The following is a 72089-nucleotide window of genomic DNA, read 5'->3' as shown; positions in this document are numbered from 1 at the left end:
GTGAACGCGAGTCACCCGGGCCATAAGGGTAGAAAGTAGAGATGAGCGGGTTCGGTTTCTCTGAAACCGAACCCGCACGAACTTCATGTTTTTTTCACGGGTCCGAGCAGACTCGGATCCTCCCGCCTTGCTCGGTTAACCCGAGCGCGCCCGAACGTCATCATGACGCTGTCGGATTCTCGCGAGACTCGGATTCTATATAAGGAGCCGCGCGTCGCCGCCATTTTCACACGTGCATTGAGATTGATAGGGAGAGGACGTGGCTGGCGTCCTCTCCATTAGAAATTAGATTAGAAGAGAGAGAGAGATTGTGCAGAGTCAGACAGAGTTTACCACAGTGACCAGTGCAGTTGTTGTTAGTTAACTTTTATTTATTTTAATATAATATATCCGTTCTCTGCTATATCCGTTCTCTGCCTGAAAAAAAACGATACACAGCAGCAGCCAGTCACACAGTGTGACTCAGTCTGTGTGCACTCAGCTCAGCCCAGTGTGCTGCACATCAATGTATAAAAGGCAAAGCTTATAATAATTGTGGGGGAGACTGGGGAGCACTGCAGGTTGTTATAGCAGGAGCCCCCAGGAGTACATAATATTATATTAATTTAAAATTAAACAGTGCACACTTTTGCTGCAGGAGTGCCACTGCCAGTGTGACTAGTGGTGACCAGTGCCTGACCACCAGTATAGTAGTATATTGTTGTATGTATTGTATACTATCTCTTTATCAACCAGTCTATATTAGCAGCAGACACAGTACAGTGCGGTAGTTCACGGCTGTGGCTACCTCTGTGTCGGCAGTCGGAACTCGGCAGGCAGTCCGTCCATCCATAATTGTATTACAATATATACCACCTAACCGTGGTATTTTTTTTTCTTTCTTTATACCGTCGTCATAGTGTCATACTAGTTGTTACGAGTATACTACTATCTCTTTATCAACCAGTGTACAGTGCGGTAGTTCACGGCTGTGGCTACCTCTGTGTCGGCAGTCGGCAGGCAGTCCGTCCATCCATAATTGTATTATTATTATAATATATACCACCTAACCGTGGTTTTTTTTTCATTCTTTATACCGTCATAGTGTCATACTAGTTGTTACGAGTATACTACTATCTCTTTACCAACCAGTGTACAGTGCGGTAGTTCACGGCTGTGGCTACCTCTGTGTCGGCAGTCGGCAGGCAGTCCGTCCATCCATAATTGTATTATTATTATAATATATACCACCTAACTGTGGTATTTTTTTTTCTTTCTTTATACCGTCGTCATAGTGTCATACTAGTTGTTACGAGTATACTACTATCTCTTTATCAACCAGTGTACAGTGCGGTAGTTCACGGCTGTGGCTACCTCTGTGTCGGCAGTCGGCAGGCAGTCCGTCCATCCATAATTGTATTATTATTATAATATATACCACCTAACCGTGGTTTTTTTTTCATTCTTTATACCGTCGTCATAGTGTCATACTAGTTGTTACGAGTATACTACTATCTCTTTATCAACCAGTGTACAGTGCGGTAGTTCACGGCTGTGGCTACCTCTGTGTCGGAACTCGGCAGGCAGTCCGTCCATCCATAATTGTATTATTATTATAATATATACCACCTAACCGTGGTTTTTTTTTCATTCTTTATACCGTCGTCATAGTGTCATACTAGTTGTTACGAGTATACTACTATCTCTTTATCAACCAGTGTACAGTGCGGTAGTTCACGGCTGTGGCTACCTCTGTGTCGGCAGTCGGCAGGCAGTCCGTCCATCCATAATTGTATTATTATTATAATATATACCACCTAACCGTGGTTTTTTTTTCATTCTTTATACCGTCGTCATAGTGTCATACTAGTTGTTACGAGTATACTACTATCTCTTTATCAACCAGTGTACAGTGCGGTAGTTCACGGCTGTGGCTACCTCTGTGTCGGCAGTCGGCAGGCAGTCCGTCCATCCATAATTGTATTATTATTATAATATATACCACCTAACCGTGGTTTTTTTTTCATTCTTTATACCGTCGTCATAGTGTCATACTAGTTGTTACGAGTATACTACTATCTCTTTATCAACCAGTGTACAGTGCGGTAGTTCACGGCTGTGGCTACCTCTGTGTCGGCAGTCGGCAGGCAGTCCGTCCATCCATAATTGTATTATTATTATAATATATACCACCTAACCGTGGTTTTTTTTTCATTCTTTATACCGTCGTCATAGTGTCATACTAGTTGTTACGAGTATACTACTATCTCTTTATCAACCAGTGTACAGTGCGGTAGTTCACGGCTGTGGCTACCTCTGTGTCGGCAGTCGGCAGGCAGTCCGTCCATCCATAATTGTATTATTATTATAATATATACCACCTAACCGTGGTTTTTTCTTTTCATTCTTTATACCGTCGTCATAGTGTCATACTAGTTGTTACGAGTATACTACTATCTCTTTATCAACCAGTGTACAGTGCGGTAGTTCACGGCTGTGGCTACCTCTGTGTCGGAACTCGGCAGGCAGTCCGTCCATCCATAATTGTATTATATACCACCTAACCGTGGTTTTTTTATACCACCTAACCGTGGCAGTCCGTCCATAATTGTATACTAGTATCCAATCCATCCATCTCCATTGTTTACCTGAGGTGCCTTTTAGTTCTGCCTATAAAATATGGAGAACAAAAAAGTTGAGGTTCCAAAATTAGGGAAAGATCAAGATCCACTTCCACCTCGTGCTGAAGCTGCTGCCACTAGTCATGGCCGAGACGATGAAATGCCAGCAACGTCGTCTGCCAAGGCCGATGCCCAATGTCATAGTACAGAGCATGTCAAATCCAAAACACCAAATATCAGAAAAAAAAGGACTCCAAAACCTAAAATAAAATTGTCGGAGGAGAAGCGTAAACTTGCCAATATGCCATTTACCACACGGAGTGGCAAGGAACGGCTGAGGCCCTGGCCTATGTTCATGGCTAGTGGTTCAGCTTCACATGAGGATGGAAGCACTCAGCCTCTCGCTAGAAAAATGAAAAGACTCAAGCTGGCAAAAGCAGCACAGCAAAGAACTGTGCATTCTTCGAAATCCCAAATCCGAATTCCGAGCCCACCCGCTGGCGGTGATGCAGGGCAGTCTGGAGCGACTGCTGATGCTGACATCTGGTCCGGACTGAAGGACCTGACAACCATTACGGACATGTCGTCTACTGTCACTGCATATGATTCTCTCACCATTGATAGAATGGTGGAGGATTATATGAGTGACCGCATCCAAGTAGGCACGTCACACAGTCCGTACTTATACTGGCAGGAAAAAGAGGCAATTTGGAGGCCCTTGCACAAACTGGCTTTATTCTACCTAAGTTGCCCTCCCACAAGTGTGTACTCCGAAAGAGTGTTTAGTGCCGCCGCTCACCTTGTCAGCAATCGGCGTACGAGGTTACATCCAGAAAATGTGGAGAAGATGATGTTCATTAAAATGAATTATAATCAATTCCTCCGCGGAGACATTGACCAGCAGCAATTGCCTCCACAAAGTACACAGGGAGCTGACATGGTGGATTCCAGTGGGGACGAATTGATAATCTGTGAGGAGGGGGATGTACACGGTGATATATCGGAGGATGATGATGAGGTGGACATCTTGCCTCTGTAGAGCCAGTTTGTGCAAGGAGAGATTAATTGCTTCTTTTTTGGTGGGGGTCCAAACCAACCCGTCATTTCAGTCACAGTCGTGTGGCAGACCCTGTCACTGAAATGATGGGTTGGTTAAAGTGTGCATGTCCTGTTTTGTTTATACAACATAAGGGTGGGTGGGAAGGGCCCAAGGACAATTCCATCTTGCACCTCTTTTTTCTTTTATTTTTCTTTGCGTCATGTGCTGTTTGGGGAGGGTTTTTTGGAAGGGACATCCTGCGTGACACTGCAGTGCCACTCCTAGATGGGCCCGGTGTTTGTGTCGGCCACTAGGGTCGCTTATCTTTCTCACACAGTCAGCTACCTCATTGCGCCTCTTTTTTTCTTTGCGTCATGTGCTGTTTGGGGAGGGTTTTTTGGAAGGGACATCCTGCGTGACACTGCAGTGCCACTCCTAGATGGGCCCGGTGTTTGTGTCGGCCACTAGGGTCGCTTATCTTTCTCACACAGTCAGCTACCTCATTGCGCCTCTTTTTTTCTTTGCGTCATGTGCTGTTTGGGGAGGGTTTTTTGGAAGGGACATCCTGCGTGACACTGCAGTGCCACTCCTAGATGGGCCAGGTGTTTGTGTCGGCCACTAGGGTCGCTAATCTTACTCACACAGCTACCTCATTGCGCCTCTTTTTTTCTTTGCGTCATGTGCTGTTTGGGGAGGGTTTTTTGGAAGGGACATCCTGCGTGACACTGCAGTGCCACTCCTAGATGGGCCCGGTGTTTGTGTCGGCCACTAGGGTCGCTTATCTTTCTCACACAGTCAGCTACCTCATTGCGCCTCTTTTTTTCTTTGCGTCATGTGCTGTTTGGGGAGGGTTTTTTGGAAGGGACATCCTGCGTGACACTGCAGTGCCACTCCTAGATGGGCCCGGTGTTTGTGTCGGCCACTAGGGTCGCTAATCTTACTCACACAGCTACCTCATTGCGCCTCTTTTTTTCTTTGCGTCATGTGCTGTTTGGGGAGGGTTTTTTGGAAGGGACATCCTGCGTGACACTGCAGTGCCACTCCTAGATGGGCCCGGTGTTTGTGTCGGCCACTAGGGTCGCTGAGCTTAGTCATCCAGCGACCTCGGTGCAAATTTTAGGACTAAAAATAATATTGTGAGGTGTAAGGTGTTCAGAATAGACTGAAAATGAGTGTTAATTATGGTTATTGAGGTTAATAATACTATGGGATCAAAATGACCCCCAAATTCAATGTTTTAAGATGTTTTTTAGGGTTTTTTGAAAAAACCACCCGAATCCAAAACACACCCGAATCCGACAAAAAAAATTCGGTGAGGTTTTGCCAAAACGCGGTCGAACCCAAAACACGGCCGCGGAACCGAACCCAAAACCAAAACACAAAACCCGAAAAATTTCAGGCGCTCATCTCTAGTAGAAAGTGGTTATGGCCATTTTTCGTCTGTGTCTAGCATAGTACAATTTGGGACACTGAGATCCGTGTCCAGATTACAAAAGAAAAAGAAAATTCAAACATATAAACCTAGGATAAAAGGGGGGTGGGGGGGAGGAGGGAGGGGAGAGGTAGGAGGCGGGGGGATTGGCGTGGTGGGGGAGAAAAAAAAAAAAAAAAAGGGGGGGGTGGGGTGGGGGGGGGGGGGGAATACCACAGGGGTGCAAACGATTGTAACTTGATTATAACAATAATAACAGAAGATAATTACGACTTTGGTGTATGGACTGAAGTCGGTTCTTTCGTTGTCTTCAGGTATGAAGGCCACCCACCAAAAGTTCGTGTACTTTTCCATATCAGGAGGCTTCTCCAGATCAGGGGGGGTCTTTATCCACGTTGCGTTGTCGAGTCACCCGCGTCCAGTCAGGAAGAGGGGATTGAGGCTGTGGCAGTTTGGATGCTGAGGCTGCCATGTCAGATACAGAGGATGCTGGGAGAAGATCTAGTTTTGCCAGTAGTTCTTGTCCTTGGGTCAATGTCTTGATTGAGTGAACCGAGTTGTTGATCGAAACGTGCAATTGGAAGGGGAATCCCCATCTATATCTGATCTGGTGCTGGCGCAGGACCCGGGTGATCGGCTGGAGGTCTCGCCGCTTTTGAATTGTGGATGGTGCCAGGTCCTGAAAGATCTGTATCTGCATGCCTTTGAACAGTATCTCCGGTAAGTCTCGAACGGAGGACAGGATCTTCTCCTTTGTGCGAAAGTAGTGGAAGCGGACAATAATATCCCTGGGTGGTTGGGCGGGGGACGGTTTTGCACGAAGTGCTCTATGTGCCCTGTCACAGTGACACTCTTCGTCCGTGAGGTCTGTTATTAGATGTTTGAAGAATTCTTTCAAGAATGGTGACAGTGATGGGCTGAGGACCGATTCTGGGACGCCGCGTATGCGTAGGTTATTTCTACGCGAGCGATTTTCTTGGTCCTCTTGTCGCTCTTTGAGGGTCTCCAATTCCTCGCATATTCTAGTGAGCTCACTGTCAAGGCGGTGTTGAGAGCGACAGATGTCGTCCGTCTTTGTTTCTAGTTCGTCCGTTCGGTTGCCGAGAGCCGTGAGGTCCGATTTAAATTCAGCCATAGCGTTCGCAAGTTCCTGTTTAAATGCGGACTGCACTCCCTCTAGTAGGCTCGACATAACCGCCTGTATCTGAGGGTCGATGCCCATTTCCGATGAACACGGAGAGGGGGGGGAGCTTGTGGCCATGGTGGGGTTCTGCGGGCCCTTAGATTTTGAACCAAAGAAGTTGGACGGGGCTTGCTGTGTTTTTTTGTTTTTGGACATAGCGGCATATATCAGAAAAAGAGGGGTGAATAAAGGTGGGGGTGGGAAAAAAAAAAAAAAAAAAAAAAAGAGGGAGGAAAAAATCTTGATGTCAGGACACAGATCAAGGTCCGTCTAGGGAGCGGGAAGTCCAGACGGGTCAAGTGTTTCGACCTCGGAGTTGAGGATAATAATAATCCAGAGCGTTATATATGAGGTCTGGCCATTAAGCTATGGCATGTGTGGTATTGTATTGTTTTGCGTTAAATCTTCCTGAGAGCCATTTTAAGAGCGAGTCGGGGATATGTGGGTCCAGATGTCATAACGCTGAGGCCATGTTTCTTCTAGGCGCCAATTCCGCATTTGGGGTAGATCATAACTTGATCCCTCGTTCAGTGGCCCGGGTGCACATGGTTGGTATTAGAGCACTTTCATAGTCTCCACCAGTGTGGGCAGAAGTGCGAACAAATTCTGTCTTTCTGCCGGTGAGGTATAAGTGGTGTAGTGCAGCTTGTGCTGTTCCTGAATGGACGCCAGCTAGCAGGATGGTGGTTCTGGTATGTTGTCGCAGAGTTCTGTGGCACTGGGGTGCGTATAGGGGCAGGTCGTTGCTTTCTTCACTCCTTTTGTCTCCTGCGGGGATGTGAGAGGTTTAGGGGTCTTCTATACGAATTTGTGTCAGGGGACTTTCGTGAGTCCTCCCCGGGATGAGTATTCTTCTTTGGTGAGGTGGCCACCAGGGGGAGTGCTCGGTGTGAGTAATATCTCAGGGTCAGTGGCCAAATCTCCTTCAGGGCCTCCTGGACGTATATGGGAGTGAAAATTGAGGTCCTGGTTTCAAAGGTGGGACCGGGCCGCCGCTTGCTGGGAGGTTTTGAGGCCTCCTCTCGGCACCCTGTGGTCAGTTCCAGTCACCTATGTGATACCCTTTATCAGGGGATGGAATAGAAGAGAGGACTGGGTAAATTTAGGGGTATGGGTATTTGCCTCCGAGCAGATATTGGTAGGCCCAGGAGGGGCAAGGAGCTCCCAGAGAGCAGGGGGGAACCGGAGACTGTGGCGCTGTGCTGCAGGAGCGTTGGAAGGGTGCTGCTGGTTCGTTTTTTTTTTTTTTTTGTGAGTGGGGAGACAGGTCTATCCGTCGGTTTTTAACCTTCTAGATTAGGGGTTGTTGTTTTTTTTGTTTTTTTTTGTTTTTTTTTTGCCTCCCTGTGGTCAGCCGAGGTGCCGGGGGTCAGGGTGGAGCAGCGCTTACCTCAGCCGCCGGCCCGTCGCGTACGTCCGTTTCCGGGGGTGGCGGTTCAGGTCTCCTCCGGCTCGAGGCCCCGGCCACAGACGGCTAGCGACGGAGGGTGCCACTCTGTCTTCTCCCGCTGTGTGATGTCCACGGCCGAGTACGGGTATCGCGGGGCCTCCGGATGTTTAGAGGCAGCAGGAAGGAGCACTCGCCAGCCGCCCGGATCCGTCGTCGGGTTCTTGTCCTCCACGCCACTGCCGCCTGGTCCCGGATGAGGCAGAGTTGCAGGCTCTGCTTCAGGTGTCTCCAAGGGGGTGAGCTGTTCGGTGTCTCGTCGTTCCGCCGTCCGGGCAGAGAGATCCAGAGTCCGGGGGGGGGAGATCCACTCCAGTCCCCGGCTTCAAGATGGGGGGTAGGCCGCAACCTGCAGGGACCCTTAAAAGGATCCCCCGGCTCCGCAGCAACAGCCCCTCACTCACTGGTGTTATTGGGTGGTGTCTAGAGATGATGGGGAGTTGTGGGGATCCCCAAAAGGGTCGATAATTAAGCCCAAATAGCAGATTTTACAGGAGCTCCCAGAAATCACGTCTCCTCAGCTTGGTGCCTAGGCCACGCCCCCGATTTACCACATTTTTAACACAAATTTATATGAATAACCATGAAAATCTGAAATTTTGTGCGAAGAACTGGTAGAACAGCTAGTACCACGTAAGGGTGGGTGGCATTGATGACTGTCTTCTTGTGTAGCCAACAAACATTTGTATATTTTATTAAACTGCCACCCTGTCTGACACTGCAGTGATATTCTGTTTCCTAGATGTGCCATGTTGGAAGTTGAACTGCCACATGCTTGTGCCGCCCACTGTTGTCGCTTAGCTTAGTCATCCAGCCACCACAATGCAACATTTTGTCCTAAACTGGATGAAAATAATACTGTGGGGTGGTCAAACTTGAATGACAATGACTGCAAATTAATGTTATTGAGGTAAATAATATTGCCCAAAATTTTGTGATTTTAGCTGTTTTTATTTGGTGTGGTATGGAAGGTCAACAGTAACTAGGTCAACAGGGATGCTAGGTTGATAGCGTCTCTAGGTCAACATGGTCTAGGTCGACAGATCAAAAGGTCAACATAAGTTTTGGTAAATTTAGCACATCTACGATCAGCTTCACTTACAAATGGGGGGACGCCGAGCACAGGTCTAGTCTGCCCCGCATGTCAGGCCCTGCCCCGTCACACAAGTACAAAAGCATTGCTTGGCGGCGATGCTGTTGTACTTGAAGAGTTGCTCCCCATCAGCGCAGCTTCTGCGCACTGGCCGGGAGCTACCCGTCACTGTGAGGGTTGCAGCGGCTGCGTGTGACGTCATGTAGCCGCTGCGGCCCGCCTCCCCAATGGTCTGGGCACGCCTGCATTGCCCGGACCATGCACCCTAAATGGCGTCAAAACGCCGCCAGCCTGCCCCCACCCGCACAACGACCGCCTCTGCCTGTCAATCAGGTAGAGGTGATCGCAGGGCTTAGACAGCCATCAGCTGTCTGTCATGTGCCAGTGCACCGCTGAGCTGGTGCATGCGCAGTTCAGACCTGATCACTGCTGTGCAAAAACAAAAGCACAGCAGCAATAAGGTCTGAATTAGCCCCAGTGACCTGGAACCCCAATTAGTGCACAGTGTTCCCTTGCATGACAAGGTGCCTTGCTCCGCTATCGCTGTGCTCTGCACAGGTTACCTTTCCTAATCATTTGTGCAGAAAATTCCTTGGAATACTGTGGGTAATAATCCAATTCAAATTATTCTTCTATCTTCCAAATACTGGGATCATGAAGTTGTTCCTATACATTGCAAGTGACATGTGCACTCAAGAAGATAGTTATGTTTGTTGCATTATAATTAATAAATTATGTAATATAATGAGTTGTCCCCATTGCCTGGGATTCTAATGTGGGTGATCAAATGATACATGAACCAAGACAATACTTAGAGATGTGTCCTCATACACCTTTCTCTTTTTTTGTGTAATTTGGCATGAAATGCTTAGCATGGCTAAGGTGCTCCACCATGAGTAGCGACTGGATGAATTCACAATTTTTTTTATTTTTTTTGCCGAAATAGAATTCATACTGTAAAAGTAGCAAATTAAAGTAGCATATTTTACGGAAAATCACACTGCATGGCTATGTCGTAGATATCATTGCATGGTGTATTTGGCCATGCAGCTTAAAAGGGGAAAGGGGTATATGGACACTACTGTATAAAAAACTTTAAGCTTTACTGCAGACAGAGATTTTCCATATGTTGCACCTTATTTTAAACACTGTTTTAATATATATGTTAATACTAACTACTAGCTAGAATATTATTTCAAATAATCAGATCTTTGTAAAATAAAATGGGGCTGGAAATCAATGCTCTTTCTAAGGACTGGGTCATCCAACAGTAGCAGAAAGCTTCTTGAAACTAAGAGTGTATCTCTATCAAGTGCCATTGAATATTTTAGAGCTTCATGAAACAAATACTCTGGATATCTAGTACAAGAAAAAATTATGCCCACGGGTCCCACCAGGCGCCTGAGACAAACGAATCATATACAGTGGTAATATCTGGGGGTGTATAAACAAAAACAATAGCGTATACAACCCTTTTCTTCTAATGCGTGGTGTCCACTCTCCAAAAGCTCACACCTTCTCCTCGTGGCATAAATTCTTAAATCCAGCATATGTGAATAGAGGAGAAAAGGAGAGCACATGTGTCGTACAGTAATTTAATAACATATAACATACACAATAAAAAGGGGACACAAATCACATAAAATATCCAAGTGGTGGAAATGATATAAACCCAAATGTGGGAGCCACAGGGGAAAATAGCGGAAGAATTACCAGAGGGTTTGAGAACCCATAAAAAGTTCTCAAACACGTTCTTAAAAGTCCAAAAAGCCGTCCCGGGCCACACGCTCGGACTGTCTCTGACCTCTATCACGCAGGATGCCCACCGGATGCTGTCCACGTAAGGGTACCGCCAACGCGTTTCAACTCCTTTCCGGAGTCTTTCTCAAGGCCGAGCGTGTGGCCCGGGACGGCTTTTTGGACTTTTAAGAACGTGTTTGAGAACTTTTTATGGGTTCTCAAACCCTCTGGTAATTCTTCCGCTATTTTCCCCTGTGGCTCCCACATTTGGGTTTATATCATTTCCACCACTTGGATATTTTATGTGATTTGTGTCCCCTTTTTATTGTGTATGTTATATGTTAATAAATTACTGTACGACACATGTGCTCTCCTTTTCTCCTCTATTCACATATGCTGGATTTAAGAATTTATGCCACGAGGAGAAGGTGTGAGCTTTTGGAGAGTGGACACCACGCATTAGAAGAAAAGGGTTGTATACGCTATTGTTTTTGTTTATACACCCCCAGATATTACCACTGTATATGATTTGTTTGTCTCAGGCGCCTGGTGGGACCCGTGGGCATAATTTTTTCTTGTACTAGATATCTTTTTGTGGTGGTTTGGAGAGTCACCACCTCTGGTTACGGGACCTATAGGGCAGCCTTGTGGAGGGTTTGCGCAATACGCGGAGTGTTTGGGCAAACGTTACTGTGACCTCTTCTAAATACTCTGGATAGTTGACAAGCATAATTACAGTAGTTGATATTTTCACATCTCAAATATTTTGCATGTTTTATCAATTTTTTGGAACATTGAAGCAATGTCAAGTTCTAAAAACAATGGTGTCGTTTGCAATTATTTATGTTTCTTCAAAAAAAAATTCCACAAATTTTTCTCACAAGTGTACTGAAAAAGCCACCTTTATGCAAACAGAAATTATATAAAGAAATTATAATATGCAATTAGTGTCTGATTTTCTGTTTAAAACCAGAAAACAACTAATAAATACAGTCTGATGTAAATGATATACAGGTTGAGCCTCCATATCCAAAATTCTAAATATGAAATAGTCTGTCAGGGAAGTTTTAGTGCCCCAGTCCATCCCTGAATGCGAAATAGTAACAGCTTTGCTTTCTGATAGTTCAACACAAACTTGGTTTAATGCACAAATGAATTAAAAATATTGCATACAATTATCTTCATGCTGGGTGTATAAGGTGCATATGAAACGTAAATGACCTTCAAGTATATACACAAACTTTGCTTCCAACTTGGCTTCATGTGCAAAATTAGTAAAAAATATTTCAGAAAATGTGCTATGTCTTGCAGAGTGAAAAAAATAGGATTTTAATACCTACCGGTAAATCCTTTTCTCATAGTCCATAAAAGATATTGGGGACAGATTAGTACAAAAGGGTATAGACGGGTCCAAAGGAGCCAGTGCACTTTAAATTTCTTCAATTGTGTGTGCTGGCTCCTCCCCTCTTTGCCCCCTCCCACAGGCAGTATAGGTAAACAGTACCCGAAGGAGAAATGACATACTTGAGAGAAGGAACATAACAACAATAAGGGTGGTGAGATTTACACACCAGCACATCATAACATAACCGTGCCAGCAAAGGCTGGCAACAGAAACAGAAACAGCTGAACAGGTAACACATAACAAAGAACCTGCAGAAAGTCACCGCACAGAGGCGGGCCCCCAATATCCCTTATGGACTTTGAGAAAAGGATTTACCGGTAAGTATTAAAATCCTATTTTCTCTAGCATCCATAAGGGATATTGGGGACAGATTAGTACTATGGGGATGTCCCAAAACTTTCAGAATGTGTGGGAACGTGCGGAGACATCTGCAGCACCGCCTGCCCAAAATGGGTATCCTCTTTGGCCAAGGTGTCAAACTTGTAGAACTTCACAAAGGTGTTCTTTACCAACCAGGTAGCAACTCTGCATAGTTGCCAAGACTCCCCAGGCAGCCATCTAGGAGGAGACCACCAATCTAGTAGAGTGGGCCTTTAGAGACTTAGGAACCAGCAAGGCTGCCGACACATAGGCCTGTTGGATAGTAAGCTGAATCCAACGAGCAATGGACAGCTTTGAAGCAGGGCAACCCTTTTCTGCGCATCATACAGCACTAACAAGGAATCCATCTTTCTGATCCGAGCCGTCCTCTTGACATAGATCTTCAAGGCTTGCACTGCATCCAATGCCTCTGGAGGGGCAGAAGAGCCAGAACTGGATGGAATCACAAGAGGTGGGATTCAAGTGTAACGCGGAGACCACCTTCGGCAGGAACTGCTGCCTAGTCCTTAGCTCTTCTCTGTCCTCGTAAAAGACTAAGTATGGACTTTTACACGATAAGGCCCCCAATTCTGAGACATGTCTAGCAGAAGCAAGAGCCAGTAACATCACCATCTTCCACATGAGGTATTTGTCTTCTACCGTTATCAGAGGTTCAAACCAGGAGGACTGTAGAAAGCGTAACACCACATCCAAATCCCAAGGTACCGTAGATGGCACATACGGAGGTTGTATGTGAAGCACCCCTTGTAAGAAGGTCTGAACTTCTGGCAGAATAGCCAACTTCTTCTGGAAGAAGACGGAAATAGCGGAAATCTGGACCTTAATGGATCCAAGACATAAGCCTTTATCCACACCAGACTGTAGGAAACAAAGTAATCTTCCCAAGTGGAATTCTGCAGATGGATATGTGCATTCCTCGCACCAAGTGACATATCTCCGCCAGATATGATGATAGTGTCTACATGTCACAGGTTTTCTGGCTTGCACCATAGTGGCAATGACCTTTTTGGAAAGACCTTCGTGAGCTAGGATGTATCGCTCAACTTATATGCCGTCAAACGAAACCAACGTAGGTCCGGGTAGATAAATGGTCCTTGCTGAAGAAGATCCCTTCTTAGTTGCAGAGGCCAAGGGTCTTCTATGGACATGTCCAGAAGAGACACATACCACGCTCTCCGGGCCCAATCCGGTGCAATCAAGATTGCTTGTACTCCATGATGTCTGATCCGCTTGAACACCCTTGGGATCAATGGAATCATAGGTAAGAGGTAGACCAGCTGGTAAGGCCAAGGCGATTTCAGCACATCCACTGCACTCGTCTGAGGGTCTCTGGTTCACCAGCAGTAGCAGTGAAGCTTCTTGTTGATGCGAGACACCATCATTTCGATCTGTGGGCATCCCTACCTGTCAACGATCTGTTGAAGCACCTGAGAGTGTAATCCCCACTCTCCCGGGTGGAGATTATGGTGACTCAGGAAGTCTGCTTCCCAGTTGTCCACTACTGGAATGAAAATTGCGGACAGTGCTCTTGCATTTCTTTCCACCCAGAGAAGTATTTTGGACACTTCTCGCATGCAGGCATAGCTTTTTGTCCCTCCTTGTCGATTGATGTACGCCACTCCCCATCCTCTCAGACTCACATCTGTCGTGAAGAGTATCCAATCCTGAATAACGAAGCATCGACCCTCCAGTAGGTTGGAAGACTGTAGCCACCACAGGAGTGAAATCCTGGCATGGGCTGACAGCTGAATCATCCGGTGCCTCTGAAGATGGGAAACGGATCACTTGTTCAAGATGTCCAATTGGAAGGGTCTGGCATGGAACCTTCTGAACTGTATCACCTCATATGAGGCCACCATCTTTCCCAACAATTTTATGCAAAGATGAATGGAAACTCGAGCAGGTCGGAGAACCATGTGAACCATTACTTGAATTGGTCTCACTTTGTCCTCTGGGAGGAACACTCTCTGAGCTACAGTATCCAGTATCATGCCCAGAAACAGGAGCCGTTGAGATGACTCCAGATGGGACTTCTGTAAATTGAGAATCCACCCGTGGTGAGACAGAAGTTGAATAGTCGATCTATATGGAGCAGTAGAAGATCCCTGGAACTCGCTTTTATCAGGAGATCGTCCAGGTAAGAGACAATGTTGACCCCCTGGACTCTGAGTTGAAACATAATTTCCGCCATCAGCTTCATGAACACCCTCGGAGCTGTAGACAGGCCGAAGGGTAACTCCTGAAACTGGTAGTGATCGCTCAGTAGGGTGAACCGCAGATAGGCCTGATGAGGAGGCCAAATTGGATATGGAGGTAAGCGTCCTTGATATCCAGGGACACTACGAATTCTAGGTGTACCAGGCCTGCGATCACCACTCTCAAAGATTCCATCTTGAATTTGAAAACCTACAGGTGAGGATTCAAGGACATAGGATTCAAAATGGGTCTCAAAGACCCATCTGGTTTTGGCACTATGAACAGACTGGAGTTGTAACCTTGTCCTTGCTGTAGCAGGGGTACTGGAACAATAACCTGGGACTGGATCAACTTGTCGATAGCCAGTAGTAGCGTAACACACATACTTTCCAAAGCTGGTAAGCTTGATTTGAAAAATCATTGTGGAGGAGCACCATCGAACTCCAGCTTGTAACCCTGAAAGATAAGGTCCCTTACCCAGGCATCTTGGCAGGAACCATCCCAGATGTGGCTGTAGTGACGTAACCGAGCTCCCACCATGAGATCCCCTCGGGTGGGTGAGCACCATCATGCCTAAGTCTTTGTGGAAGCTGAACTGGTGCTCTGTTCTTGAGAACCGGCAATGGCTGGTTTCTTAGGCTTACCTCTGGAGCCTCTAGCTGCGTTGGAGGCACCCCTGGCTCTAGAATGAAATCTGGAGGACCGAAAGGATTGAGTAGACAGTCCCGGGTAGGCACGCCTAGCAGGCAGAGCCCCTGAAGGGAGAAACGTGGATTTCCCAGCAGTAGCTTTGGAGATCCATGCGTCCAACTCACCTCCGAAGAGCCATTCCCCTGTGAAGGGAAGAGGTTCCACATTACATTTGGAGTGAGCATCTGCAATCCATTGACGCAACCATATGGATCTGTGTGCAGACACAGCCATAGCAGTGGTCCTAGCATTAATATTTCCAATCTCTTTATGTCACGATCCGGGTATCTGGACGCCATTTCTTACCCATCAGATGCCTCCTAAGGCTGGCTCAGCGCTCCAGGACCGGATCCCATCTGTTATCCTAATGTTCACATTCCTGCATCCTCTCCTGTCTCTCTGAGACGCTGTCACAGTAACGCCTTATTACATCTGGCATGGCGTCTCCCGCGGCCTCCGCCGCCGTCCCTGAGCTTCTGCATGCAGAGTGTCAGAGTGGCGATTACGTCAGCCGCGGCCTCCGCTGTGTCCGCGTGGTTGGATGTGCACTTGTCAGCCTGGCGTCTCCTGTCTCCAGTGGCCGGCGCCGCCATTACTGTTTTCATTACCACATGGATTACAAACCAAACTTCCCTCCAAGTGTCTGCATGGGCGCAGCCATCTTGGATTCTGTCAGCTGATCATTTCCTCCAATCTGTTGTCAGTATTGTTATCTGCATAATTGCCTAGCCAATCCCTTCCTTGCTGCAGGTATAAATACACTGTGCCTGAGCAAGGAAGGCGTCAGTGCTTTGGTTGTCAAACCTAGTTCCTGTTTGTCTCTCTCCTGTGATTGTCTTCCAGGTTCCAGCTCCTGTCTCAAGACTTCCACCATAGAGACCCGCACCAGCATTCCACCTGCGGTGTAGCCTGACTCTTCAATCCATTGTGGATTCATCTGTTTCCAGCTACAACATTACCTGCTTCCAGCTCAGCTTCCAGCAGAGTACAGCTTCCCTTAAAGGGCCGGTGTCCTTTCTACACTTTACCACTCTCCACCGGTATTATTATTTCTCCGCTCTCAAGTTCTACATTTCAGTTCATATTTCATCGCTCCCAAGTTCATTTATTATTTAACTGGTTCCAGCCAGTAACCACTCCGTGCTAACAACAGTCTGGTTCCAGCCAGTATCCACAGCAGCTGTTTTATCTTCAGCAACCCAGCTTTTCCTGGAACACCAGCTGGCACAATCCTGGGTTATCTCCATTGCTACAGTCGGGCCTGGTAAGGACTTTCCATCTAGAAGATCATAAGAACTATCTCACACTACCAGTGCCCTGTGGCTCCTGCCATCCTGTAGTACCCAGGAACTGTATTTATTCTTTGCTGACTTTTACGTTTTCTTTTACTGCTGCTGTGTTGCGGAGTTGTCATAATAAACATCATTGACTTTTATCCAAGTTGTCGTGGTCACGCCTTCGGGCAGTTATTATTCATGTTACTTACATGTCCAGGGGTCTGATACAACCTCCCAGGTTCCGGTACATCTCAGCCCCTACAACTGAGGCTGCCTCCCGTCAGCTCAGGCCCTCAGTTGTGACACTTTAAGGGAGTCACAGAGGACTCTTGCCATGTCCTGAATGTGTTTTATGAAAGTTACAGTAGTAACTAATGTCATATCACCCAAAAGACCCTCCTGAATTTGAGTAGCGAATAAATTGCATGTGTCAACCAGCAACCAGCAATGACTGGTCTTTGAGCCACACCTACAGCAGTGTAGATAGATTTCAGAGCGGTTTCAATTTTCCTACCCCCTAGGTCCTTTACCGTAAAGGAGGCTGGAGCTGGGAGCACTGCCTTCTTAGAGAGGCGAGAGACTGAGACGTCTACTGCTGGAGATTCTTCCTAGAATTTCCTGCCTTCAGGGGTAAAGGGGAAGGTATGCAAAAACATTTTGGACATCTGATATTTTTTATCTGGATTTTTCCAGGCTAATTTAAATAAATCATCCAATTCCTTAGAATAAGGAAAATTGACTATCAGTTTGTCTTGTGGGAGAAAAAACGACTGCTGATTAGTAGTGTCCTCCAGGGGGAGCTGTAATACATCCCATATAGCCAATATGAGGGGTTCAATACCCTGGGTTGGGGTGGAATCCCCAATAATGGGATCCACATCATCCCAATCATCCTGTACATCTTCATCAGTATCTGATAGGATTGCAGGTAAAGCACGTTTTTGTGCACCTGTAGTAGACATGGGGGGATGGGGAACATCAGCCTTCAGCTTGGTTAGCTACTGCTTGTTGCAGTTCTTGTAATTTATTGGCATTGGCAGTGAGTTGAGATGACAGATCAGACATCATAGTTTTGGTAGCCCCCAGCCAGGAAGGCTCTTGACTCTCCCCCACATTGTTATCAGAATTTTGTGATGACTGACTACACTGCTCACATGATATGGAGCCAGATGGAATAGGGGAGAATCTGGCATTACATACACTGCATAACTTCTGTTTCACCATTATGAAATACGGATACAATACACATACAACACAGACTGATTACAATACAAGCCTGCCCTAATGCATGTGAGAGGAGACACAGAAGAGAGGACCCCAGCGCATTCAACGCTGTACAGTCCCAGTGAGGTTGTCAGCATTTTATGTATTTATATATATAGAACAGTGATACTGTCTGTAAACTGTGCACCAATAGCGGCTCTACCCCTCTACACCTGGTACCAGTGATCCTGTGAACGTGTGGAGGAGCTGTATGGGTCTGCTGCTGCTTATGCAGAGTAAGGCGCCAAAATGCCACTGAGCCCGCTCTGATGTAGCTCTGTCCCCCGTAATGGCGCTGGAGCTACTAATAATGTTTATACTGGCCATGTCTCCTACACCATTTGTAGCCTCACATAAATGTTTGGTACAATAACGCCAGCCAGTCTCATGCAGGGGCTCCAGTGGGTCCCCCCAGGAGGGACCCATGCACCTCACCCATGCATCTGCTGCACAGTGAACCGGGGGACCCCCCTAGTGGGGCCACTGGTTTGTACTCACCACTGACGATCACCTTCAGGCTTTGTTGGGGGTGTGCGGCATGCTGCGGCTGCGACAGCTAAGGCACAGTGCCTCGCTGAACAAACAGCCCCTCAGGACAGTGGTCCTGCAGTGGGGAAGCGGCTCTGCACCTCACGAGACCGGCGACCATCCCCCCTAACTCCCACGGCGCAGGTATGCTGTTGCGCAAACAGCATACTTAAAGAAATAAAAATTTAACAGAAATTGAAGAAAAAACTCTGGAGTTTACAGAGTGTGCATCCTCTCCTAAGGGCACTTTTTTCTAAACTGCCTGTGGGAGGGGGCATATAGGGGAGGAGCCAGCATACCCAGTTAAAGAAATTTAAAGTGCACTAGCTCCTTTAAAACCGTCTATACTCCATCGTACTAATCTGTCCCCAATATCCCTTATGGATGCTAGAGAAAGTGGAGAAAGATAAAAATACCAGCCAATCAGCTCCCATGTTACAGGCTGTGTTTGAAAAATGACAGTTAAGAGCTGATTGATTGGTAGTTTATCTCTCTCTCCACTTTATCACTCTCCAAGGCTTAGCGCATCTGCCCCAATGCATATAAGGCATATAGGAAACATAAATTAATTTTGTGTATATACACAAATTTTGTTTCATGCACAAAATTATAAAAAAAATTGTATAAAATGACATTTAGGCTATGTGCATAAGTTGTTTATGAAATATAAATGTATTCTATGTATAGACTTGGGTCCCATCCCCAAGACATCTCATTATGGTATGCAAATATTACAAAATATAGAAAAATCAGATATCCAAAATACTTCTGGTACCAAGCATTTCGGATATGAGAGACTGAACCAGTATATTGTCTGTAATGCTTGAATAAAATATTTTATGTAACCTTCCATTATACTGTATCTGTAGTGATTTTTGTCACCATAGTAATAATGAAATGGTAGGAAAGTCAAGCAAAAAAAGATTTTCATATATGTTCTTCACTTGAGTGTATATTTGACTTATCTAGTGCACGGCCATTGTACTGTATAAAATCAGTCTGTGATAACGACTTACAGAATTACTGACCTGCCGATGAAGCAGATTTTAGTGCAGTGATGTTTTACAACCCAGAATACTGCTTAGCAATTAGATATACCCCACGCTATTTATAGCTAGGTTAAACTCAAAATAGCACTTATGCTTTGCTTAATCTTTATCCTCCCCACTCCATTCAAAATAATCTCCAATTCATCTGGACTGTGCTGTGGTGAAAGTGTAATATAGTACATAACATGTTATCAAAATGTCATCCCATGCTCAAGGTTAAATGGATGCACTTTTACGGTATATAATGATGATTCACAATAATCAGAGATGAGCAAAGACACTGCAGTGAATTTGGAGTTTCTAGGAAATATAATGTTTTTGTAATCACCAAATAGTATGTAGAGGTTGTGATGACAAATTAAAAATAAATAAATAAATTAATTAATTAATAAAACTATATCAAAAGTCTAAACAATATACAGTAATGCATAAAAATAAATTTAAATGCTTTTGCATATAGGAAACAAGTCTTTGGTTTGAACTGAAAGTAATTTGTGAATTGATGAGCTTTAAAACTACTATCTCCAAATCTCAAATCTTGCTGAAAAGCTAAATATTTGTTTTTTTGTTGATCTATAACATTATTGCTGTCCTGAATTTCAATAACAGTTGACAAATCCTATGTCCAACACTGAATTCCTTAATTATATTATTAAATGAAAGTGGGGTGTGTGGAATCTTGACCATGTACTGAAGATCTAAAATCATATATTTATTATGACAGGTTCTAATTCATGAAACAATATGGATGGTATAATGGTTAGCATTACTGCCTCACACCACTGAGGTCATAGGTTTGATTTCCACCACGGCCTCAACCGTGTGGATTGTGTATATTAACCCTGTGTATACTGGTAGGTTAATTGGCTCTCAACAACAATTAATTATTGCACAAGTATGAGCATGTACATGTTTAGGGCAGACTAGATGGGCAAAGTTGTCCTTAGCTGCCTTCAAATTCTTTCTTTGTAGTTAAAGCCAATAATCTTTTAACTTTTACAGAAGTTGCACAGTAAAGTTTGAAGGTATTTAACAAAAAAAAAAAAACATTTGAAAACCACTGTTGTGAATCACAACTGTGATACTTTCCCTGGTCTGTGTTTAAAATGAGATATTTTAATGTAGCCAATAGGTCAAATGTAAAACCGCAAAGTAAACCAGTTATTTTTGTCAAATAATTACTAAACAATTATGTTTTTGACAGATTCTGACTGGCTTCCATGGTGCCATTAGTTTTAGTCCTCCTCTAGTCAAAATCCTCAAATTAAAGGATTAGTTTAACCTCATTGCTGCAAGAATTGCTTGATCATGGTTCAGTTATAAAGCAGTTTGTGAAATTCACAATTTAAGAGGATTAAAGGAACATTTCTTCGTCAGTATGCATCCATTAAAACACTGACAGATAGAGCGGTGAACCAGTAACACATGTTTATTATATCATCTAAAAAAGAAAAGAATGACAGTTTGATGGTAAGTAGATTGGTATAATCATAAATGTTAAAGAAAAAAATATGGAAAATATTATCTGTTAGTTTAAATAAAGAGCAGGTTTTACTAAATAATATAAAAATATGTTTTTTATACACTTACATTTAGAATAATATTATTATCTGCATGCTCACCTGGATATTTGATATTGGTTTTAGATTCTGGATTTAAACCCCTTCCAGATCCGGGTTGCAGCACAGTCTGAAAGGGACCAGTTGAAATAACCTGGATCAAGTGACCCAGTATTTCAACCCGCGTTGTGAGCAGGCTTGAACACAGGTTCAACTTGGCTCTCAGTGGAGTGTGAACGGGTAAGCCAGGTTTGGTGTGACCTAGCAACCATTCACTGCATAGGAAGAGGCGGCGCTTGAAGATCATCTCATCTCCAAGCGCCGCCTCAGCGTGCATTGGCCAGTCTTGGCACACTTCTTTGGTGACGTCACCAACCAGGTAATAAGACGGGTCGTGCTGTCAGTCTGAAAAGGGTCTAAGCTGGGTCACACCCAGGAAGGACCTATGTACAAAAGTCCCAAGTGTGACCCCTCAATACGTTCTAAAAGGGGTACTAGCCCCTTCTCCTGTCCTAATACATTTGCTGGACTAACTTTGTATCAGTCCTCAGATTGTATGGACTTGTCTTGCCTTAACCACTCATTGCCTGATCACCTGGATATTTGACATTAGATTTGGATTCTGGATTGAACCTATCCATCTGCTCTTTTGTATTCTGTGAATTACCTTTGTACCTGATTCCATAGTAATAATAATCCCTCTTGAATGTAAACTCTTGTGAGTAGGGCCTTCTTCCCTTTATTTTTCTCCCCAAAGTTATGTAATATTATGACTGTAATTATGTAATTACATCTGTACATGTCATTTGTGAACCCATTAGTACCAGTATGTAGAGTGTAAAGTGATGTTTGCTCAGTCTAAACCTATGGATGGTGCTATGGAACCTTGGTGGTGTCATGCAGTGCCGTAACTAGACATTTTAGTGCTGTGTGCAAGAAATATCATCGGCGCCCCCCCCCCCCTTCATATTTTGAATAAGGCAAAATATAGGAGCGTGGCTTCATGGGGAAGGGGCTTGGCCACAAAATAATACCAGTTTATAGTACGCTGCACAGTAGTCTCCATTATTCAAACAACACCGCACAGTAGCGCCCAGAGCCATAACTCGACTTTTTGGTGCCTTGTGCCATAGAGGGAATTGGCGCCCCCTCATTTTTCCAATAGGAGCATAAGGTACATGCCTCATGGGGAAGGGGCATGACATGATTGATATAAAGAGAAAGCCCATGTTATGATGCCCATTCCCACATCATATATACAGTATATATTACACACACATTTAACAAGAATCCTCTTTATACCATATTCATGCACTTAACTTGAGAGCTCGTTGTTATTCAGTTACAATACCCTTTATTAAATCCTGGGTATGGCAGTATTGAATATATTGCCATACCCAGGATTCAAACCTATAACCTGTTGAATTCTAATCACACACCCTACTCATTGAGCTATTTGATCCTACATTAAAACTATGTACACTATATGAAGCTACTGGTGCTTTGTATAAAAAATAATCAGCATTGCAATTGAGCAGATCTATGTAGTGTACAGCCACACATCCAATCTCTTGCTGCCACACACTACATAGATCTGCTCATCTGCAATGCTGAATATTTTTCACAAAGTACAATGTAAGCTTCAAATAGTTAGAATTCTCTAGCTTAAAACTCTCTAGCTTTCTATGCTAGGGCCAACAGCTCAATTAATAGATTGTCTGACTTCAATGCCACAGGCAATGGGTTTGAATCCCGGGTATGTCAGCATCTTGAAATGTAATAAAGGAGAGTGTGACTGACTAACAAAGAAATCTCAAGTTGAGTTCATGAATGTTGTATTGGTATTAGAGACATAATGGGTCAGGGTAGGAGACAGGGGCGGACAGGAGATGCTGGGTTTCACAAAAGGAGAAAGCTGCAAGTGAAAAGGAATTAAAATAGATTATTTACAAGTGCTACCAACAGCACCCCCTATCTTGCAGCACTATGTGTGGTGCCCCTTCCGCACACACCTAGTTACGGCCCTGGTGTCATGTAAATAATAAGGATAATATATACAGATTCAACTCTCTTCTGTTTCATGTGTACAAATGTAAAAATGACTCAAACATGTACACTAAGCATAACACTGTATATGCAGCAGCAACAAGAAAAATCAGCGTCAGCTTTGCATTTACAATAATTGCATCACACGTAGTTCAGTAGCGCAGACGACAGTCATCATTTTTGCACCTGTCCTCTAGCTTCTGCAAATAATAAGGCTTGGACAGGGATATAAGCATCTCTGTGCCTGTATGATTCTGATCACAAACACAAGTTCGTGCTCTTAGTGTAGGTGATCTCCTTAGTTATTCCGCCTGCATTCCAGATATAAGAGGGTTTAAGTATCTGCTTTTCACAAATCTGTGAAGGCGCATATGGATGCAGCCATTTTTCTGTGCAGATATAGAGTGATTTTAAATGGATTGCATTTTATGAGAATCAATGGGATAGCGAAACGTTAACCCCTGGTTTACCACACTGGGAAAAGGCTGTTTTTTTTTAATATCTCAGGACATAAAACCTGGAGCTTTGGCCAGCATAGCAAACCCTGCTTTCAAATGAATTCACCACTTAGTCTCACATTGCATGGACTGCAGTAGGAGAGAGGACATAAGACTAGCATCACAATTTAAAACGTATTGGGGGTCATTCATCAGGTGCAGTTGCACCTGTGCCCATCGTTACAAAGTACCCATTCTGCCTGTGCGCAAATGGTTCCTATGGAATAGGACACAGGCCGGCATCAGACTGTCATTGACTGATAGCCTGATGACATTTTCTGGGGCGGCGACAGGCTCCATTTGGAAAAACAGAGGCGTGTCACCGCTGTTTAGATGGTGGGAAGAGACCAGGGATCTCCATCATAGGATAGAAATTTCCTGGCCTCTGCGACGGGTGGCTTGCGCAGCACCATGGTGCCAAAGGCCGCCCAATGGTGGGTTCTTTGATCTGATGCTGCTACCTAGGATACAGCTCAGACCACTACTGAAGCAGGAAGCATCTGCTTGTAATATATGCCCCTTGCTGCATTACCATACAACGCTATCACTGCGGCTTCCAAGGTAGCCTCAGTGATAGCACCTCTGAGAGCACCTGAAAGACCCTTAATATACGTGGAGCCAATCTCTTGTTTATGTAGGACACCATAGAAGAGGGTGTTTCAGTTAGTTATATATTTATTTAAAGTTATGTTTATAAGATGAAGAAGGTAATAATAATAATTATACTATTATTTATATAACACCTTTCTCCCTGACTCAGAGTGCTTTACATTTGAATTTACAGCACAAAATATAAAATATGCTTAACAGAAAAGAGAACTGAGCATTTGGGTTGTAATTATTTAGAAGTAATATTAGATATTAGTGAACTGCATGAATAAACAGGCAAGTCTTGAGTCTGTTTTTGAAGGATTCTAAAGTGGATGCCTCTCACAGCAAGTTCCATAGAGTCTGAGCCACAGAGCTAAAAGCTTGGCCCAGATTAATTCTAGGAGATTCTAAGTACTGATAATAGTCTTTCATGTACAGATGGCAGTGATCGAGTGGGGGTAGTAAGTGATCAGAAGCTGCTTCAGTAAGAAGATAAAAGGCACTGCAAGAAAATGTGAGGAGTGACTGAAGGGTTACAGCATACTATACACAGAATACTTAGGAATAGTGATGTGCACCGGAAATTTTTTTGGTTTTGTGTTTTGGTTTTGGATTCGGTTCCGCGGCCGTGTTTTGGATTCGGACGCGTTTTGGCATAACCTCCCTGAAAAATTTTTGTCGGATTCGGGTGTGTTTTGGATTCGGGTTTTTTTTTTTACAAAAAACCCTAAAAAACTGCTTAAATCAAAGAATTTGGGGGTCATTTTGATCCCATAGTATTATTAACCTCAATAACCATAATTTCAACTCATTTCCAGTCTATTCTGAAAACTTCACACCTCACAATATTATTTTTAGTCCTAAAATTTGTACCGAGGTCGCTGGATGACTAAGCTAAGTGACCCAAGTGGCCAACACAAACACCTCGCCCATCTAGGAGTGGCACTGCAGTGTCAGACAGGATGGCCAATTTAAAAAATAGTCCCCAAACAGCACATGATGCAAAGAAAAAAAAGAGGTGCACCAAGGTCGCTGGATGGCTAAGCTAAGTGACCCAAGTGGCCGACACAAACACCTGGCCCATCTAGGAGTGGCACTGCAGTGTCAGAGAGGATGGCCAATTTAAAAAATAGTCCCCAAACAGCACATGATGCAAAGAAAAAAAGGAGGTGCACCAAGGTCACTGCATGGCTAAGCTAAGCGACCCAAGTGGCCGACACAAACACCTGGCCCATCTAGGAGTGGCACTGCAGTGTCAGACAGGATGGCCGATTTAAAAAATAGTCCCCAAACAGCACATGATGCAAAGAAAAAAAGAGGTGCACCAAGGTCGCTGGATGGCTAAGCTAAGTGACCCAAGTGGCCGACACAAACACCTGGCCCATCTAGGAGTGGCACTGCAGTGTCAGACAGGATGGCCGATTTAAAAAATAGTCCCCAAACAGCACATGATGCAAAGAAAAAAAGAGGTGCACCAAGGTCGCTGGATGGCTAAGCTAAGTGACCCAAGTGGCCGACACAAACACCTGGCCCATCTAGGAGTGGCACTGCAGTGTCAGACAGGATGGCCGATTTAAAAAATAGTCCCCAAACAGCACATGATGCAAAGAAAAAAAGGAGGTACACCAAGGTCGCTGGATGGCTAAGCTAAGCGACCCAAGTGGCCGACACAAACACCTGGCCCATCTAGGAGTGGCACTGCAGTGTCAGACAGGATGGCCGATTTAAAAAATAGTCCCCAAATAGCACATGATGCAAAGAAAAATAGAGGTGCACCAAGGTTGCTGGATGGCTAAGCTAAGCGACCCAAGTGGCCGACACAAACACCTGGCCCTTCTAGGAGTGGCACTGCAGTGTCAGACAGGATGGCCGATTTAAAAAATAGTGCCCAAACAGCACATGATGCAAAGAAAAAAAGAGGTGCACCAAGGTCGCTGGATGGCTAAGCTAAGCGACCCAAGTGGCCGACACAAACACCTGGCCCATCTAGGAGTGGCACTGCAGTGTCAGACAGGATGGCCGATTTAAAAAATAGTCCCCAAACAGCACATGATGCAAAGAAAAATAGAGGTGCACCAAGGTCGCTGGATGGCTAAGCTAAGCGACCCAAGTGGCCGACACAAACACCTGGCCCACCTAGGAGTGGCACTGCAGTTTTCTAGCGAGAGGATGAGTGCTTCCATCCTTATGTGAATCTGAACCACTAGCCATGAACATAGGCCAGGGCCTCAGCCGTTCCTTGCCACTCCGTGACGTAAATGGCATATTGGCAAGTTTACGCTTCTCATCAGATGCTTTTAATTTTGATTTTTTTTGGTCATTTTACTGAACTTTTGTAGTTTACTTGACGACACCGAGGTAGAGCAATGGACTACTGTGACGTACTGCTATATATATACTGGTGGTCACCAAAATTCTGCACTGTCCTCCTACTATATAATACTGCGCACAACTAAAATGCAGCACAGGTATGGATGGATAGTATACTTGATGACACAGCGGTAGGTAGAGCAGTGGACTACTGTACCGTACTGCTATATATATATATATATATATATATATATACTGGTGGTCAGCAAAATTTGGCACTGTCCTCCTACTATATAGTACTGCGCACAACTAAAATGCAGCACAGGTATGGATGGATAGTATACTTGACGACACCGAGGTAGGTAGAGCAGTGGACTACTGTACCGTACTGCTATATATATACTGGTGGTCAGCAAAATTCTGCACTGTCCACCTACTATATAATACTGCGCACAACTACAATGCAGCACAGGTATGGATGGATAGTATACTTGACGACACAGAGGTAGGTAGACCAGTGTACTACTGTACCGTACTGCTATATATATACTGGTGGTCAGCAAAATTCTGCACTGTCCTCCTTCTATATATACCGCGCACAACTAAAATGCAGCACAGGTATGGATGGATAGTATACTTGATGACACAGAGGTAGGTAGAGCAGTGGACTACTGAACCGTACTGCTATATATATACTGGTTGTCAGCAACATTCTGCACTGTCCTCCTACTATATAATACTGTGCACAACTAAAATGCAGCACAGGTATGGATGGATAGTATACTTGACGACACAGAGGTAGCTAGAGCAGTGGACTACTGTACCATACTGCTATATAATACTGGTGGTCAGCAAAATTCTGCACTGTCCTCCTACTATATACTACAATGCAGCACAGATATGGACCGTTTTTCAGGCAGAGAACGTAGATATTTTCAGCACACTGAGCACAGATATTTGCAAGCACACTGAGCACAGATATTTGCAGCACACTGAGCACAGATATTTGCAGCACACTGAGCACAGAAACTGAGAGAACGCTGCACGTCCTCTCGCTATCATCTCCAATGCATGAGTGAAAATGGCGGCGATGCGCGGCTCCTTATATAGAATACGAATCTTGCGAGAATCCGACAGCGGGATGATGACGTTTGGGCGCGCTCGGGTTAACCGAGCAAGGCGGGAGGATCCGAGGCTGCCTCGGAACCGTGTAAAATGGGTGAAGTTTGGGGGGGGGGTTCAGATTCCGAGGAACCGAACCCGCTCATCACTACTTAGGAATTTAGAAAATGTGTTATATTTATCTACAGCAAGTTATATTTTTCAGTATTATTTTATGGAGCAATTGTACAAGAAAGAGAACACTATGTAATGCTTCTAGTAATGTGAGATAAGAGATTAGTGGGATTTTGCGTTTCATAAGCTTAGGTAGAGATTTAAAAGTTTTAAAAGCTTCATTCAATAGATGGCAGTTTTAAAACTGCATACCAAATTATTGCTTAGCAAATGTAACCCTTACAGATAATACAGAAACCCTGGGAATAAACTTACCAAGAATTTATAAATAAATGGAATGGAAATGGAAGAGAAGGTGTCTAAGGACACATAATATGCAACTAAAAGGGAACGTATTGTATCTTAAGTTGTAAGATAAAGTTAGCCATAAAGTCATTTAAAAATAACTTTAAGTATAATAGAATAACGTTATATAAAAGTTGTATGAAAAAAGCAAAAGACTAATTTGTGCCCAATGGTTTGTGTACAAATATGATGTTTTGGGGTCTGCATATGAGATGTAGTTAAAATGCCGGCTGTTGGGATCCCGGTATTCAGGATACCGACGCCAGAATCCCGACCTCTGACAATGCCGCCAGCCGGATTCCTGGTACATCAGGGCTATTAATACTTATGTGTCCACATTACCAAGAGAGTGGGAATATATCCTGTGGTGAGTGCAGCTAGCCACTGAGACGGCAGCATGGTGAGCACAGCGAGCCCACAGTGGTGCTCTTAGCACTCGCCCCACTGCCGGCATTCTGGCAGCTGGGAATCTGCTGCCGGGATATTGACAGTTGTCATCCCGTCCGCCGGTATAATGTATCACACCCAATCATATAGTGATAATTATTGTAGTAAAATTGTACTAAACTGTATTTGATATTTGGATGGATTTAATCATGGTTCAACAGTTACCATCACAAGAAGCAGGAAGGAGTCTCAACAACATTTATTTAAGAACCACCAAGTATTATACAACAGATGAAATGCTATGTTTCGATGGTACACATCTAAGTTGGTACAATTGAATACGTAATATGGTGGTAATCTGCTGAGTGCATAAATATGCATTTAAAGCCATTCTTTTCTATTCAGTAAGACCTAAATCTTTTTTTTTTACTCCAGAAAAATTATTAAATTCCACCAGAGATTGAGCTGGTTCTAATAGGATGCATTTTTTTCAACCTCACAATTTTGATTCTTCAGACCCATGCATTTACTGTATATTTACTAGTGATGTGCGCCGGACATTTTTCGGGTTTTGTGTTTTGGTTTTGGATTCGGTTCCGCGGCCGTGTTTTGGATTCGGACGCGTTTTGGCAAAACCTCCCTGAAATTTTTTTGTGGGATTCAGGTGTGTTTTGGATTCGGGTGTTTTTTTAACAAAAACCCCTCAAAAACAGCTTAAATCATAGAATTTGGGGGTCATTTTGATCCCATAGTATTACTAACCTCAATAACCATAATTTTCACTCATTTTCAGTCTATTCTGAACACCTCACACCTCACAATATTATTTTTAGTCCTAAAATTTGCACTGAGGTCGCTGGATGACTAAGCTAAGCGACCCATGTGGCCGACACAAACACCTGACCCATCTAGTAGTGGCACTGCAGTGTCAGACAGGATGGCACTTCAAAAAAATTGTCCCCAAACAGCATATGATGCAAAGAAAAAAAAAGAGCAACAAGGTCGCTGTGTGACTAAGCTAAGCGACACAAGTGGCCGACATAAACACCTGGCCCATCTAGGAGTGGCACTGCAGTGTCAGGCAGGATGGCACTTCAAAAAAATAGTCCCCAAACAGCACATGATGCAAAGAAAAAAAGAGGCGCACCAAGGTCGCTGTGTGGCTAAGCCAAGTGACACAAGTGGCCGACACAAACACCTGGCCCATCTAGGAGTGGCACTGCAGTGTCAGGCAAGATGGTACTTCAAAAAAATTGTCCCCAAACAGCACATGATGCAAAGAAAAAAAGAGGCGCACCAAGGTCGCACCACAGGTATAGAATGTAGATGGATAGTATACTTGACGACACAGAGGTAGGTACAGCAGTGGCCTTCCGTACCGTACTGCTATATATACTGGTGGTCACTGTGTCAGCAAACTGCAAAAATAAATGCACCACAGGTATAGAATGTAGATGGATAGTATACCTGACGACAGAGAGGTAGGTATAGCAGTGGCCTTCCGTACCGTACTGCTATATATACTGGTGTTCACTGTGTCAGCAAACTGCAAAACTAAAATGCACCACAGGTATGGAATCTAGATGGATAGTATACTTGACGACACAGAGGTAGGTACAGCAGTGGCCTTCCGTACCGTACTGCTATATATACTGGTGGTCACTGTGTCTGCAAACTGCAAAACTAAAATGCACCACAGGTATAGAATCTAGATGGATAGTATACTTGACGACACAGAGGTAGGTACAGCAGTGGCCTTCCTTACCGTACTGCTATATATACTGGTGGTCACTGTGTCAGCAAACTGAAAAACTAAAATGCACCACAGGTATAGAATCTAGATGGATAGTATACTTGACGACACAGAGGTAGGTACAGCAGTGGCCTTCCGTACCGTACTGCTATATATACTGGTGGTCACTGTGTCAGCAAACTGCAAAACTAAAATGCACCACAGGTATAGAATCTAGATGGATAGTATACTTGACGACACAGAGGTAAGTACAGCAGTGGCCTTCCGTACCGTACTGCTATATATACTGGTGGTCACTGTGTCAGCAAACTGCAAAACTAAAATGCACCACAGGTATAGAATCTAGATGGATAGCATACTTGACGACACAGAGATAGGTACAGCAGTGGCCTTCCGTACTGTACTGCTATATATACTGGTGGTCACTGTGTCAGCAAACTGCAAAACTAAAATGCACCACAGGTATAGAATGTAGATGGATAGTATACTTGACGACACAGAGGTAGGTACAGCAGTGGCCCTCCGTACCGTACTGCTATATATACTGGTGGTCACTGTGTCAGCAAACTGCAAAACTAAAATGCACCACAGGTATAGAATGCAGATGGATAGTATACTTGACGACACAGAGGTAGGTACAGCAGTGGCCTTCCGTACTGTACTGCTATATATACTGGTGGTCACTGTATCAGCAAACTACAAAACTAAAATGCACCACAGGTATAGAATGTAGATGGATAGTATACTTGACGACACAGAGGTAGGTACAGCAGTGGCCTACTGTACCGTAATGCTATATATTATATACTAGTGGTCACTGGTCAGCAAAACTCTGCACTGTACTCCTCCTATATATATATATTATACTGGTGTTCCCCAGTCCCCACAATAAAGCAGCACACTGAGCACAGATGTGGAGTGTTTTTCAGGCAGACAACGTATACTGGTGGTCACTGTCAGCAAAACTCTGCACTGTACTCCTGCTATATAATACAGCTGCTCCCCAGTACCCACAATTAAGCAGTGTGAGAACAGATATATGCAGCACACTGAGCACAGATAAGGAGCGTTTTTTTCAGGCATAGAACGGATAAAACTGGTGGTCACTGATCAGCAAAACTCTGCACTGTACTCCTCCTATATTAATATAAAGCTGCTCCCCAGTCCCCACAATGATATAATCAAGCACAAATATTTGCATCAACTCAACAATGAATAAACGGAGAGGACGCCAGCCACGTCCTCTCCCTAACATTTCCAATGCACGAGTGAAAATGGCGGCGACACGCGGCTGCTTATATAGAATCCGAATCTCGCGAGAATCCGACAGCGGGATGATGACGTTCGGGCGCGCTCGGGTTAACCGAGCCATACGGGAGAATCCGAGTATGCCTCGGACCCGTGTAAAAGGGTGAAGTTCAGGGGGGGTTCGGTTTCCGAGAAACCGAACCCGCTCATCACTAATATTTACTAAATACATAGACATAAAACGCCTATAAATACAATTGTACAGTGTCTTCTACACTTGTAGTCATATCTGTATTAAAGTACAAATTGTAGCAATATGTGATTATTAACTTGAGACATACAGTAGATGTAAGACTGAAAGATTATAATCAATATCAAACTTTAAAATGTATAAAATAAAGGATTCTGGAGAAACATACATTATAGCAATTTCTTTTAAATAATTTTTTTATGATCTGCTATTTTGATTTAGCAAACAAGAACTAACTTTACATAGTATAATGCTTTATGGGGCATTTATCTAGAATGTTTATTACTTGTTTTATTATTTTTAAGGATTTGTCTCTTTTGTGCTAATATATTCTCACCTAGTCTACTTTATATAGTGTGCTATGTTAGTGTAATTCATAGTTTTACAATGATATCTCTGCTTGGAAGAGAGCAGAGAAAGAAAGCACTTTCTAAATGCAAATATGTAACTCAGTATGAGAACCAGTTTGATGTCAGATGTAGTTTTTTTTCACTGCGCATGAATTTGAGTTGCCCCATGTATGCATCCAATTGTTGTTGCACAGAGTCGCAGTTGTACTTTCAGGCACACACATGGGGAAGTGTATTCAAAATGTATTGGATGCCACTGGTAGGTGACTATGTAGATACATTGAGATAGTTTGTCCTGTGGACATGTTATGAGAGCAACACAGGATGAGCTGTTTACATACACCAATGCTGATTCACGCACATTGGAGGCTGTAGAGAATCTGCACCTAGCATAGGCCTGGTGCAAGTTTTGATGGTGCAACCGATGGTGACATCTAAAGATGGACCAAGTATGATTGCAGCATCTATAGGAACTTAAGGTGGGCATCTTAGTACTTGCATATTGATATGCATAGATGTACACCAACGAATGCCTTGTAGTGCTATTAGCATAAAGTTGCAGATGGGCCACCAGCAACATATGCACACACAGATATTGCTGTGCCATACCCAGGATCAGTCCCATATTGTCAGGGGTGGATGTTGACTTTATAGTAGAGATGAGCGCCGGAAATTTTTCGGGTTTTGTGTTTTGGTTTTGAGTTCGGTTCCGCGGCCGTGTTTTGGGTTCGACCGCGTTTTGGCAAAACATCACCGAATTTTTTTTGTCGGATTCGGGTGTGTTTTGGATTCGGGTGGTTTTTTCAAAAAACCCTAAAAAACAGCTTAAATCATAGAATTTGGGGGTCATTTTGATCCCAAAGTATTATTAACCTCAAAAACCATAATTTCCACTCATTTTCAGTCTATTCTGAATACCTCACACCTCACAATATTATTTTTAGTCCTAAAATTTGCACCGAGGTCGCTGTGTGAGTAAGATAAGCGACCCTAGTGGCCGACACAAACACCGGGCCCATCTAGGAGTGGCACTGCAGTGTCACGCAGGATGTCCCTTCCAAAAAACCCTCCCCAAACAGCACATGACGCAAAGAAAAAAAGAGGCGCAATGAGGTAGCTGTGTGAGTAAGATAAGCGACCCTAGTGGCCGACACAAACACCGGGCCCATCTAGGAGTGGCACTGCAGTGTCACGCAGGATGTCCCTTCCAAAAAACCCTCCCCAAACAGCACATGACGCAAAGAAAAAAAGAGGCGCAATGAGGTAGCTGACTGTGTGAGTAAGATAAGCGACCCTAGTGGCCGACACAAACACCGGGCCCATCTAGGAGTGGCACTGCAGTGTCACGCAGGATGTCCCTTCCAAAAAACCCTCCCCAAACAGCACATGACGCAAAGAAAAAAAGAGGCGCAATGAGGTAGCTGACTGTGTGAGTAAGATAAGCGACCCTAGTGGCCGACACAAACACCGGGCCCATCTAGGAGTGGCACTGCAGTGTCACGCAGGATGGCCCTTCCAAAAAACCCTCCCCAAACAGCACATGACGCAAAGAAAAATAAAAGAAAAAAGAGGTGCAAGATGGAATTGTCCTTGGGCCCTCCCACCCACCCTTATGTTGTATAAACAAAACAGGACATGCACACTTTAACCAACCCATCATTTCAGTGACAGGGTCTGCCACACGACTGTGACTGATATGACGGGTTGGTTTGGACCCCCCCCAAAAAAGAAGCAATTAATCTCTCTTTGCACAAACTGGCTCTACAGAGGCAAGATGTCCACCTCATCATCATCCTCCGATATATCACCGTGTACATCCCCCTCCTCACAGATTATCAATTCGTCCCCACTGGAATCCACCATCTCAGCTCCCTGTGTACTTTGTGGAGGCAATTGCTGCTGGTCAATGTCTCCGCGGAGGAATTGATTATAATTCATTTTAATGAACATCATCTTCTCCACATTTTCTGGATGTAACCTCGTACGCCGATTGCTGACAAGGTGAGCGGCGGCACTAAACACTCTTTCGGAGTACACACTTGTGGGAGGGCAACTTAGGTAGAATAAAGCCAGTTTGTGCAAGGGCCTCCAAATTGCCTCTTTTTCCTGCCAGTATAAGTACGGACTGTGTGACGTGCCTACTTGGATGCGGTCACTCATATAATCCTCCACCATTCTTTCAATGTTGAGAGAATCATATGCAGTGACAGTAGACGACATGTCCGTAATCGTTGTCAGGTCCTTCAGTCCGGACCAGATGTCAGCATCAGCAGTCGCTCCAGACTGCCCTGCATCACCGCCAGCGGGTGGGCTCGGAATTCTGAGCCTTTTCCTCGCACCCCCAGTTGCGGGAGAATGTGAAGGAGGAGATGTTGACAGGTCTCGTTCCGCTTGACTTGACAATTTTCTCACCAGCAGGAAAGAGAGATCCAAGGTAGGCTTTAAATCTAGGATCGAGCATGGTGGCCAAAATGTAGTGCTCTGATTTCAACAGATTGACCACCCGTGAATCCTTGTTAAGCGAATTAAGGGCTCCATCCACAAGTCCCACATGCCTAGCGGAATCGCTCCGAGTTAGCTCCTCCTTCAATGTCTCCAGCTTCTTCTGCAAAAGCCTGATGAGGGGAATGACCTGACTCAGGCTGGCAGTGTCTGAACTGACTTCACGTGTGGCAAGTTCAAAGGGCATCAGAACCTTGCACAACGTTGAAATCATTCTCCACTGCGCTTGAGACAGGTGCATTCCACCTCCTATATCGTGCTCAATTGTATAGGCTTGAATGGCCTTTTGCTGCTCCTCCAACCTCTGAAGCATATAGAGGGTTGAATTCCACCTTGTTACCACTTCTTGCTTCAGATGATGGCAGGGCAGGTTCAGTAGTTTTTGGTGGTGCTCCAGTCTTCTGTACGTGGTGCCTGTACGCCGAAAGTGTCCCGCAATTCTTCTGGCCACCGACAGCATCTCTTGCATGCCCCTGTCGTTTTTTAAAAAATTCTGCACCACCAAATTCAAGGTATGTGCAAAACATGGGACGTGCTGGAATTTGCCCATATTTAATGCACACACAATATTGCTGGCGTTGTCCGATGCCACAAATCCACAGGAGAGTCCAATTGGGGTAAGCCATTCCGCGATGATCTTCCTCAGTTGCCGTAAGAGGTTTTCAGCTGTGTGCGTATTCTGGAAACCGGTGATACAAAGCGTAGCCTGCCTAGGAAAGAGTTGGCGTTTGCGAGATGCTGCTACTGGTGCCGCCGCTGCTGTTCTTGCGGCGGGAGTCCATACATCTACCCAGTTGGCTGTCACAGTCATATAGTCCTGACCCTGCCCTGCTCCACTTGTCCACATGTCCGTGGTTAAGTGGACATTGGGTACAACTGCATTTTTTAGGACACTGGTGAGTCTTTTTCTGACGTCCGTGTACATTCTCGGTATCGCCTGCCTAGAGAAGTGGAACCTAGATGGTATTTGGTAACGGGGGCACACTGCCTCAATAAATTGTCTAGTTCCCTGTGAACTAACGGCGGATACCGGACGCACGTCTAACACCAACATAGTTGTCAAGGCCTCAGTTATCCGCTTTGCAGCAGGATGACTGCTGTGATATTTCATCTTCCTCGCAAAGGACTGTTGAACAGTCAATTGCTTACTGGAAGTAGTACAAGTGGGCTTACGACTTCCCCTCTGGGATGACCATCGACTCCCAGCAGCAACAACAGCAGCGCCAGCAGCAGTAGGCGTTACACGCAAGGATGCATCGGAGGAATCCCAGGCAGGAGAGGAATCATCAGAATTGCCAGTGACATGGCCTGCAGGACTATTGGCATTCCTGGGGAAGGAGGAAATTGACACTGAGGGAGTTGGTGGGGTGGTTTGCGTGAGCTTGGTTACAAGAGGAAGGGATTTACTGGTCAGTGGACTGCTTCCGCTGTCGGCCAAAGTTTTTGAACTTGTCACTGACTTATTATGAATGCGCTGCAGGTGACGTATAAGGGAGGATGTTCCGAGGTGGTTAACGTCCTTACCCCTACTTATTACAGCTTGACAAAGGGAACACACGGCTTGACAAATGTTGTCCGCATTTCTGGTGAAATACTTCCACACCGAAGAGCTGATTTTTTTGGTATTTTCACCAGGCATGTCAACGGCCATATTCCTCCCACGGACAACAGGTGTCTCCCCGGGTGCCTGACTTAAACAAACCACCTCACCATCAGAATCCTCCTGGTCAATTTCCTCCCCAGCGCCAGCAACACCCATATCCTCCTCATCCTGGTGTACTTCAACACTGACATCTTCAATCTGACTATCAGGAACTGGACTGCGGGTGCTCCTTCCAGCACTTGCAGGGGGCGTGCAAATGGTGGAAGGCGCATGCTCTTTACGTCCAGTGTTGGGAAGGTCAGGCATCGCAACCGACACAATTGGACTCTCCTTGTGGATTTGGGATTTCGAAGAACGCACAGTTCTTTGCTGTGCTTTTTCCAGCTTGAGTCTTTTCATTTTTCTAGCGAGAGGCTGAGTGCTTCCATCCTCATGTGAAGCTGAACCACTAGCCTTGAACATAGGCCAGGGCCTCAGCCGTTCCTTGCCACTCCGTGTGGTAAATGGCATATTGGCAAGTTTACGCTTCTCCTCCGACAATTTTATTTTAGGTTTTGGAGTCCTTTTTTTACTGATATTTGGTGTTTTGGATTTGACATGCTCTGTACTATGCCATTGGGCATCGGCCTTGGCAGACGACGTTGCTGGCATTTCATCGTCTCGGCCATGACTAGTGGCAGCAGCTTCAGCACGAGGTGGAAGTGGATCTTGATCTTTCCCTAATTTTGGAACCTCAACATTTTTGTTCTCCATATTTTAATAGGCACAACTAAAAGGCACCTCAGGTAAACAATGGAGATGGATGGATACTAGTATACAATTATGGATGGACTGCCGAGTGCCGACACAGAGGTAGCTACAGCCGTGGACTACCGTACTGTTCTGTGTCTGCTGCTAATATAGACTGGTTGATAAAGAGATGTAGTATGTATGTATAAAGAAGAAAGAAAAAAAAAACCACGGGTAGGTGGTATACAATTATGGACGGACTGCCGAGTGCCGACACAGAGGTAGCTACAGCCGTGGACTACCGTACTGTACTGTGTCTGCTGCTAATATAGACTGGATGATAATGAGATGTAGTATGTATAAAGAAGAAAGAAAAAAAAAAACACGGGTAGGTGGTATACAATTATGGATGGACTGCCGAGTGCCGACACAGAGGTAGCTACAGCCGTGGACTACCGTACTGTACTGTGTCTGCTGCTAATATAGACTGTATGATAATGAGATGTAGTATGTATAAAGAAGAAAAAAAAAACCACGGGTAGGTGGTATACAATTATGGATGGACTGCCGAGTGCCGACACAGAGGTAGCTACAGCCGTGGACTACCGTACTGTACTGTGTCTGCTGCTAATATAGACTGGTTGATAATGAGATGTAGTATGTATGTATAAAGAAGAAAGAAAAAAAAAACCACGGGTAGGTGGTATACAATTATGGACGGACTGCCGAGTGCCGACACAGAGGTAGCTACAGCCGTGGACTACCGTACTGTACTCTGTCTGCTGCTAATATAGACTGGATGATAATGAGATGTAGTATGTATAAAGAAGAAAAAAAAAACACGGGTAGGTGGTATACAATTATGGATGGACTGCCGAGTGCCGACACAGAGGTAGCTACAGCCGTGGACTACCATACTGTACTGTGTCTGCTGCTAATATAGACTGGATGATAATGAGATGTAGTATGTATAAAGAAGAAAGAAAAAAAAACCACGGGTAGGTGGTATACAATTATGGACGGACTGCCGAGTGCCGACACAGAGGTAGCTACAGCCGTGGACTACCGTACTGTACTGTGTCTGCTGCTAATATAGACTGGATGATAATGAGATGAAGTATGTATAAAGAAGAAAGAAAAAAAAACCACGGGTAGGTGGTATACAATTATGGATGGACTGCCGAGTGCCGACACAGAGGTAGCTACAGCCGTGGACTACCATACTGTACTGTGTCTGCTGCTAATATAGACTGGATGATAATGAGATGTAGTATGTATAAAGAAGAAAGAAAAAAAAACCACGGGTAGGTGGTATACAATTATGGATGGACTGCCGAGTGCCGACACAGAGGTAGCTACAGCCGTGGACTACCGTACTGTACTGTGTCTGCTGCTAATATAGACTGGATGATAATGAGATGTAGTATGTATAAAGAAGAAAGAAAAAAAAACCACGGGTAGGTGGTATACAATTATGGACGGACTGCCGAGTGCCGACACAGAGGTAGCTACAGCCGTGGACTACCGTACTGTACTGTGTCTGCTGCTAATATAGACTGGTTGATAATGAGATGTAGTATGTATAAAGAAGAAAGAAAAAAAAACCACGGGTAGGTGGTATACAATTATGGATGGACTGCCGAGTGCCGACACAGAGGTAGCTACAGCCGTGGACTACCGTACTGTACTGTGTCTGCTGCTAATATAGACTGGATGATAATGAGATGTAGTATGTATAAAGAAGAAAAAAAAACCACGGGTAGGTGGTATACAATTATGGATGGACTGCCGAGTGCCGACACAGAGGTAGCTACAGCCGTGGACTACCGTACTGTACTGTGTCTGCTGCTAATATAGACTGGATGATAATGAGATGTAGTATGTATAAAGAAGAAAGAAAAAAAAAAACACGGGTAGGTGGTATACAATTATGGATGGACTGCCGAGTGCCGACACAGAGGTAGCTACAGCCGTGAACTACCGTACTGTGTCTGCTGCGACTGGATGATAAATAATGATATAAAAAATATATATATATCACTACTGCAGCCGGACAGGTATATATTATATAATGACGGACCTGCTGGACTCTGTCTGTCAGCAGAATGAGTTTTTTATAGAATAAAAAAACACCACACAAGTCACACGACGAGTGTTTAACTTTTTCAGGCAATCACAATATAGTATACTATACTGGTGGTCAGTGTGGTCAGGTCACTGGTCAGTCACACTGGCAGTGGCACTCCTGCAGCAAAAGTGTGCACTGTTTAATTTTAATAATATGTACTCCTGGCTCCTGCTATAACCTATAACTGCTCCCCAGTCTCCCCCACAATTAAGCTGTGTGAGCACAGTCAGATATTATACATAGATGATGCAGCACACTGGGCTGAGCACAGATATGGTATGTGACTGAGTCACTGTGTATCGTTTTTTTCAAGCAGAGAACGGATTATATTAAATAAAACTGCACTGGTGGTCACTGGTCAGTGGTCAGTCACTAGTAAACTCTGCACTCTCTAGTACTCCTAAGCTCCAGTAAATCAAGTGTCTCTGTCTCAATCTCACTCTCTCTCTTCTAATCTAAATGGAGAGGACGCCAGCCACGTCCTCTCCCTATCAATCTCAATGCACGTGTGAAAATGGCGGCGACGCGCGGCTCCTTATATAGAATCCGAGTCTCGCGATAGAATCCGAGCCTCGCGAGAATCCGACAGCATCATGATGACGTTCGGGCGCGCTCGGGTTAACCGAGCAAGGCGGGAAGATCCAAGTCGCTCGGATCCGTGTAAAAAAAGCTGAAGTTCGGGCGGGTTTGGATTCCGAGGAACCGAACCCGCTCATCTCTACTTTATAGTGGCTGTGGAAAGTATTCAGAGAGAAGCCTCTGTGAGAGGTGTGGCCAATTTGTCATTATATGGTAGAAGAATTAACAGGAGAAGGGCTGTCTGTGAGGGAGCACAATGTAGAAGGATCTGATAGTAGCCAGCATGGAAAGGGTATAGCTGAGCAGCTAATAAAACTGTAGGCTGCCCCAATTTGTTCCAAATGTTAAAGCAATGTAATTTGCATTTAACAAACAAACAAACAAACAAACAAACAAACAAACAAACAAACAAACCAATTGTGGTGTTATTATGGGCACAGATAAGTTAGGTGTAGATGGTATCTTACAGCTGAGACAGATGCTCCATTGGATTCTCCTTCTTCTCTGGCAACAAGGTCATCCACCTCAGGCTGTAACAGAATGATCACGTTGATTTATTAAAAGAGGGTAAGAGGGTGTGCGTCCAGGGAAGGTCACTGCGTGATTAAAATAATGATCACCATACAGTAGAACAGTAAATTGCATCACAAAATGAACATGGCAAATATACAGTAACACAGCACTTTGCAGTATGGTGACAATTAGCAATGGGAAATAACTTGTATAGTAAAATAAGAATTTACTTACCGATAATTCTATTTCTCGTAGTCCGTAGTGGATGCTGGGGACTCCGTCAGGACCATGGGGATTAGCGGCTCCGCAGGAGACAGGGCACAAAAGTAAAAGCTTTAGGATCAGGTGGTGTGCACTGGCTCCTCCCCCTATGACCCTCCTCCAAGCCTCAGTTAGGATACTGTGCCCGGACGAGCGTACACAATAAGGAAGGATTTTGAATCCCGGGTAAGACTCATACCAGCCACACCAATCACACTGTACAACCTGTGATCTGAACCCAGTTAACAGCATGATAACAGCGGAGCATCTGAAAAGATGGCTCACAACAATAATAACAACCCGATTTTTGTAACAATAACTATGTACAAGTATTGCAGACAATCCGCACTTGGGATGGGCGCCCAGCATCCACTACGGACTACGAGAAATAGAATTATCGGTAAGTAAATTCTTATTTTCTCTGACGTCCTAAGTGGATGCTGGGGACTCCGTCAGGACCATGGGGATTATACCAAAGCTCCCAAACGGGCGGGAGAGTGCGGATGACTCTGCAGCACCGAATGAGAGAACTCCAGGTCCTCCTCAGCCAGGGTGTGCCCCTGACCAAGTATCAGCTCGGCAAAGTTGTAAAGCCGAGACCCCTCGGGCAGCCGCCCAAGATGAGCCCACCTTCCTTGTGGAATGGGCATTTACATATTTTGGCTGTGGCAGGCCTGCCACAGAATGTGCAAGCTGAATTGTACTACACATCCAACTAGCAATCGTCTGCTTAGAAGCAAGAGCACCCAGTTTGTTGGGTGCATACAGGATAACAGCAAGTCAGTTTTCCTGACTCCAGCCGTCCTGGAAACTATATTTTCAGGGCCCAGACAACATCTAGCAACTTGGAGTCCTCCAAGTCCCTAGTAGCCGCAGGTACCACAATAAGCTGGTTCGGGTGAAACTGACACCACCTTAGGGAGAAACAGGGGATGAGTCCGCAGCTCTGCCCTGTCCGAATGGACAATCAGATATGGGCTTTTTTGAGACAAACACCGCCAATTCTGACACTCGCCTGGCCGAGGCCAGGGCCAACAGCATGGTCACTTTCCCTGTGAGATGCTTCAAATCCACAGATTTGAGCGGTTTAAACCAATGTGATTTTAGGAATCCCAGAACTACGTTGAGATCCCACAGTGCCACTGGAGGCACAAAAGGGGGTTGTATATGCAGTACTCCCTTGACAAACTTCTGGACTTCAGGAACTGAAGCCAATTCTTTCTGGAAGAAAATCGACAGGGCCGAAATTTGAACCTTAATGGACCCCAATTTGAGGCCCATAGACACTCCTGTTTGCAGGAAATGCAGGAAACGACCGAGTTGAAATTTCTTCATGGGGCCTTCCTGGCCTCACACCACGCAACATATTTTCGCCACATGTGGTGATAATGTTGTGCGGTCACCTCCTTCCTGGCTTTGACCAGGGTAGGAATGACCTCTTCCGGAATGCCTTTTCCCTTAGGATCCGGCGTTCAACCGCCATGCCGTCAACGCAGCCGCGGTAAGTCTTGGAACAGACATGGTACTTGCTGAAGCAAGTCCCTTCTTAGCGGCAGAGGCCATGAGTCCTCTGTGAGCATCTCTTGAAGTTCCGGGTACGAAGTCCTTCTTGGCCAATCCGGAGCCACGAGTATAGTTCTTACTCCTCTACGTCTTATAATTCTCAATACCTTGGGTATGAGAAGCAGAGGAGGGAAGACATACACCGACTGGTACACCCACGGTGTTACCAGAACGTCCACAGCTATTGCCTGAGGGTCTTTTGACCTGGCGCAATACTTGTCCAGTTTTTTGTTCAGGCGGGACGCCATCATGTCCACCTTTGGTCTTTTCCAACGGTTCACAATCATGTGGAAGACTTCCCGATGAAGTCCCCACTCTCCCGGGTGGAGGTTGTGCCTGCTGAGGAAGTCTGCTTCCCAGTTGTCCACTCCCGGAATGAACACTGCTGACAGTGCTATCACATGATTTTCCGCCCAGCGAAAAATCCTTGCAGTTTCTGCCATTGCCCTCCTGCTTCTTGTGCCGCCCTGTCTGTTTACGTGGGCGACTGCCGTGATGTTGTCCCACTGGATCAATACCGGCTGACCTTGAAGCAGAGGTCTTGCTAAGCTTAGAGCATTGTAAATTGCCCTTAGCTGCAGTATATTTATGTGGAGAAAAATCTCCAGACTTGATCACATTCCCTGGAAATTTTTTCCCTGTGTGACTGCTCCCCAGCCTCTCAGGCTGGCCTCCGTGGTCACCAGCATCCAATCCTGAATGCCGAATCTGCGGCCCTCTAGAAGATGAGCACTCTGTAACCACCACAGGAGAGACACACTTGTCCTTGGAGATAGGGTTATCCGCTGATGCATCTGAAAATGCGATCCGGACCATTTGTCCAGCAGATCCCACTGAAAAGTTCTTGCGTGAAATCTGCCGAATGGAATCGCTTCGTAATAAGCCACCATTTTTCCCAGGACTCTTGTGCAATGATGCACTGACACTTTTCCTGGTTTTAGGAGGTTCCTGACTAGCTCGGATAACTCCCTGGCTTTCTCCTCCGGGAGAAACACCTTTTTCTGGACTGTGTCCAGAACCATCCCTAGGAACAGCAGACGTGTCGACGGAAACGGCTGCGATTTTGGATATTTAGAATCCACCAGTGCTGTCGTAGAACTACTTGAGATAGTGCTACTCCGACTTCCAACTGTTCTCTGGACCTTGCCCTTATCAGGAGATCGTCCAAGTAAGGGATAATTAAGACGCCTTTTCTTTGAAGAAGAATCATCATTTCGGCCATTACTTTGGTAAAGACCCGGGGTGCCGTGGACAATCCAAACGGCAGCGTCTGAAACTGATAGTGACAGTTCCGTACCACGAACCTGAGGTACCCTTGGTGAGAAGGGCAATTTGGGACATGGAGGTAAGCATCCTTGATGTCCAGGGACACCATATAGTCCCCTTCTTCCTGGTTCGCTATCACTGCTCTGAGTGACTCCATCTTGATTTGAACCTTTGTATGTAAGTGTTCAAAGATTTCCCATTTAGAATAGGTCTCACCGAGCCGTCTGGCTTCAGTACCACAATATAGTGTGGAATAATACCCCTTTCCTTGTTGTAGGAGGGGTACTTTGATTATCACCTGCTGGGAATACAGCTTGTGAATTGTTTCCAATACTGCCTCCCTGTCGGAGGAAGACGTTGGTAAAGCAGACATCAGGAGCCTGCGAGGGGGAGACGTCTCGAATCTCCAGTCTGTACCCCTGGGATACTACTTGTAGGATCCAGGGGTCCACTTGCGAGTGAGCCCACTACGCGCTGAAACTCTTGAGACGACCCCCCACCGCACTTGAGTCCGCTTGTACGGCCCCAGCGTCATGCTGAGGACTTGGCAGAAGCTGTGGAGGGCTTCTGTTCCTGGGAATGGGCTGCCTGCTGCAGTCTTCTTCCCTTTCCTCTATCCCTGGGCAGATATGACTGGCCTTTTGCCCGCTTGCCCTTATAGGGACGAAAGGACTGAGGCTGAAAAGACGGTGTCTTTTTCTGCTGAGATGTGATTTGGGGTAAAAAAGGTGGATTTCCAGCTGTTGCCGAGGCCACCAGGTCCGATGGACCGACCCCAAATAACTCCTCCCCTTTATACGGCAATACTTCCATGTGCCGTTTGGAATCTGCATCACCTGACCACTGTCGTGTCCATAAACATCTTCTGGCAGATATGGACATCGCACTTACTCTTGATGCCAGAGTGCAAATATCCCTCTGTGCATCTCGCATATATAGAAATGCATCCTTTAAATGCTCTATAGTCAATAAAATACTGTCCCTGTCAAGGGTATCAATATTTTCAGTCAGGGAATCCGACCAAGCCACCCCAGCGCTGCACATCCAGGCTGAGGCGATCGCTGGTCGCAGTATAACACCAGTATGTGTGTATATACCTTTTTAGGATATTTTCCAGCCTCTCAGCTGGCTCCTTGAGGGCGGCCCTATCTGGAGACGGTACCGCCACTTGTTTTGATAAGCGTGTGAGCGCCTTATCCACCCTAAAGGGTGTTTCCCAACGCGCCCTAACTTCTGGCGGGAAAGGGTATACCGCCAATAATTTTCTATCGGGGGAAACCCACGCATCATCACACACTTCATTTAATTTATCTGATTCAGGAAAAACTACAGGTAGTTTTTTCACACCCCACATAATACCCTTCTTGTGGTACTTGTAGTATCAGAAATATGTAACACCTCCTTCATTGCCCTTAACATGTAACGTGTGGCCCTAAAGGAAAATACGTTTGTTTCTTCACCGTCGACACTGGAGTCAGTGTCCGTGTCTGTGTCTGTGTCGACCGACTGAGGTAAATGAGCGTTTTACAGCCCCTGACGGTGTTTGAGACGCCTGGACAGGTACTAATTTGTTTGCCGGCCGTCTCATGTCGTCAACCGACCTTGCAGCGTGTTGACATTATCACGTAATTCCTTAAATAAGCCATCCATTCCGGTGTCGACTCCCTAGAGAGTGACATCACCATTTCAGGCAATTGCTCCGCCTCCTCACCAACATGTCGACACACACGTACCGACACACAGCACACACACAGGGAATGCTCTGATAGAGGACAGGACCCCACTAGCCCTTTGGGGAGACAGAGGGAGAGTTTGCCAGCACACACCAAAAACGCTATAATTATACAGGGACAACCTTTATATAAGTGTTTTTCCCTTATAGCATTTTAATATATATATATATACATATCGCCAAATAAGTGCCCCCCCTCTCTGTTTTAACCCTGTTTCTGTAGTGCAGTGCAGGGGAGAGCCTGGGAGCCTTCCCACCAGCATTTCTGTGAGGGAAAATGGCGCTGTGTGCTGAGGAGAATAGGCCCCGCCCCCTTTTCGACGGGCTTCTTCTCCCGTTTTTTTGAGACCTGGCAGGGGTTAAATACATCCATATAGCCCCCAGGGGCTATATGTGATGTATTTTTAGCCAGAATAAGGTACTATCATTGCTGCCCAGGGCGCCCCCCCCCAGCGCCCTGCACCCTCAGTGACCGCTGCTATGAAGTGTGCTGACAACAATGGCGCACAGCTGCAGTGCTGTGCGCTACCTTATGAAGACTGAAGAGTCTTCTGCCGCCGTTTCTGGACCTTCACTTTTCGGCATCTGCAAGGGGGGTCGGCGGCGCGGCTCCGGGACGAACCCCAGGGTGAGACCTGTGTTCCGACTCCCTCTGGAGCTAATGGTGTCCAGTAGCCTAAGAAGCCAATCCATCCTGCACGCAGGTGAGTTCACTTCTCTCCCCTAAGTCCCTCGTAGCAGTGAGCCTGTTGCCAGCAGGACTCACTGAAAATAAAAAACCTAACAAACTTTTACTCTAAGCAGCTCTTTAGGAGAGCCACCTAGATTGCACCCTTCTCGGCCGGGCACAAAAATCTAACTGAGGCTTGGAGGAGGGTCATAGGGGGAGGAGCCAGTGCACACCACCTGATCCTAAAGCTTTTACTTTTGTGCCCTGTCTCCTGCGGAGCCGCTAATCCCCATGGTCCTGACGGAGTCCCCAGCATCCACTTAGGACGTCAGAGAAAATAGATTTCTTTACCTTAACTGCTGCAGCACCTCTTTAGCTATTACTAGGGACAATGCAGTTTCTTCAATATTTCAATATACTACTGTACATTCCAAACATACAATAAACTTCACAAAATACACTTACAATGAAATAGTATACTGTATTGCTGGTGGTCACTGTCCTATAACATGTATGTTTCTTGTAATCCACAATAGGCAAAAGGGATTAGCAATTTGAGACGGCCTTTCTTGATCCCAGAAAAACAATGACTTTGACTTTCCAGTGATAAAACACAATGGCCCTCATTCCGAGTTGATCGGTCGCAAGGCGAATTTAGCAGAGTTACACACGCTTAGTCTACGCCTACTGGGAGTGTATCTTAGCATCTTAAAAGTGCGAACGAAGTTTACGCAATATTGCGAACAAAAAAAACTTAGCAGTTTTAGAGTAGCTCCAGACTTACTCTGCCTGTGCGATCAGTTCAGTGCTTGTCGTTCCTGGTTTGACGTCACAAACACTCCCAGTGTTCGCCCAGACACTCCCCCGTTTCTCCGGCCACTCCTGCGTTTTTTCCGGAAACGGTAGCGTTTTCAGCCACACGCCCATAAAACGCCGTGTTTCCGCCCAGTAACACCCATTTCCTGTCAATCACACTACGTTCGCCGGTGCGAACAAAAAGCCGTGAGTAAAAATCCTTTCTTCATAGCAGAATTACTTAGCGCAGTCGCAGTGCGAACATTGCGCATGCGCTCTAAGCTGATTTTCACTGCGATGCGAAAAAAAAGAACGAGCGAACGACTCGGAATGAGGGCCAATAAACACAGTTCCACTTTCAATAGCACAGTTATCTACACATTTCAGTGTATCAATAGCTCTCTTTCAAAGTGCTCTTGAAACCATTCAAGATTGTCTCACAAAATGGCTTCCTTTATACTGTTAGAATTAGTCTCTGATTCAGCATTAGCCGAAACAAGACATATACCATATTTAGCTCAGGGGGTTTCACTTTACTATCAATATGTTTCTTAATATACTTTCAATATGCTCTTAATAGCAGTTCTCAGTTCTCAGTAGAGATGAGCGCCTGAAATTTTTCGGGTTTTGTGTTTTGGTTTTGGGTTCGGTTCCGCGGCCGTGTTTTGGGTTCGAACGCGTTTTGGCAAAACCTCACCGAATTATTTTTGTCGGATTCGGGTGTTTTTTTCCAAAAACACTAAAAAACAGCTTAAATCATAGAATTTGGGGGTCATTTTGATCCCAAAGTATTATTAACCTCAAAAACCATAATTTACACTCATTTTCAGTCTATTCTGAATACCTCACACCTCACAATATTATTTTTAGTCCTAAAATTTGCACCGAGGTCGCTGTGTGAGTAAGATAAGCGACCCTAGTGGCCGACACAAACACCGGGCCCATCTAGGAGTGGCACTGCAGTGTCACGCAGGATGTCCCTTCCAAAAAACCCTCCCCAAACAGCACATGACGCAAAGAAAAAAAGAGGCGCAATGAGGTAGCTGTGTGAGTAAGATTAGCGACCCTAGTGGCCGACACAAACACCGGGCCCATCTAGGAGTGGCACTGCAGTGTCACGCAGGATGGCCCTTCCAAAAAACCCTCCCCAAACAGCACATGACGCAAAGAAAAAAAGAGGCGCAATGAGGTAGCTGACTGTGTGAGTAAGATTAGCGACCCTAGTGGCCGACACAAACACCGGGCACATCTAGGAGTGGCACTGCAGTGTCACGCAGGATGTCCCTTCCAAAAAACCCTCCCCAAACAGCACATGACGCAAAGAAAAAAAGAGGCGCAATGAGGTAGCTGTGTGAGTAAGATTAGCGACCCTAGTGGCCGACACAAACACCGGGCCCATCTAGGAGTGGCACTGCAGTGTCACGCAGGATGTCCCTTCCAAAAAACCCTCCCCAATCAGCACATGATGCAAAGAAAAAGAAAAGAAAAAAGAGGTGCAAGATGGAATTATCCTTGGGCCCTCCCACCCACCCTTATGTTGTATAAACAAAACAGGACATGCACACTTTAACCAACCCATCATTTCAGTGACAGGGTCTGCCACACGACTGTGACTGATATGACGGGTTGGTTTGGACCCCCCCCAAAAAAGAAGCAATTAATCTCTCCTTGCACAAACTGGCTCTACAGAGGCAAGATGTCCACCTCATCTTCACCCTCCGATATATCACCGTGTACATCCCCCTCCTCACAGATTATCAATTCGTCCCCACTGGAATCCACCATCTCAGCTCCCTGTGTACTTTGTGGAGGCAATTGCTGCTGGTCAATGTCTCCGCGGAGGAATTGATTATAATTCATTTTAATGAACATCATCTTCTCCACATTTTCTGGATGTAACCTCGTACGCCGATTGCTGACAAGGTGAGCGGCGGCACTAAACACTCTTTCGGAGTACACACTTGTGGGAGGGCAACTTAGGTAGAATAAAGCCAGTTTGTGCAAGGGCCTCCAAATTGCCTCTTTTTCCTGCCAGTATAAGTACGGACTGTGTGACGTGCCTACTTGGATGCGGTCACTCATATAATCCTCCACCATTCTATCAATGTTGAGAGAATCATATGCAGTGACAGTAGACGACATGTCCGTAATCGTTGTCAGGTCCTTCAGTCCGGACCAGATGTCAGCATCAGCAGTCGCTCCAGACTGCCCTGCATCACCGCCAGCGGGTGGGCTCGGAATTCTGAGCCTTTTCCTCGCACCCCCAGTTGCGGGAGAATGTGAAGGAGGAGATGTTGACAGGTCGCGTTCCGCTTGACTTGACAATTTTGTCACCAGCAGGTCTTTCAACCCCAGCAGACCTGTGTCTGCCGGAAAGAGAGATCCAAGGTAGGCTTTAAATCTAGGATCGAGCACGGTGGCCAAAATGTAGTGCTCTGATTTCAACAGATTGACCACCCGTGAATCCTTGTTAAGCGAATTAAGGGCTGCATCCACAAGTCCCACATGCCTAGCGGAATCGCTCCGTGTTAGCTCCTTCTTCAATGCCTCCAGCTTCTTCTGCAAAAGCCTGATGAGGGGAATGACCTGACTCAGGCTGGCAGTGTCTGAACTGACTTCACGTGTGGCAAGTTCAAAGGGCATCAGAACCTTGCACAACGTTGAAATCATTCTCCACTGCACTTGAGACAGGTGCATTCCATCTCCTATATCGTGCTCAATTGTATAGGCTTGAATGGCCTTTTGCTGCTCCTCCAACCTCTGAAGCATATAGAGGGTTGAATTCCACCTCGTTACCACTTCTTGCTTCAGATGATGGCAGGGCAGGTTCAGTAGTTTTTGGTGGTGCTCCAGTCTTCTGTACGTGGTGCCTGTACGCCGAAAGTGTCCCGCAATTTTTCTGGCCACCGACAGCATCTCTTGCACGCCCCTGTCGTTTTTTAAAAAATTCTGCACCACCAAATTCAAGGTATGTGCAAAACATGGGACGTGCTGGAATTTGCCCATATTTAATGCACACACAATATTGCTGGCGTTGTCCGATGCCACAAATCCACAGGAGAGTCCAATTGGGGTAAGCCATTCCGCGATGATCTTCCTCAGTTGCCGTAAGAGGTTTTCAGCTGTGTGCGTATTCTGGAAAGCGGTGATACAAAGCGTAGCCTGCCTAGGAAAGAGTTGGCGTTTGCGAGATGCTGCTACTGGTGCCGCCGCTGCTGTTCTTGCGGCGGGAGTCCATACATCTACCCAGTGGGCTGTCACAGTCATATAGTCCTGACCCTGCCCTGCTCCACTTGTCCACATGTCCGTGGTTAAGTGGACATTGGGTACAACTGCATTTTTTAGGACACTGGTGAGTCTTTTTCTGACGTCCGTGTACATTCTCGGTATCGCCTGCCTAGAGAAGTGGAACCTAGATGGTATTTGGTAACGGGGGCACACTGCCTCAATAAATTGTCTAGTTCCCTGTGAACTAACGGCGGATACCGGACGCACGTCTAACACCAACATAGTTGTCAAGGACTCAGTTATCCGCTTTGCAGTAGGATGACTGCTGTGATATTTCATCTTCCTCGCAAAGGACTGTTGAACAGTCAATTGCTTACTGGAAGTAGTACAAGTGGGCTTACGACTTCCCCTCTGGGATGACCATCGACTCCCAGCGGCAACAACAGCAGCGCCAGCAGCAGTAGGCGTTACACGCAAGGATGCATCGGAGGAATCCCAGGCAGGAGAGGACTCGTCAGACTTGCCAGTGACATGGCCTGCAGGACTATTGGCATTCCTGGGGAAGGAGGAAATTGACACTGAGGGAGTTGGTGGGGTGGTTTGCGTGAGCTTGGTTACAAGAGGAAGGGATTTACTGGTCAGTGGACTGCTTCCGCTGTCACCCAAAGTTTTTGAACTTGTCACTGACTTATTATGAATGCGCTGCAGGTGACGTATAAGGGAGGATGTTCCGAGGTGGTTAACGTCCTTACCCCTACTTATTACAGCTTGACAAAGGGAACACACGGCTTGACACCTGTTGTCCGCATTTCTGGTGAAATACCTCCACACCGAAGAGCTGATTTTTTTGGTATTTTCACCTGGCATGTCAACGGCCATATTCCTCCCACGGACAACAGGTGTCTCCCCGGGTGCCTGACTTAAACAAACCACCTCACCATCAGAATCCTTCTGGTCAATTTCCTCCCCAGCGCCAGCAACACCCATATCCTCCTCATCCTGGTGTACTTCAACACTGACATCTTCAATCTGACTATCAGGAACTGGACTGCGGGTGCTCCTTCCAGCACTTGCAGGGGGCATGCAAATAGTGGAAGGCGCATGCTCTTCACGTCCAGTGTTGGGAAGGTCAGGCATCGCAACCGACACAATTGGACTCTCCTTGTGGATTTGGGATTTCAAAGAACGCACAGTTCTTTGCGGTGCTTTTGCCAGCTTGAGTCTTTTCAGTTTTCTAGCGAGAGGCTGAGTGCTTCCATCCTCATGTGAAGCTGAACCACTAGCCATGAACATAGGCCAGGGCCTCAGCCGTTCCTTGCCACTCCGTGTGGTAAATGGCATATTGGCAAGTTTACGCTTCTCCTCCGACAATTTTATTTTAGGTTTTGGAGTCCTTTTTTTTCTGATATTTGGTGTTTTGGATTTGACATGCTCTGTACTATGACATTGGGCATCGGCCTTGGCAGACGACGTTGCTGGCATTTCATCGTCTCGGCCATGACTAGTGGCAGCAGCTTCAGCACGAGGTGGAAGTGGATCTTGATCTTTCCCTAATTTTGGAACCTCAACTTTTTTGTTCTCCATATTTTATAGGCAGAACTAAAAGGCACCTCAGGTAAACAATGGAGATGGATGGATTGGATACTAGTATACAATTATGGACGGACTGCCACGGTTAGGTGGTATAAAAAAACCACGGTTAGGTGGTATATATTGTAATACAATTATGGATGGACGGACTGCCTGCCGAGTTCCGACACAGAGGTAGCCACAGCCGTGAACTACCGCACTGTACACTGGTTGATAAAGAGATAGTAGTATACTCGTAACAACTAGTATGACTGACTATGACGGTATAAAGAATGAAAAAAAAACCACGGTTAGGTGGTATATATTATAATACAATTATGGATGGACGGACTGCCTGCCGACTGCCGACACAGAGGTAGCCACAGCCGTGAACTACCGCACTGTACACTGGTTGATAAAGAGATAGTAGTATACTCGTAACAACTAGTATGACACTATGACGGTATAAAGAATGAAAAAAAAACCACGGTTAGGTGGTATATATTATAATACAATTATGGATGGACGGACTGCCTGCCGACTGCCGACACAGAGGTAGCCACAGCCGTGAACTACCGCACTGTACACTGGTTGATAAAGAGATAGTAGTATACTCGTAACAACTAGTATGACACTATGACGGTATAAAGAATGAAAAAAAAACCACGGTTAGGTGGTATATATTATAATACAATTATGGATGGACGGACTGCCTGCCGAGTGCCGACACAGAGGTAGCCACAGCCGTGAACTACCGCACTGTACACTGGTTGATAAAGAGATAGTAGTATACTCGTAACAACTAGTATGACTGACTATGACGGTATAAAGAATGAAAAAAAAACCACGGTTAGGTGGTATATATTATAATACAATTATGGATGGACGGACTGCCTGCCGACTGCCGACACAGAGGTAGCCACAGCCGTGAACTACCGCACTGTACACTGGTTGATAAAGAGATAGTAGTATACTCGTAACAACTAGTATGACACTATGACGGTATAAAGAATGAAAAAAAAACCACGGTTAGGTGGTATATATTATAATACAATTATGGATGGACGGACTGCCTGCCGACTGCCGACACAGAGGTAGCCACAGCCGTGAACTACCGCACTGTACACTGGTTGATAAAGAGATAGTAGTATACTCGTAACAACTAGTATGACACTATGACGGTATAAAGAATGAAAAAAAAACCACGGTTAGGTGGTATATATTATAATAATACAATTATGGATGGACGGACTGCCTGCCGACTGCCGACACAGAGGTAGCCACAGCCGTGAACTACCGCACTGTACACTGGTTGATAAAGAGATAGTAGTATACTCGTAACAACTAGTATGACTATGACGACGGTATAAAGAAAGAAAAAAAAATACCACGGTTAGGTGGTATATAATTATACAATTATGGATGGACGGACTGCCTGCCGAGTGCCGACTGCCGACACAGAGGTAGCCACAGCCGTGAACTACCGCACTGTACTGTGTCTGCTGCTAATATAGACTGGTTGATAAAGAGATAGTATACAACAATATACTACTATACTGGTGGTCAGGCACTGGTCACCACTAGTCACACTGGCAGTGGCACTCCTGCAGCAAAAGTGTGCACTGTTTAATTTTAAATTAATATAATATTATGTACTCCTGGCTCCTGCTATAACAACCTGCAGTGCTCCCCAGTCTCCCCCACAATTATTATAAGCTTTTATACATTGATGTGCAGCACACTGGGCTGAGCTGAGTGCACACAGACTGAGTCACACTGTGTGACTGCTGTGTATCGTTTTTTTCAGGCAGAGAACGGATATAGCAGAGAACGGATATATTAAATAAAAGTTAACTTAACAACAACTGCACTGGTCACTGTGGTAAACTCTGTCTGCACAATCTCTCTCTCTCTCTCTCTCTTCTAATCTATTCTAATGGAGAGGACGCCAGCCACGTCCTCTCCCTATCAATCTCAATGCACGTGTGAAAATGGCGGCGACGCGCGGCTCCTTATATAGAATCCGAGTCTCGCGAGAATCCGACAGCGTCATGATGACGTTCGGGCGCGCTCGGGTTAACCGAGCAAGGCGGGAAGATCCGAGTCGCTCGGACCCGTGAAAAAAAAAGTGAAGTTCGTGCGGGTTCGGATTCAAAGAAACCGAACCCGCTCATCTCTAGTTCTCAGCACTGCTTAACATTTCTTAGTACAGTAGGTACTGTACATACTCCTTTACAGCTTCTACTCACACAGCCTCCACAGTTCTAAGCTGAGTCTTCCATTGCTGACACACTCTCTCTGGATCTCAGCCTCTCTCTCTCTGCTGGTGCTTGTGCATAAGGATACAAAAATTGACTATTTGCACTATAAGAATCTCAGGTGCATAAACGACTGAAAACACATCTATTTAAATGTTATATTCCTTTATGTATTAAAGCTCAGAATACAATTAACAAACATACTGTACATTATTAAATGAAACATTGTCTCATATAAACAACTTGCAGGCAGCATCCAATGTTATATTCTAAAAAATTGTCATGTAACTAAATGCTATGCTCACCAAATGATTTTTTAGTAACGTGACAATTTTTTTGTATATAACATTGGATGCTGCATGCAAGTTGTTTATATGAGATAATGTTTCATTTAATAATGTATGTTTGTTAATTTTATTCTGAGCTTTAACACATAAAGGAATATACAATTTAAATAGATGTGTTTTCAGTCATTTATGCACCTGAGATTCTTATAGCGCAAATAGTCAGTTTTTGAATAGTGTTGGATTGTGTTTAGGAGCAGATAGTTGCTACCCTTCAGGTTGTGTGTACACAGACACAACTGGACTTTATTTGCTGCTTGACATAATTTTTGAAATAAGAGTTTTAAATACAATACACAATTCAAATTATGGAAATAACTTACAGTAAGCATTGTGAAACCGATGCAGGCTCATTAAAGTCAGAATCATTAAATTCAAATTAATTAAAAATAAGGTACAAGTGCATTACACATAAAACTGGTACAGTTTGTTTAAAAGCAGATCTACTTTTGGTATGTTTCTTGGATTGTCTTACAGCATTCTGCTGAATTAACTTTACAGAGGTGTCCTCAATCATCTTGTCTCAATATGCCACAGAGCAGGAGATGCTTGGCGTGAATGAACTGTCAGGTTCCACGTAACTTCGTTGGCATTGGGCGTCTTTTTTTGCTGAAAATGCATCTTATTCACAAAACAATGCGAAAAGGATGCACAAGCATCTTTTGCTGATTAAAATCATATGTGACATGCCTATCTTCTGTGTACAGTATGACCGTGCCTGTATCTGCATACAAAATGCTACAGCATGTTACAGTACTTTCTAGGAAAACACTGTAGCATAGCATTTCGTATGTCTATACAGCTGCGGTTGCACACAGAATATAGGCATACTGCATATGATTTTAATCAGCAAAAGCTGCTTGTGCATCCTAGTCACATCATTTGCAAATAAGATGCATTTAATGGAAACAGTCCTGAAAAAGATGCTTGGTGCTACAAAGTCATCCCATGTCAATGCTGTTTAACATGCAGGATGGCTAGATTTAAGGGGACACATCTGTACTTCAGCAGAACCTAAAACAGTACAGAGAAAGAACCACTCCAAAACCCACACTAAAAGCTATACCACCAACTATACGTCTTATGTCCACTTGGACATTATATTTTTATTTCTCTTGAATGCCATCCTTTCTACATATCCATATTATAGAGTCAATGTTACCTTGTCCTCAGCACAGATTCTTTGAAAAAAAATTGAGCCCATAGAAACACAAGTACAAGAAATTGACTTCATAAATCTATTAAGAACAAACTAGGGCTTATTTAAAATGTGTCTTCTTTATAGCACAGTACAAGCATGGACTTTCTTGCTCTGGATGATTGGAGGGAGGATGTGGAGATCTGAGGACTTTCCTGTTAGGTTTTGGGATAGGAACAATAATACAGTTCCATGCAAAACAAAATATCATATTTGCAGTGTTTAATATTTTTCTATTCTATTGGTTTTCACTCTGTAACGGTCATTTAAAAAGATGCAAAAATACATGATTACAAAAATAATGCTGATTTCTAGTACACATATCGTACAGTACATTTAAGCAATATTGTTGATATGGGGAAGTGCTTTGATTTACACATATACAGTAGTAGTGGGGTAAATTTATTAAGATGGGAGTTCTAGTTAAGATGGGATGATGCCCATAGCAACCAATCAGATTCTACTTCTCATTTATCTAGCACCTTCTAGAAGATAATACCTGGAATCTGATTGGTTGCTATGGGTAACAACCAATCTTATATAGAACTCCCATCTTAGTAAATTTACCCCACAGATGGTAGGGATTTTCAGGATGCAAAATGTGTCTCCTGATGGAATAAGGTCAGATTCAGGTTTGCTTTGCTGAATTCAGTGTAGCTACAGGAATGCATCAATATATGCAGAATGAAATGTGCGCATTCATATATTTTCTGGTTAATAAATGACCATTCGTAAATTCTCTTGTATGCTTGTTTCATTTTCCCACAACACATTCAGTAAAGCAGTAATTCCTAACATTACTCATGAGCATTCCCCTTCAAGCTTCAGGGCTTGGCCTATTATCTTAGAAACTAGCTTTCCCCTCTTCATATGAAGTATGTAGTTGTTTTATGTATCCATAAGTAGCTATCATGTGTACTTCTTGAGCTGTTTCCTCCTAGCCATACATAAAGCTATGAAAAAGAAAATATTAGTTTGTCTAGCATATCTGTGTTGCTGACGTTGGCTTGTTTGATATTAGATCCTACATCATATATGCCAAGAGAATTAAGCAGATTGTACAGTTAGAATGAAACTGAATGCGGCTCAGATGATAAGCACTTGGTGAAGAGATTGACCTGCACTTGTTGGCAGATTCACTTAAATTAGATAAAAGAGAAATAATTCAGTGCATATAAGATCAGGAAACTGGAGAAGGTCAGACTATGGCATACTTGTAAAATAAATAATGTTCATTTTAAAACAGTAATATACAGTTAAACTGTACTGACAAGTAAACTTAGTCACCTACAATATTGGTTTTTGGAGACTATAGTGAGTTCTCTAATTGATTGATACATGTTATTACAGCCAATTACACAGTTTGCAGAGAAGAAATTCTGATGTTTGCATTTGAAACACCTGCAGGACACACTTTTAATAGGAGAAGGTCAGGCAGGGATAGTAGAAGTGCATTGTTTTCCTATTTTAATGTTAATGGGAACAGCGCATAGGTGATTAGAATCAGATCAGAATCAACTTTATTGGCCAGGTGTACTCACGTACACTAGGAATTTTTTGCGGTACAATGCATCGACAAACAGCAACATGAAGGGGGAATACATAGCATAAGAAGGGGGAAAACTCTTAGCATACATTACAAACATTGGGGGTAATTCCAAGTTGATCGCAGTAGGAATTTAGTTAGCAATTGGGCAAAACCATGTACACAGCAGGGGTGGCAGATGTAACATGTGCAGAGAGAGTTAGATTTGGGTGGGTTATTTTGTTTCTGTGCAGGGTAAATACTGGCTGCTTTATTTTTACACTGCAATTTAGATTGCAGATTGAACTCACCACACCCAGATCTAACTCTCTATGCACATGTTATATCTGCCCCCCCCCCCCCCTGCAGTGCACATGGTTTTGCCCAACTGCTAAAAAATTTCCTGCTGCGATCAACTTGGAATTACCCCCATTACACGTATGAGCTCATACTGCTCATTGCAATTGTAAGATAGACTCGACATATTAGACATATTATACATGTTAGACTTTTTATATTTTGTTCAGCTAGTGGACAGCTAGTGGGAAAAAGCTTTTAATGGATCTGGTCAACTTCACGGGAATGGAACTGTAGCGCCTGCCTGATGGAAGCGGTTCAAACAGTTTGTGACCTGGGTGCTGCATATCTGCCATGATTTTCTCTGCTCGCTTTCTGACCCTTGATTGGTATAATTCCTGGACGGGAGGGAGGTCAGCCCCAACAATCTTTTCAGCTGTCCTCACCACCCTTTGCAGCCTCTGTCGGTCACTCTCATTGGCAACTCCATACAAGACTGTGATCGAGGAACATAGGACCAATTCTACAATCGCTATGTAGAAGATGAGCAGCAGCTTCTGCAGGATGTTGAATTTCCTGAGTTGCCTCAAAAAGAACATCTGCTGCTGGGCCTTCTTTACGACAGTTCTTATGTTGGGTCTCCATTTGAGGTCTCGGGAAATTTTTGAGCCTAGGAATTTGAAGGAGTAGACCCACGAAACCACGCTGGGTTTCCTTCTGAAGTCCACCACCATCTCAACTGTTTTGAGGGGATTTAGGTCAAGGTTGTTCCTGCCGCACCACTGCGTTAGCCATTCCACTTCGCTTCTGTAAGCAGATTCGTCTTCGTCCATGATTAAGCCGATGACGGTGGTGTCATCTGCAAATTTTATCATTTTTACTGATTGCTCAGCTGAGGTGCAGTCGTTGGTATTTAGAGAGAAGAGCAGGGGGGATAGGACACATACTTGAGGGGCCCCCATGCTGATTGTGTGCACACTAGACGTGAATGACCTGGCTTTCACCACCTGTTTCCTTGCTGTCAGGAAGTTGACGATCCAGAAGCATGTTGATTATGGGACTCCTATGGAGAGGGGTTTGGCTTGCAGCATACTGGGGACGATTGTGTTGAATGCTGTACTGAAGTCGACAAAAAGGACCCTTGCATAAGAGCCTGGTCAGTCTAGGTGCTGTAGGATGTAGTGCAGCCCCAAGTTAACTGCGTCCTCGACACTACTGTTCACTCCGTATGCGAACTGCAAGGGGTCTAGGTGTGTGTTAGTCGCTTCTCTCAGGAGGTTCAGCACCGGCAATTCAAAAACTTTCATTGCCACAGATTAAATTATAATATAAACCTACTTTTTTATTAAAATTAAATGAGTAATATTTTTTTTTACATATCTACATATTATAATATTTCTTTAAAGCTGTTTCATTACTTTGTGTAAAGGATGATAAGAATGTTATTGCAAAATGTCATGCAAATTGTGAAAAATCCCAGGCTATTCTGCATAGAGTACAAATTATGTAACAATACTGCAAACAGGGTAACAAATTGAACATAAACCTTCATACTGTAACTTGATTTTATGGTGGTGTGCTGAATGGGTCTTATTCAGCATCAGTTCAAAATGCGATCGCATTCTCACGACTTTCAGGTCAGTGCGCACATACACTGCATGTGCGCTGGCAGGGAGATGCGACAGCATATCAATACTGCGAACACCTCTGCCTGATTGAGAGGCATTCGGAGGGCGTTTGTGGGGCAGATGGGGACGGTAACACAGCACTTCAGGGGCGGGAATGCAGGAGGGTCCGGGCTGGTTTTGGGGCAGCCGTGTGACGTAAAAATGACAGGGAAAATGGCAGTGGGGCTTCCTTTATTCAGTGGGTCTCTATTGGTTTTACTGAACATATTTCACCTACTGCGGCTGCTGTCATGCACAATGTCCCAAAAGTGAGCAACATATGCCCCAGTCACACAGCTGGTTTCTTATGTTTGTCATCTCTTTATCTAACTGTCCCCAGAAACTCTGCCCTGTGCCATACCAGAGAACAGGCAGCAGCTCACATACAGTAATACTGTACCTAAAATTACCATAATATCCCTTTGATCTGCACATAGAGACACCTCACAGAATCGGACACAGGGTCTGATAATTTTAATGGGAATTTCTGGGAGGTAACAGGGAGGTGGGATGAAATGGGCATGTCGTGGCCATGTTGCTAGAATCACCTGTATTCAAATGTCACACAGCCACTTACACAGAAGGCAATACTTTGATATAGAAACTGCACCTGCCATAGCTCTGGTGCAAGTTTTAATGGTGCAACCGATGGTGCATCTAAATATGCACATTGACGATAATGCACTGGCTTAAGATGCTGCAAGTGGGCATCACAGTTGTTTCAAAACTGGAAGTGCTATTAGTATAAAGACACAGATGCAACTGTGGCTAAAGATACAGTGGTACATATATGTGGTTCATGGCAGGGATATACTCCTTCATAGTGGTATTTTGGTTGCAGACTCTGTTTCCGAGGTCATTGACTCCATTAAGCCGGTGAGTCTTCTTTAGGCTGTTCATAACTTGAATCATCCTCTGGTGTGTGCCTATATAACTCTACAATATCAGCACCTGCTACACATCATTTTCAACATGCAGAGCATCACTTGCAGAGCATAAGGTAGATAAATGAATGTCCCACAACAGTGCAGGAATACACTACTTAATAAGGTAGAAGTGGTAAATATAGAGAATCACAGCATAATGGGCCTAATTCAGAGTTGATCGCTGCAGCAAATTTGTTAGCAGTATGGCAAAACCATTTGCACTGCAGGGGGGGGGGGCAGATATAACATGTGCAGAGAGAGTTAGATTTGGGTGGGGTGTGTTAAAACTGAAATATAAGATGCAGTGTAAAAAAAAAGCAGCCAGTATTTACCCTGCACAGAAACAAAATAATCCACTCAAAGCTAACTCTCTCAGCAAATGTTATATCTGCCACCCCCTGCAGTGCACATGGTTTTGCCCAACTGCTAAGAAATTTGCTGCTGCGATCAACTCTGAATTACCCCCAATATCAGCACAAATAGAGTTCACGTAAATCCAACAAGTGCTATAGAACCAGAGTCCCTTGATGTATGTCTAGAGACCCCAAAGTAAGTCTAGCGCACTTTCCACTCTGGATGTTGATAGTAGAGATGAGCGGGTTCGGTTACTCGGAATCCGAACCCCCCCGAACTTCAGCCTTTTTACACGGGTCCGAGGCAGACTCGGATCTTCCCGCCTTGCTCGGCTAACCCGAGCGCGCCCGAACGTCATCATCCCGCTGTCGGATTCTCGCGAGGCTCGTATTCTATCGCGAGACTCTGATTCTATATAAGGAGCCGCGCGTCACCGCCATTTTCACACGTGCATTGAGATTGATAGGGAGAGGACGTGGCTGGCGTCCTCTCCGTTAGAATAGATAGAGACACTTGAGTTGATTACTTAGTAATTTTGGGGAGCATTAGGAGTACTCAGAGTGCAGAGTTTTGCTGATAGTTAGTTACTAGTGACTGACCACTTTATTATTTAATATAATCAGTGGTGCAAGTGGGCGGGTACGGGTGGGTACGGCGTATCCGTAAGAATTTAGCCGTGGGTACGCCGTACCCACACCGACGGGCCGCCGCTCCTCTTCCTTCCCTCCCTCCCCCACGCCGCACCGCCGCACCGCCGCACACGCCTCTGATGTGAGGGCAGGAGAGTGCAGCCTGCGCCTCTCGTTCCCCTCAGTCTCCGGTGGGTGTTTCAGTTTACTTCAGCGCCTATCCGTGAGCCAATCAGAGCTCGCACCCGCGAGCTCTGATTGGCTCACGGATCGGCGCTGAATTAAACTGAGACACCCGCCGAAGACTGAGGGGAACGAGAGGCGCAGGCTGCACTCTCCTTCCCTCACATGACAGACAGGAGGACAGCGACGGCAGCGGTGAGTAGGGGAGGGGGGCATGTTATACCTGGCACTGGGGGGGCATGTATACCTGGCACTGGGGGCATATCTGGCACAGGGGGGCATATATACCTGGCACTGGGGGCATATCTGGCACAGGGGGGCATATATACCTGGCACTGGGGGATATCTGGCACAGGGGGGCATGTATACCTGGCACTGGGGGCATATCTGGCACAGGGGGGCATATATACCTGGCACTGGGGGCATATCTGGCACAGGGGGGCATATATACCTGGCACTGGGGGATATCTGGCACAGGGGGGCATGTATACCTGGCACTGGGGGCATATCTGGCACAGGGAGGCATATATACCTGGCACTGGGGGATATCTGGCACAGGGGGGCATGTATACCTGGCACTGGGGTATATCTGGCACTGGGGGGGCATGTTATACCTGGCACTGGGGGATATCTGGCACTGGGGGGCATGTATACCTGGCACTGGGGGATATCTGGCACTGGGGGGGCATGTATACCTGGCACTGGGGGATATCTGGCACTGGGGGGGCATGTATACCTGGCACTGGGGGATATCTGGCACTGGGGGCATATCTAGCACAGGGGGGCATATATACCTGGCACTGGGGGATATCTGGCACAGGGGGGCATGTATACCTGGCACTGGAGGATATCTGGCACTGGGGGCATATCTGGCACTGTAGGGGCATTTCTGTATCTGGCACGGGGGGCAATGTATATCTGACACAGTGGGGGCATTTGTGTATCTAGCACTGTGGGGCAATGTGTATCTGACACTGTGAGGCAATGTATGGCACTCTGGGGGCATTTCTGTATCTGGCACTGTGGGGCAATGTGTATCTGGCACTGTGGGGCAATGTGTATCTGGCACTCTGGGGACATTTGTGTATCTGGCACTGTGGGGCAATGTGCATCTGGCACTGTGGGGCAATGTGTATCTGGCACTGTGAGGCAATGTGTATCTGGCACTCTGGGGGCATTTCTGTATCTGGCACTGTGGGGCAATGTGTATCTGGCACTGTGGGGCAATGTGTATCTGGCACTCTGGGGACATTTGTGTATCTGGCACTGTGGGGCAATGTGCATCTGGCACTGTGGGGCAATGTGTATCTGGCACTGTGAGGCAATGTGTATCTGACACTCTGGGGACATTTGTGTATCTGGCACTCTGGGGACATTTGTGTATCTGGCACTGTGGGGCAATGTGTATCTGGCACTGTGGGGTTATATGTATCTGGCACTGTGGGGCAATGTATATCTAGCACTGTGGTGCAACGTGTATCTGACACTATTGGGGTCATACGTGTATCTGCCCCTCCCCCATATGTGTATCACGCCCCCATTTTCATTGGCCACGCCCCATGTGGCATTTGGCCACACCCATTTTTTTGCGCGCGCTCCTTCGGCGCGCGCACACAGTACCCGTAAGACATTTTTTCTACTTGCACCACTGAATATAATCCGTTCTCTGCCTGAAAAAAAACGATACACAGTCACATACCATATCTGTGCTCAGCCTCCGTGTGCTGCATGATAATATCATCTATGTATATCTGACTGTGCTGAGTGCTCACTGCTCACACAGCTGAATTGTGGGGAGACTGGGGTGCAGTTATAGCAGGAGTACAGTGCACACTTTTGCTGCCAGTGTGACTGACCAGTGACCACCAGTATATTGTCTGCCTGAAAAAGTTAAACACTCCTGTGGTGTTTTTTTTTTATTCTATAAACGCATTCTGCTGACAGTGTCCAGCAGGTCCGTCATTCATTATATTATATAAATATTTACCTGCAGTAGTGTTATATTTTTTTTGTTCATCTCTATCATCTTTATCATCTCTATATTAGCAGACGCAGTACGGTAGTCCACGGCTGTGGCTACCTCTGTGTCGTCAGTGCTCGTCCATAATTGTATACCTACCTGTGGTGGGTTTTTTTTTTCTATCTTCTTCATACTAGTAGTTTAGGAGTCTGCTGACAGTGTCAAGCAGGTCCGTCATTATAATATATATACCTGCAGTAGTGATATATATATATATTTTATATCATTATCATCTCTATACTAGCAGACGCAGTACGGTAGTCCACGGCTGTAGCTACCTCTGTGTCGTCAGTGCTCGTCCATAATTGTATACCTACCTGTGGTGGGGTTTTTTTTTTCTATCTTCTTCATACTAGTAGTTTAGGAGTCTGCTGACAGTGTCCAGCAGGTCCGTCATTATATTATATATACCTGCAGTAGTGATATATATATATTTTTTTATATCATTATCATCTCTATACTAGCAGACGCAGTACGGTAGTCCACGGCTGTGGCTACCTCTGTGTCGTCAGTGCTCATCCATAATTGTATACCTACCTGTGGTGGGGTTTTTTTTTCTATCTTCTTCATACTAGTAGTTTAGGAGTCTGCTGACAGTGTCCAGCAGGTCCGTCATTATATTATATATACCTGCAGTAGTGATATATATATATATTTTATATCATTATCATCTCTATACAGGTTGAGTATCCCATATCCAAATATTCCGAAATACGGAATATTCCGAAATACGGACTTTTTTGAGTAAGAGTGAGATAGTGAAACCTTTGTTTTCTGATGGCTCAATGTACACAAACTTTGTTTAATACACAGAGTTATTAAAAATATTGTATTAAATGACCCCCAGGCTGTGTGTATAAGGTGTATATGAAACACAAATTAATTGTGTGAATGTAGACACACTTTGTTTAATGCACAAAGTTATAAAAAATATTGGCTAAAATGACCTTCAGGCTGTGTGTATAAGGTGCATATGAAACATAAAGGCATTCTGTGCTTAGACTTAGGTCCCATCACCATGATATCTCATTATGGTGTGCAATTATTCCAAAATACGGAAAAATCCGATATCCAAAATACCTCTGGTCCCAAGCATTTTGGATAAGGGATACTCAACCTGTATTAGCAGACGCAGTACGGTAGTCCACGGCTGTGGCTACCTCTGTGTCGTCAGTGCTCGTCCATAATTGTATACCTACCTGTGGTGGGTTTTTTTTTTCTATCTTCTTCATACTAGTAGTTTAGGAGTCTGCTGACAGTGTCCAGCAGGTCCGTCATTATATTATATATACCTGCAGTAGTGATATATATATATTTTTTATATCATTATCATCTCTATACTAGCAGACGCAGTACGGTAGTCCACGGCTGTGGCTACCTCTGTGTCGTCAGTGCTCGTCCATAATTGTATACCTACCTGTGGTGGGTTTATTTTTTCTATCATCTTCATACTAGTAGTTTAGGAGTCTGCTGACAGTGTCCAGCAGGTCCGTCATTATATTATATATACCTGCAGTAGTGATATATATATATTTTTTATATCATTATCATCTCTATACTAGCAGACGCAGTATGGTAGTCCACGGCTGTGGCTACCTCTGTGTCGTCAGTGCTCGTCCATAATTGTATACCTACCTGTGGTGGGGTTTTTTTTTCTATCTTCTTCATACTAGTAGTTTAGGTGTCTGCTGACAGTGTCCAGCAGGTCCGTCATTATATTATATATACCTGCAGTAGTGATATATATATATTTTTTATATCATTATCATCTCTATACTATCAGACGCAGTATGGTAGACCACGGCTGTGGCTACCTCTGTGTCGTCAGTGCTCGTCCATAATTGTATACCTACCTGTGGTGGGGTTTTTTTTTCTATCTTATTCATACTAGTAGTTTAGGAGTCTGCTGACAGTGTCCAGCAGGTCCGTCATTATATTATATATACCTGCAGTAGTGATATATATATATTTTTTATATCATTATCATCTCTATACTAGCAGACGCAGTACGGTAGTCCACGGCTGTAGCTACCTCTGTGTCGTCAGTGCTCGTCCATAATTGTATACCTACCTGTGGTGGGGTTTTTTTTTTCTATCTTCTTCATACTAGTAGTTTAGGAGTCTGCTGACAGTGTCCAGCAGGTCCGTCATTATATTATATATACCTGTAGTAGTGATATATATATTTTTTTTTATATCATTATCATCTCTATACTAGCAGACGCAGTACGGTAGTCCACGGCTGTAGCTACCTCTGTGTCGTCAGTCACTCATCATCCATAAGTATACTAGTATCCATCCATCTCCATTGTTTACCTGAGGTGCCTTTTAGTTGTGCCTATTAAAATATGGAGAACAAAAATGTTGAGGTTCCAAAAATAGGGAAAGATCAAGATCCACTTCCACCTCGTGCTGAAGCTGCTGCCACTAGTCATGGCCGAGACGATGAAATTCCATCAACGTCGTCTGCCAAGGCCGATGCCCAATATCATAGTACAGAGCATGTAAAATCCAAAACACAAAATATCAGTAAAAAAAGGACTCAAAAATCTAAAATAAAATCGTCGGAGGAGAAGCGTAAACTTGCCAATATGCCATTTACCACACGGAGTGGCAAGGAACGGCTGAGGCCCTTGCCTATGTTCATGGCTAGTGGTTCAGCTTCACATGAGGATGGAAGCACTCAGCCTCTCGCTAGAAAAATGAAAAGACTTAAGCTGGCAAAAGCACAGCAAAGAACTGTGCGTTCTTCGAAATCACAAATCCACAAGGAGAGTCCAATTGTGTCGGTTGCGATGCCTGACCTTCCCAACACTGGACGTGAAGAGCATGCGCCTGCCACCATTTGCACGCCCCCTTCAAGTGCTGGAAGGAGCACCCGCAGTCCAGTTCCTGATAGTCAGATTGAAGATGTCAGTGTTGAAGTACACCAGGATGAGGAGGATATGGGTGTTGCTGGCGCTGGGGAGGAAATTGACAAGGAGGATTCTGATGGTGAGGTGGTTTGTTTAAGTCAGGAACCCGGGGAGACACCTGTTGTCCGTGGGAGGAATATGGCCATTGACATGCCTGGTGAAAATACCAAAAAAATCAGCTCTTCGGTGTGGAAGTATTTCAACAGAAATGCGGACAACAGGTGTCAAGCCGTGTGTTGCCTTTGTCAAGCTGTAATAAGTAGGGGTAAGGACGTTAACCACCTCGGAACATCCTCCCTTATACGTCACCTGCAGCGCATTCATCATAAGTCAGTGACAAGTTCAAAAACTTTGGGCGACAGCGGAAGCAGTCCACTGACCAGTAAATCCCTTCCTCTTGTAACCAAGCTCACGCAAACCACCCCACCAACTCCCTCAGTGTCAATTTCCTCCTTCCCCAGGAATGCCAATAGTCCTGCAGGCCATGTCAATGGCAATTCTGACGAGTCCTCTCCTGCCTGGGATTCATCCGATGCATCCTTGAGTGTAACACCTACTGCTGCTTGCGCTGCTGTTGTTGCTGCTGGGAGTCGATGGTCATCCCAGAGGGGAAGTCGTAAGACCACTTTTACTACTTCCACCAAGCAATTGACTGTCCAACAGTCCTTTGCGAGGAAGATGAAATATCACAGCAGTCATCCTGCTGCAAAGCGGATAACTGAGGCCTTGGCATCCTGGGCGGTGAGAAACGTGGTTCCGGTATCCATCATTACTGCAGAGCCAACTATAGACTTGATTGAGGTACTGTGTCCCCGGTACCAAATACCATCTAGGTTCCATTTCTCTAGGCAGGCGATACCGAAAATGTACACAGACCTCAGAAAAAGACTCACCAGTGTCCTAAAAAATGCAGTTGTACCCAATGTCCACTTAACCACGGACATGTGGACAAGTGGAGCAGGGCAGACTCAGGACTATATGACTGTGACAGCCCACTGGGTAGATGTATTGACTCCCGCCGCAAGAACAGCAGCGGCGGCACCAGTAGCAGCATCTCACAAACGCCAACTCTTTCCTAGGCAGGCTACGCTTTGTATCACCGCTTTCCAGAATACCCACACAGCTAAAATCCTCTTACGGCAACTGAGGAAGATCATCGCAGAATGGCTTACCCCAATTGGACTCTCCTGTGGATTTGTGGCATAGGACAACGCCAGCAATATTGTGTGTGCATTAAATATGGGCAAATTCCAGCACGTCCCATGTTTTGCACATACCTTGAATTTGGTGGTGCAGAATTATTTAAAAAACGAGAGGGGCGTGCAAGAGATGCTGTCGGTGGCCAGAAGAATTGCGGGCCACTTTCGGCGTACAGGCACCACGTACAGAAGACTGGAGCAACACCAAAAATGCCTGAATCTGCCCTGCCATCATCTGAAGCAAGAAGTGGTAACGAGGTGGAATTCAACCCTCTATATGCTTCAGAGGTTGGAGGAGCAGCAAAAGGCCATTCAAGCCTATACAACTGACCACGATATAGGAGGTGGAATGCACCTGTCTCAAGCGCAGTGGAGAATGATTTCAACGTTGTGCAAGGTTCTGCAACCTTTTGAACTTGCCACACGTGAAGTCAGTTTAGACACTGCCAGCCTGAGTCAGGTCATTCCCCTCATCAGGCTTTTGCAGAAGAAGCTGGAGACATTGAAGGAAGAGCTAACACTGAGCGATTCCGCTAGGCATGTGGGACTTGTGGATGGAGCCCTTAATTCGCTTAACAAGGATTCACGGGTGGTCAATCTGTTGAAATCAGAGCACTACATTTTGTCCACCGTGCTCGATCCTAGATTTAAAACCTACGTTGTATCTCTCTTTCCAGCAGACACAAGTCTGCAGGGGTTCAAAGAACTGCTGGTGAGAAAATTGTCAAGTCAAGCGGAACGCGACCTGTCAACATCTCCTCCTTCACATTCTCCCGCAACTGGGGGTGCGAGGAAAAGGCTCAGAATTCTGAGCCCACCCGCTGGCGGTGATGCAGGGCAGTCTGGAGCGACTGCTGATGCTGACATCTGGTCCGGACTGAAGGACCTGACAACGATTACGGACATGTCGTCTACTGTCACTGCATATGATTCTCTCACCATTGAAAGAATGGTGGAGGATTATATGAGTGACCGCATCCAAGTAGGCACGTCAGACAGTCCGTACGTATACTGGCAGGAAAAAGAGGCAATTTGGAGGCCCTTGCACAAACTGGCTTTATTCTACCTAAGTTGCCCTCCCACAAGTGTGTACTCCGAAAGAGTGTTTAGTGCCGCCGCTCACCTTGTCAGCAATCGGCGTACGAGGTTACTTCCAGAAAATGTGGAGAAGATGATGTTCATTAAAATGAATTATAATCAATTCCTCCATGGAGACATTCACCAGCAGCAATTGCCTCCACAAAGTACACAGGGAGCTGTGATGGTGGATTCCAGTGGGGACGAATTGATAATCTGTGAGGAGGGGGATGTACACGGTGATGAATCGGAGGATGATGATGAGGTGGACATCTTGCCTCTGTAGAGCCAGTTTGTGCAGGGAGAGATTAATTGCTTCTTTTTTGGTGGGGGTCCAAACCAACCCGTCATTTCAGTCACAGTCGTGTGGCAGACCCTGTCACTGAAATGATGGGTTGGTTAAAGTGTGCATGTCCTGTTTATACAACATAAGGGTGGGTGGGAGGGTCTTAGGACAATTCCATCTTGCACCTCTTTTTTCTTTCATTTTTCTTTGCATCATGTGCTGTTTGGGGAGTGTTTTTTGGAAGGGCCATCCTGCGTGACACTGCAGTGCCACTCCTAGATGGGCCAGGTGTTTGTGTCGGCCACTAGGGTCGCTTATCTTAGTCACACAGCTACCTCATTGCGCCTCTTTTTTTCTTTGCGTCATGTGCTGTTTGGGGAGTGTTTTTTGGAAGGACCATCCTGCGTGACACTGCAGTGCCACTCCTAGATGGGCCAGGTGTTTGTGTCGGCCACTTGGGTCGCTGAGCTTAGTCATCCAGCGACCTCGGTGCAAATTTTAGGACTAAAAATAATATTGTGAGGTGTGAGGTGTTCAGAATAGACTGAAAATGAGTGGAAATTATGGTTATTGAGGTTAATAATACTTTGGGATCAATATGACCCCCAAATTCTATGATTTAAGCTGTTTTTTAGGGTTTTTTGAAAAAAACACCCGAATCCAAAACACACCCGAATCCGACAAAAAAATTCGGTGAGGTTTTGCCAAAACGCGTTCGAACCCAAAACACGGCCACGGAACCGAACCCAAAACCAAAACACAAAACCCGAAAAATTTCCGTTGCACATCTCTAGTTGATAGGTGAGGTGAGTGCAGATGGTGATCACGATGCAGACCAGGCTGGATGCAGACTAGCTGAATACCAGAGCAATGTACCAAAACATACAGTATAACACCAGATGTCAGCCAAGAGAGCAAGTTAACATAAAAGGACATACTGTAGCTTTGCAGATGCAGCAATATACAGTAGGATGCCTCCAACTTAGCTAGGAATGTACAGTGAGCACCTGGAAGCCAGGCAGAAACTGGAGCATGGTTGGCTGACCAGGAGCTGGACTGGAGTTCTGGCTTGGCCCTGACAGAAATCAGAACCAGGAATGGTAGTAAGTGGTAACCTGGAAATTTACTAAGAAACTTAACAGTTTAGTAGCATTGAAAGCAAGTTCTAACATGCACGGTAATACACAGCAGAAACTGCCAATCTCACACTTGCAGGCAGCACACCTGCATAGCTACTGAGAGCGATTGAATCACACACATGGAAAGCCTGTGACTGACGCTGACAACAAGGTAGAATTATTTCAAAAAGCAGATCTGCCTGCCTCTTCCTCCTTGATGCCATTTTTCATATTTTTCTTAATTTATATCAAACAAATTAATTACCAAATGTAAACACCATAACTGTTGTCTGGGTTGTTATTTATGAAATATACTTATTATTGTATATTAGGGAGGAGGGTATTGGTATAAGGATACAAGCTGGCATCTGTGGTAACAGCTCAGAGCAGTGGTTCCCAACCTCAGTCCTCAAGCACTCCCAACAGTTCATGTTTTCCAGATCACCTAGCAGTTGAACAGGTGTATTCATTACTCACTGACACATTTTAAAAGACCCACAGGTGGAGCTAATTATTTCACTTGCAATCCTGTGAGGCGACCTGAAAAATATGGACTTCGGGTTTTGTGTTTTGGTTTTGGGTTCGGTTCCGCGGCCGTGTTTTGGGTTCGACCGCGTTTTGGCAGAACTTCACCGAATTTTTTTTGTCGGATTCGGGTGTGTTTTGGATTCGGGTGTTTTTTTCAAAAAACCCTAAAAAACAGCTTAAATCATAGAATTTGGGGGTCATTTTGATCCCAAAGTATTATTAACCTCAAAAACCATAATTTCCACTCATTTTCAGTCTATTCTGAATACCTCACACCTCACAATATTATTTTTAGTCCTAAAATTTGCACCGAGGTCGCTGTGTGAGTAAGATAAGCGACCCTAGTGGCCGACACAAACACCGGGCCCATCTAGGAGTGGCACTGCAGTGTCACGCAGGATGTCCCTTCCAAAAAACCCTCCCCAAACAGCACATGACGCAAAGAAAAAAAGAGGCGCAATGAGGTAGCTGTGTGAGTAAGATAAGCGACCCTAGTGGCCGACACAAACACCGGGCCCATCTAGGAGTGGCACTGCAGTGTCACGCAGGATGTCCCTTCCAAAAAACCCTCCCCAAACAGCACATGACGCAAAGAAAAAAAGAGGCGCAATGAGGTAGCTGACTGTGTGAGTAAGATAAGCGACCCTAGTGGCCGACACAAACACCGGGCCCATCTAGGAGTGGCACTGCAGTGTCACGCAGGATGGCCCTTCCAAAAAACCCTCCCCAAACAGCACATGACGCAAAGAAAAAAAGAGGCGCAATGAGGTAGCTGACTGTGTGAGTAAGATAAGCGACCCTAGTGGCCGACACAAACACCGGGCCCATCTAGGAGTGGCACTGCAGTGTCACGCAGGATGGCCCTTCCAAAAAACCCTCCCCAAACAGCACATGACGCAAAGAAAAAAAGAGGCGCAATGAGGTAGCTGACTGTGTGAGTAAGATAAGCGACCCTAGTGGCCGACACAAACACCGGGCCCATCTAGGAGTGGCACTGCAGTGTCACGCAGGATGGCCCTTCCAAAAAACCCTCCCCAAACAGCACATGACGCAAAGAAAAAGAAAAGAAAAAAGAGGTGCAAGATGGAATTGTCCTTGGGCCCTCCCACCCACCCTTATGTTGTGTAAACAGGACATGCACACTTTAACCAACCCATCATTTCAGTGACAGGGTCTGCCACACGACTGTGACTGATATGACGGGCTGGTTTGGACCCCCCCCAAAAAAGAAGCAATTAATCTCTCCTTGCACAAACTGGCTCTACAGAGGCAAGATGTCCACCTCATCATCATCCTCCGATATATCACCGTGTACATCCCCCTCCTCACAGATTATCAATTCGTCCCCACTGGAATCCACCATCTCAGCTCCCTGTGTACTTTGTGGAGGCAATTGCTGCTGGTCAATGTCTCCGCGGAGGAATTGATTATAATTAATTTTAATGAACATCATCTTCTCCACATTTTCTTTATGTAACCTCGTACGCCGATTGCTGACAAGGTGAGCGGCGGCACTAAACACTCTTTCGGAGTACACACTTGTGGGAGGGCAACTTAGGTAGAATAAAGCCAGTTTGTGCAAGGGCCTCCAAATTGCCTCTTTTTCCTGCCAGTATAAGTACGGACTGTGTGACGTGCCTACTTGGATGCGGTCACTCATATAATCCTCCACCATTCTTTCAATGTTGAGAGAATCATATGCAGTGACAGTAGACGACATGTCCGTAATCGTTGTCAGGTCCTTCAGTCCGGACCAGATGTCAGCATCAGCAGTCGCTCCAGACTGCCCTGCATCACCGCCAGCGGGTGGGCTCGGAATTCTGAGCCTTTTCCTCGCACCCCCAGTTGCGGGAGAATGTGAAGGAGGAGATGTTGACAGGTCGCGTTCCACTTGACTTGACAATTTTGTCACCAGCAGGTCTTTGCACCCCAGCAGACTTGTGTCTGCCGGAAAGAGAGATCCAAGGTAGGTTTTAAATCTAGGATCGAGCACGGTGGCCAAAATGTAGTGCTCTGATTTCAACAGATTGACCACCTGTGAATCCTTGTTAAGCGAATTAAGGGCTGCATCCACAAGTCCCACATGCCTAGCGGAATCGCTCCCTTTTAGCTCCTTCTTCAATGCCTCCAGCTTCTTCTGCAAAAGCCTGATGAGGGAAATGACCTGACTCAGGCTGGCAGTGTCTGAACTGACTTCACGTGTGGCAAGTTCAAAGGGCATCAGAACCTTGCACAACGTTGAAATCATTCTCCACTGCACTTGAGACAGGTGCATTCCACCTCCTATATCGTGCTCAATTGTATAGGCTTGAATGGCCTTTTGCTGCTCCTCCAACCTCTGAAGCATATAGAGGGTTGAATTCCACCTCGTTACCACTTCTTGCTTCAGATGATGGCAGGGCAGGTTCAGTAGTTTTTGGTGGTGCTCCAGTCTTCTGTACGTGGTGCCTGTACGCCGAAAGTGTCCCGCAATTCTTCTGGCCACCGACAGCATCTCTTGCACGCCCCTGTCGTTTTTTAAAAAATTCTGCA

This window comes from Pseudophryne corroboree, chromosome 8, assembly GCF_028390025.1.
Source record: "Pseudophryne corroboree isolate aPseCor3 chromosome 8, aPseCor3.hap2, whole genome shotgun sequence".
NCBI classification, from domain to species: Eukaryota; Metazoa; Chordata; class Amphibia; order Anura; family Myobatrachidae; genus Pseudophryne; species Pseudophryne corroboree.
This window is presented reverse-complemented; position numbering follows the sequence as displayed.